This window comes from Fundulus heteroclitus, chromosome 11 (assembly GCF_011125445.2).
Source record: "Fundulus heteroclitus isolate FHET01 chromosome 11, MU-UCD_Fhet_4.1, whole genome shotgun sequence".
In the NCBI taxonomy this organism is placed as follows: Eukaryota; Metazoa; Chordata; class Actinopteri; order Cyprinodontiformes; family Fundulidae; genus Fundulus; species Fundulus heteroclitus.
The window spans coordinates 21,157,255-21,212,834 of NC_046371.1; the positions used below are offsets into that span (position 1 = coordinate 21,157,255).

Consider the following 55,580-nt stretch of genomic DNA (forward strand, 5'->3'; position numbering starts at 1 on the left):
TAGTAGAAGCGTTTTGCTGTGGGAATGATTTTCTTTAGCGGGGGCAGGGAAGCTTGTAAGAAGATGGTTCTGACAGATTATGACAGGATACGTTTAAAATAAAAAATGAAAAAATAAATACCCTGTGAAAGAATTGCCTTGGGCACAAATAAGCTCACATCACCTCTGAAAACGGTCAAAATGCTCAAAACACCAGCCAGTTTTATGAGAATCCTAACAAAGTGTCTCTACATTCCACGGCCTGGAAATTTGCTCAGGCGTGATCAGCATAAGCTGTTTTCTCACATCTAGGTGGTTGGTCTTTACAAGTCTGTCAGCGCTCTGCTCTGCCACCTGATATCACTGTTGAGCAAGTTTTTATCACTTAAAGCTTGCACCTCTCACCACCTGAGACGAGACGTGCGAAATCATCATTCACATCAGAGGTGGAGGGCTGCCGGAGCGCCGCTTTTCACGAAACAGCCGAAACCACAGCATCTTACGAGTAAGAGCATAATCAAAAGTGGTGCATTGCCTTTTGTAACAGTTTGGTCTCAGCTAGAACTAGAACATGAATATTTTTCGAAACCCATCGCACACATTTGTGGTTGTCTTCCTTTTTATTTCTTTATTTTTATTTTTTGCTTGGTCATTTGTTTTGCACATACGTTTCGTAAAAGATAGGTTCAAGGTGTTTTAGGGTTTTTGGAGCTGGTGAAAAGCTCTCAAAGAGAGCTCATATTTTGGGGGTTTTGCAAAAACTCCATGACAGCCAATAGATTAACTTTACCATAGTTGTTTGGGAGGAATGCTGGGGGGCAAAAAAAAGAATAAAATAAATAAAAGCCATTGAGTGAATTTCTGGTAAAGTACCTCATGCCCACAGTTGCATACAGTGGAGGATTTGTGATGCTGTGTGGCTGTTTCACTTCCTAAGACCCTAGTAGCTTTGTCATTGTGCTGAACATCATGAATTCTTTGTAATATCTATAACACTTCAAATGAAAAAGTGTGGCCTTTGCCATAAAACTGAAAATTGATCATTCCTTGGTCTTTCAGCAGGATAATAATTTTAAGCATATGGCCAAATAAACAGACATAGTAAACCAGCAAAATAAAGACCTAATCCCTTATAGCAGATCTGTGGGGTGAGACGAGACTTTAAGAGGAGATGCAATATCTCTGGTCAAAAGAAATGTGAGTTATGCCCCAAACTTGTGAAAAGTTATTGAAGAAAACTAAGTGGTGATATATTAGCAAGTGAGCCTGGTTCTGCTGGAGGTTTTCCTCCCTGTTAAAGGGGAGTTTTCCTCTCCACTGTCGCCTCATGCATGCTCAGTAAGAGCAAAGCCATCGACAATGGAGACGACTGTCCACTGAGGCTCAACGCTCTTTCAGGAGGAGTGAATGCTGCTTTTTGACCAATCTGTATGATTTGATTGAATTTGACTTTGTAAAGTGCCTTGAGATGACATGTGTTATGAATTGGTGCTATATAACTAAAATTGAATTGAACTGAAATGAACCGAAAGAAAAACAACAAATGGTTTTCTGAACTTTTCTGACAAATTTGAAAATTGTGACAGTGGGAAGAAAAGCTGTTTGAGGCCGCAACAGCCTGAGAGTTGGGCGGAGGTTCACCTTTCCAGCAGGACAACAATCCTATAGATAGAGCCAGAGACACAGTGGGAGAACGGCCTGGTAAATCATGGACCTGTATCCAATCAAGAATTTGCAACAAGACTTGCAAGATGCAAGACGCTTTTCATATTTTACTTCAGAAGACATTTTGGAAATGTGAATTATGCTTCACAACTATGTGCTACTTTGTCACTTAGAGTCTCGTTAAAATAAACTGCATGTCGAATTATCCCATCGGTCTGATCCATAAACCATAAAACAGAGGTTATGTTATAGCACAGAGGATAAACTGAGGGATGCATGTTTAAAATAACCTACTGGAGCCAGATGCAGATATGCGGTTGCTGTCAAACGGATACAGGGGAGCTATAAATACAGCTCCAGCTCGCTGTTACATAATTTTAAACACATAGCATTCACATCCCGTGATTTTCAGGAAGTGGGCCGGGATTAGGGACCTGGAATCCCTTGTAGGCCTACTGTACTAATACGCCCCCCTCCTTGCGTTAGGAAACAAAGCACGGTGAAATAGTTATGTTTTGGTCCGTGCCTTACACATCTAAACGTTTTAGACTTTACCGCCGGCGACAAGTCTAATGCGCCACCTGTACGAGACAGTAACGGTGACTGTAAAGCAAAAACTAATGTTCGTCGTCAGGAGGGAGCACAGCAGCGGGAGATAATCGCATCAGAAGCGAGGACTTTGCTGAAGGAGCTTAGAGAGCAGATCGGTTGTGCGTCTGGTCTCTGCCAGTGGTGGTCCCCGTTTCATCCTCTGACGCAGAATCGCGCTTCTACGTCACAGCTGTCACGATGACGCAGCGTGCCGCACACTCTCATGAAAAAAGGTGAAAGGAGAGCTCGTGCGACCACCGAGTGAGCAGAGGTTATTTTATTTATTTATTTATTTATTTGTGTGTGTTTTGATATTGTTATAAATAAATAAAAATAACAAATAGGCAATTTTTGTTACCATGACGCCCCATTTTATCAAGCCCATTTATGTTGTGTTTTTAATAGTTATTTCATTATTATCACTATAGCCATATTATTATTATTATTATTATTATTATTATTATTATTATTATTATTATTATTATTATTATTATTATTATTATTATATTTCTCATTTATTTATTTAACATTGTCATCAGTTCTATCTAAGAGGACAATGTATTCCTATATTTCCAGCGCTTTTCTGCGGCTATATCCTTTCTCACCTGTGGGCTGTGCGGGCGCACCACGGACCACCCTCTCCCGGTGGAACCGCTCGTTCTCAGTGTGCGCTCCTCTCCTCACGCAGGCCCCCTTTTTTTTCCAGTGATCTGCACGCAGCAGCAGAGCAGCAGCAGCAGCAGCAGCAACGCCGCGCCGCGGCTCCGACCAGGAAGTGAATCTGAAGAACATAAGCGAGTGTGGAGGTAGAATGACATAGAGAAGAGGGGGGGAGAGAGGTGGGAGAGAATCGCGCGGATAAAATAAAGGCGACCATAAAAACGGAGGGAGGAATCCGACCCTGTTTCTGGATCCGTTCTGGGAGCGGCGCCTATCTGGGATATAGGTCCACTGTACCGCTGATATAACATAAAAATGCTCATAAAGGAATAGTAAGTAACTGTGTGCATGGAGGAGTGTTGGCGTGCGTGTGTGTGCGTTTTTTTTCTTTCTTTTTTTGCGTGACAGAGCGCTGATGCGGTTTCGCAGAGCTGACATTGTGGCCGGCAGCCCGGGAGAGGAATTAGGAGAGCGCGTCCAGTGGGGGGGGGGGGACGTCGACATCCAGGGGACTTTGTGTCCATGGTCAGACTCCTTCCATCACACAGAGTCAGCTGACAGATAAAACAGCGGCGGCTGCAGTCGCATCAGCAGCCGGCGCTTCCCTGTGCCCTTCACATCCATCACCACGAGTTCCAGCTCCTAATTCTCTCTGCAAGTGTTGCGAAAATGACGGATGCTGGTGCCGAGGCAGAAATGGCTGGCATATATATATAAGCCGCTCCGCGCCGCGCCGTGCTCTCCCGCGCTGCGCCGTGCCCGCGCCACCGTGGCCATGTTATTGATGCGCTCTGGTGAAGGTGAAACAAGCGGCAGAGCATTCCGGCGTTAAGCTCTGGAGGAATGGAGAAGGTGTTGGATGGGCCCGGGGTGGAGAGGGATGCTTGGAGCGGAAGGTGCGGGCTGGGCAGGTGTAGAGGAGGTGGCGCAAAGGGCAAATGGCGAGGTTTGTGTCAGATGATGGGCCTAAGGGAAGGTAGGGGCATACTAATGTGTGCCTGCTGAGAGGAAGGACATTTGAATATATTGTTTTTTATTCTTTTAATCACAATGGGGGGTTTCCCCCCCACAAGGACTTTGTGTTCTTTGCGGAATGAGGCCTTTGCTCAAAATCAGAAGGGTAAGAGGGGATGCAAAGCAACAAGGGAGCATATTGGAATTGGAATACTCAGATATCAACAAAACTGAAGACATCTGAAGTATATAATTTATTGTTTTCAAGTGTAAAAGAATTATTTCGTTGACTGTAAAAAATATATATATATAATTGTTCTGATAACATTAACATACGGTGCCATATTCCAAATAACACATTTAAAACAGTATCATTTTTATCCACCACTACAACTCTGGCAAGGTCAAAGCTACTTTCTGAACACCGATCTAAAAAAATAAAATAAATCAGTTTCGGTACGCTCACAATGCCTTTGAGAGTACTAACTTTTTCACATTATGTACTTTTACAAGCACAAGCGGCAGTAGACCTACAGAAAGTAGTGCGGAACTTTGACGTGACTGAAAATATAGATGTCTAAATAATTTTACAAATGAAAAGCTGGAAAAGGTTACGTGGCTTTGTTTTCAGCTCCATATAGTCAATAGAGGGGGAAATCTTTGCCCACTCTCCTTTGAATTATAGGTCAAGGTTAGTCTGATTGGACGGAGAGTGAAGCTCAATTTTCAAGTCTTTACACACATTGTATCTAGGTTTGGACTTTGGCTCGGCTAATCTAACAGCACGAATATACTTTTCTCTGAACCACTCCATTTCACCTCTGACTGGATATTTAGGGTAATAAATCTCCACTCCAGCCTCTCACAGCTCTTCTTCTAGCTTACCTGTTTCTGCTGGGGAAAAAAAAGCTTCCCCACAACAAGAGGCTGCCACCACCACGTTTCACGCACGGTGTTTTGAATGTTGACCTGCCGGTTTGATTTGGGGATTTATCTGACCAGATTCTTCTTCTTCCAAATATTTGCTGTACTGTCCTTGAGGCGAACGGTAAACAGGAGCTTTTATGGCTTTTATGGCTTTGTCTTGCCTCTCCTCTGTCAAGGCCAGCTGTGTGTAGTTCCCTACAAATAGCTCTCCTCTTAACAGATTTTCCCACCTGAGCTGTGCATCTCTGCAGCTCCTCCAGAGTTACCATGAGCCTTTTTTTGGTGGCTTTTCTGTTTATGTAATGTTCTCAGTGCTTGGCTCATGGGTAGACGGGCAGCCATTTTTTGCCAGGCTTTCAGTGTCATACTGTTTAAACTCAACATATTGTTTTAGAACCTAAACATCCCCACAACTGCATCCCTGACCTGCTTAGTGCGCTCTCCGAGGGCTTTATAGATCAGCTGGGTTTATCATGAGACTAAATCACAAACAGGTGGACTTTATCTACCGATTTTCTGATTTCTGAACGCAAAATGCAACTGGTTGCACTGCAATTGAATGTAAATGCACGTCAAGCCGTAGACGTCGTTCTACTTTGCAGGATTTATGCGCTGCTTTTTGTTGTTCTCTCTCATAAAATCCTTGTTTAAAAAAAACAAAAAAAACAATTGGAGAGTATCTAAGGAAATGTTGCGTTGTAGTAGTCTGACCACCTACAATTATTCTGTTGATTTCCTGTCACTCCTATCCAATCAATAAATGTCTGCAAAAGCTGCAGATCAGAGTGACGGCATCGGCAAAGATCTGAAGTGATTAGGGAGAGTCGGGCTCGCTGCAGTAAGCCTAGACATTAATTTAATTGGTTACGATTAAAGGTTGAAAGCTTCTACACACTGTCAACACACTGGCAAGAGACTCGGGCACCCAAGTATGATACAAAACCATCATGGAGGCCAAGAGTCATGCCTTACAGGCGCTGTGATCTTAACACTAACCCAAATCCCCTTACGTTTCCTCATTTCACATGAGGTTTTGGTTCTCGTATGATAATAAACAATCCTCCTTGCACAGTATAAAGTAATGAAAGGGAATGACAGAGAGGCTTGAAGACGGAGGAGAATGAAAAGAGAAAGAAGCGGCCGCGACATATAAGATGAGCAATGCAGGAGGGGTGTTTGTTTCCTGAAGCCACAGAGAGACACATGATCCCTCAAGACCTTTGGACCAAGGAGACTTCCAAAGGCAAAGAGAAGAAAAAAAAATCTTCAGTTCTTGTTTTACATTATAGGATTAGATGCTTTTGTTTAAGTTTTAAAAGGAGTGCTTTAAGAAGTGCACGTTTTGAGAAAGAACAAGACATGCTACTGTATTTTGGCCTGCACAGTTGTAAGCCGCAGCAGCATATGGCCTCCAATTCAGTGTGAGTCTATGTTGGACCCAGATTACATTTAGTGGCAGGTGGGTGCGGGATTATGGGAATTTGGGCATATTTCACATGGTCACGGAACAATCGACAAAGCGGCGCCCTGGACGTGTGCGTTAAGCGGTGAAGACAGGCGTTGTGAACGTGGTGTCTGGATTTGCACTTGCGATTATACGTCCATGTTTCATTGCCATTAGATATCACCGGGCAGACTACTGTGCTAGACATTGATCCCTGACAGTGTGTCCGTTGGTGTGAGTTAAGTTTTCTTGATTTATCTGCAATTTGTCTTTATATCATAAAAAAATAAAAAAATCATCTCAGTGATTTTATTTCCTGACGCCATCACTTGCGTGTTACAGTAAAATAAAATAAAAACAATGTTATAATAAATATTCTTCATATGGGTCCATACCATTTTTTTTAGCGTCAAAACAAGAAAGTGCGCAATTTCACAAGAGCTCAGTTCAAACGATGTAAAGGTTGTCTTGTCCAGGTTGTCCGCATCTGTCTGCCCATCTCTCGTTCCATCCCACCATCACTCCTGAACAGAGGTGGAAGGAGTACCAGAATAATGTTAAAGTAAAAGTACACATACTTTGATTACATTTTACTTAAATGCAAATAAAGTTACCCGTTACAATATTGCGCAAGTAAAAATAAAAAGTACCTTGTTAAAATTTTAGTGTAAGTACAAGTCACTTAGTTACATTTGTATGAGCAGAAGAAAGTCCATCTCATGCGTTTTACAGCGTATAATATTGGGGATATTGATCTGAAACTGTTTTTAATCAAAGGGGACATTTTGTGCTTTTAATGCTTTCCTTTTCACAGTTAAATCATTCAGTTGTGGCCTAAATAAAGCGGAACTGCCATGCTTTGTTTAGCAGCTGCATAGCAAATACTGTGTAAAGTATTAGGGAACATACAAATCATACTTAATTACAATAACGTAAGTAAATGTAACTAGTTACTTTCCACCCCTGCTCCTGAACAAGACACCATGCTACTTAAAATCCTCCGCTTGAGGCACAGGGAGCAGTCCACCTTTAACCGGTCAATTATTTCTATTTTTGAAAGCATTGTTAATTTAAAGCATTTTTTCACACCTGCCTAAAACCTTTGCACAGTATATCTGCTTTCAGCTGGATTTAAAATCAGGAGAATGCGGGATGTTAAGACACACGATGGAGGTCTAAAAGTCAGCCGCGTGTTGTGAACTGGAGCGTTGACCTTTACAGATCCAGTGATCTCTACACAGCTGGAATCCCCTCAGTTGATGGTGGTGCCTTCTGCAACATTTACATATTAACCACAAGGCCTCCACAACCTAAAGCTCCCTTGTGTCATTGAAAAACAAATTACGATTACTATTACCAGATTATGATGAAGCCTCCTGCTTTGTGCCACGCAGAAAACATTTCCACCAAAATTCGCTTTTCATGCCAGAAACGAGGACTGTCCAAATAAAAATGATGGCCAGAGAAAAGTATCACTTTCTTCAAATTTTTTCACCGTCACATGTGTGGTGCTTATTTGTTAATTCGAAAGGGGTGAGTTTGTGGCTTGTAAGGAGACGTGGCCTTATTTTAAGCCTGTCGCAGTTTTGAAACACTGTGAGAGGCCTTGCGTGTGCATCTCCACAATCCTGTCACTTTGAAAGAGAGAAAAGCCCATTTCCTTTGGCGTCAGGAGTCATTACAAAGATAATACCTGACAGAAAAGGACTTGAAAGCCAGGTTTATGCACTGATTTGAACCTGTTGTGGCTAGTGGTCTCAAACGTTAGATTACCTGATGAATAGCTGGTCATATTTTTATAACATGTTGTTTTTCGAAACTGCCTTTTGCTTTTACTCTTTCGAAACGGGTACTTTTGTTTTGAAGCACAGCTTGAAATATGGTTACAATTCAGCAGTGGTATAAATGTTGTTCGTATTTGTGTGTAGCCATAAAAAGTGGGGAATTTATGTTGTACATTGTTACCCGTCTCATTGCTATCTTACTTGGCAATTACCTGTCTGGCTTTCATCTTCAACGTTCTTGGAAGATGAAGATTCAACGATCTTTACACAAATTATTAATGACCCCAAAATGTTGCAATGATTATTAACTCTTTTGTTCATAAGACAGAGCCAACTTTCCTCCCATGTCAGCCACGTCAAGGCAAGGCAAGGCAAGGCAAGGCACGTTTGTTTGTACAGTAACAAGACAATTCAAAGTGCTGTACATGAACAGAGCTTAAGAAAACAAGACATACAGAGGAAAGTAAATTGCAGTGAAATAGTAGCGGTAGGTCAAGATAAGTTGGACTACAAACTTAATCTAATTAAGTTTCAGTGAACTACAACAATTTCAATTGAAGATTCAAACTACGGCAATGACTAGCACAGGTTTCAAAGGGGTATGGACAACATAAGATGCATAGGGAACTAAAAGTAAGCAAAAATCCCTTAAAATTTGTATATTTTTACTCAATTTGAGCAGCAAAATAAGAGTATTTGCCAATGGAATGAGAATTTCTACCCCTAAAATAAGATAATTAGACATCATGCACTTGAAATAAGATGATGGAGATGAATTGTTCTTATTTAAAGTGCAAAAATCTTATTCAATTGGCAAATAGTCTGATTTACCTGCTTAAATCAATGCAAAATACACTAATTTAAAGAGGATTTTACCTACTTTTAGTTCCCTTTTTTGCAGAGTATAGACAGACAATGCTGGGATATTTTGGATTTAAAGACCTATATGCTCACACACTATTAGAATACAAGGTGAATATTCAACAGTGCTAACAAGGCAAGGCAAGTTTGTGTATATAACAGTAAAAAGATGATTCAACGTGCTGTTGTTCAGTGCTAACAGGGGTGTTAGTATTTCTCAAGGTAAAACAGGCTTGAATTATATGGCCTGCTCAAGTGGCAGCTGATGTTTTGACCAGTTCTGATTCATCAGTTTGAAAACTAACATCGGTGCAGTCCAACATCTGCAAAATAGAAAAAGTGCTTCCTGTTGTAACAGCAACAGTACCCTGTGGATTTACAGCTAAGCTCGACATTATATCGTTAAACAAATGCAAATACATCAACCTTCTTAATGAAATACTGCAGCTAACAATGTGCTGTGCTTGCTGATGTGTCCGTTCTACACACATTTCACCCTCTTGTCTTTGGTTCTGTTGCTGCTTTGTCGTTTGTGCATAAAAATAAAAAAAAATTGGATGTATTATTCTTAGCCACGGGGACACTTGCTCAATAGCCACATCATCATTTTGTTGGCGAGCTGCAGCGTTTGTGATCATTTTAGCCAGAAGCCTTCCTGTTCCTTGGTAAACAGTGGCGAACCAAAAAAAAAATGTTTTAGCCGATTCCAGGCATATCATAAAAAGCTGAAAAAGAGGGGCACATTAAATACTGTTTCATTGAGTTCTGCTCGTTGAGCTTTAAAACATAAATCATGAATTGTTTGAAAATACCAAATTAGAGATCAGATTAAAACGTACTAAAATACCTGTGTGACTCAACAATTATTCTTTCTTTGGGTGTTTATTTTTGCTTCGGCAAGGGATTTTCTCAGTGTCTCCGGCTAAGCAGAGATAAGCGCAGTTGATGCAATCAATGGATTGCTCTTATTTAATTTGGATCCATGATAGAACTGAGTTATGATAACATTTGAGGCCAATCATTGTCATAAAATATTTTGTAGAAGCCTTTACAATTTAGCTTGTTGTTTCTCATGAGGCAGAATATTTTATCCAGGCCAGACGGGTGGTTGACCTGATTGAAGCTGTTCAGTGTTTCTGTAACTTGGCTAAACTCTGTGTAGCGAACAATGACTAGCACAGCTTACTCTAGCTACATGGATCACTTTCTTTGCTCACCAGAATGTGTTTTCTGTTTAGGACAGGCAAAGTTACAGAATCCCTTTTTGAATAACTTCTTTTTTTCTTTCTTTTCTTGCAGTCGAGTGATTCTTCCCATCTCTGTGGAAGAGGTAAGCTTAGCTCAATATACTTCAGTCTGTGTGTGTGTGTGTGTGTGTGTGTGAGTCAGATGACTTCTTATCTCATCCGTCCATCCGTCCGTCCATCCGTTCCTCCACTTCCTTTTGGGTTAATATGCTATTAATAGTTAAAACAAAGTAACTACTCTGGAATTTGAGTCTTCTATAGACTGATTTATTGACATGAAAAAAATATCAACCATAAAGCTTTTTAATCAAACAGCTTATTATCATACCCTCTCTCTCTCTCTCTCTCTCTCTCTCTCTCTCTCTCTCTCTCTCTCTCTCTCTCTCTCTCTCTCTCTCTCTCTCTCTCTCTCTCTCTCCCCCTCTCTCTCTGCCCATCTGTCTGGGCCTTACTATCAGCATTTCCACTTCAGCTTGCTGTTCTATAGAGGCCTGCATCGTAGATGAGTTATCTGAAGCTACTTCCATGACATCACATGTTCACCCAACCCTGTACGCTGCTTTGAACCACACTTGGTGCAGCACTAATGAAAAAAAAAAAAAAAAAAAACGATTAATTTTGGGCAGACAAACTTTTCTATTCTAACCTGGATAACTGTGCTCAAGCACACTGCAGTCTCAGGCACAAGTGTGAAGCACCAGCAGGCGCTGCAGTGTGCCACGTCAACGTCATGTGAACTTCCGAATCTGACGCTGTCGTGTATCATATGACTGAGTTTCTTTGATTTCCCAAAATTCTTCCTGGTCATGGTGAACAGAGCAGTGCACTAGCGATAGAATAAAAGCTTCACTCATGTCAGGTTGGTCCTCAGAAGATTCCCTCTCACGGTGCGATTTTGTGTGCCACAAAGTGAGAATCAAATGTAAAACAAGTGAAAACAAGCAACCTGTATGAAAATCTCCAATACATTACACATTCAAGTCCGATAATTTTCTCATTACTGAACACAGTTATAATAAAAAAAATATTTTTTACTATATTATCAGCCATGAATCAATAAAATGTGCACACAAAAAAAAACAAATAGCCTTTAGCGATCACAAATTTAAGATTTTCTTTGCACAATTTAATCAATCAGGATTTAATAAGTGATATACCAAACATCTTTGGACTTTTAAATGTGATAATAAATTTGATAACATTCTTTCATCATCATATGACCTTGTTGCTTGGATGTGCTGAAGGTTTCAACTGCATGTTGAATGTAGGACAGCACCTGTTAGGGCTCCTCACAAATAGGACAATAAAAAAAACAACTTTTATTTAAAGGGGACATATGCTTTTCAGTTTTTCCAGTTTTCACATTTCACAGTGATAGTTTTCACATTGAAATCATTCAGTTGCGGTCTATATAAAGGGGAACTGCCAAGCTTTGGTCTGAATTCCACGTTGTTGTTGTCGTCCCACAGTCCCTCTTTAGACCCTGTTCTGAGGTTCCTCTGAGAGCAACTCGTTTTGGTGCTGTCGCTTTAAATGCAATGGAAGAAATTCACACCCCACACCCCTCCAGGTGGCTGTTTTGGCCATTTTTATAGTATGCTGGGGGATGATGCAATGACTTGTGTCAACATTCCAGCATTCTCACTTATCCACTTGTTGCTTCGGCATCCTTTAGCTTGGACTACTACATAGCTCTGAGCAATAAAAATGGTGGATTCATGAGACTGGTAAGATGGAAGCCTGTGACCTTGTTTAGCAGTTCTGCTATAATAAAAAATAAAAAATGTAATAGAGAATAACTATGCAGCACCTGGACAGACAAAATTCCAGGTTTCTGCACTCCCATAGAGTTCAAGTACACACAAAATGTCTTTAATGACTAATAAAGTGGATTTTGCACAATATGTCCCCTTTAAAATTAATTGTCTGATTATTATTTTGGTCTTTTAGAAACCAGTGATAGATTGTTAATATTTGAAAAATTACAGAAGTCTCTGAAGTCTGAGGCATTTTAGAAAACAAGCGCAACCCAGTTTTCATTGCCGTTTTATGAGGCTCTTCTATTACCACCAATCTGCTGCCACTATTGGTTGAGCAGCTCCTTGTTACAGCTCCTCCTTGGAGGACCATGCTCTCTGTGAGCTGGCCTCTGAGACTCAGACAGAACCAGAGAACCCATCAAGAAGCCAGGTCTAATTGGATCAGTGAGAACTGATCAACCTTTCAGATTTGGTTTTTATTTGTTTATTGTAGGAATTATACTTTATGTTACACAATGCTACACCACCCACATGCTTTGTTTGTGTTAAGTTGTCCATGATTACATTTTTTTTTTTTTTTTGTTAAAACACCTTAGATGTCTCCTCAGCGTCACTTAGTACATCATTTCTCTTTGTCAGGAATCCAAAGATTGCATTAACCGTGCCGTGGCTGTGCCAGAACAGCTTTCTGGTCTATAATTTCTGGCCCATGAACGGCCGTTTGAGCTGAGATTTCCCAAACTGCCAAGTTGAGAGACAGGGGACCAAACACCTGCGATAAAAGTCCAAGTTTCAGCCCAAACAATATGCCTTTTCCTCTGTTCTGTTGGGTTGGTTCTGGTGCTAAAAGCTGATGGATGAAAGGCTTGTTCAGAATGATTGTTTCAAATCCCATTTTACCATATATTTGTATATTTACATAGGTTTCACAATTTAGAATTAAGCTTAATCACTTCTTTATTTAGACTTCTGAGAGACCGATAAACTTTATCAAGTTTTGGTAACAATTTTAAAACTTTCCCCTTTACCTGTAGCTGCAGAAATACTGTTCACCTGATTTTTTAAGGTGTACATTTCATTGTTTGTAAATTTCTCCATTTAATCATTTGTAAGTAGTTTAATTAATAACAAATATAATTATTGATAACATTCATTACTAGCTCTTGTCTAGTCTTCTTATAATCTTTTGTCGAAGTGTTACTTATTATGTAGATCCTAAATAATGTCAAATCTTAAAAATTATTCTAAAAAATCTTACATTATCATGTTATGTGTGAAAAGATTTATTAATGGAAGGGGAACAAATTCAGTGACAGATTTGGATAGATAACAATACTGATTTATGAACGTTCGTATAGTTTATTGTTGCTTAATGTTGCTATGAAGTTAAATGAACAAACATCTGTATTTAACAGATACAAGTATTATTCTCCTATGCCATATTGTGACTATATACCCGTACTTCAGGATCCTTTTCCCTCTGTGTTGTCAAAGCGGTGTTGTTTCATTTGAAGTGTTTTTAAGGTCTGTTATATTTTGTTAAATCCTATTGTTTCTCCTATGATCTGTAGAATAGTGTTGTTAATTAGTGATCACCACATCCTCAGGGAAGTTCAGTAACATACTTTACCTCTGTACTTGCGTCACATGGGTCTAAAAGGTCTTTGCTTTTCTTCTGCTTCTCGGTGACTCTGGGAATCAGCTGTCTCCTGGTATTTGCCACAACGTAAAAGCGATGAATGTTGGCGACTATCCAACCTATTATTCGTCATGTCATCAGTTCAATCTTTCAGCTTTTGTCCAAGAAGCGGTGTGATGTAGTTTGACATTTAAGTCCTAATTGTCAGTGAGGCTGCTTTGCTTGTTAAAGGTAAAACCTCTTGAAAAATATGGCAAAAAAAAGGAGTTTGTGTGATGAGGTGTTTATTTGTGTGAGAATTAAACATTCTGGCATGGCTGAGCACATACTGACCCCACACAGAAATGATAAATTACATCTGTCCGGGCTTGTATAAATAAGGTGCTGCTGTTTGTGCAGGTCATTAATTTAGAAATTCAGAAATCATATTTATTAATGCAGCCTTGACCATCTGCTGTGGCGGCATTATAGTTGTAGGTATGTTTCTGGGCTAATAAAACCGTTTTAAATATTACATTTACCAGTAGCAAAATGGAAAAAAAAAGAATACATGAAATGTTTCAAAAAATAAAATCGGCAAAAAAAAAAACACTTAACTATATTAATAATAATTATAACCAACTAACTTCATTGTGTATGTACATTGTGTTGGCAGGCACATAGCTAAGAAGACAAGAAAATATTTGTAAAAATAAAAAATAATCAAAGAAAAGCTCTGCATTAACATTCGCAACATTTGGGGGTATTCAAAAACATAAACGGCTTGAAATAGGATTAGGGCTGCAAAATATTAGTAAAAGTTGTGATAATAATGTTGCGATAAAATCATAGCTTGCGATAAATACAGAAAACAATGCCGGGTCAGCACATGCAGTCATATTGAGTAAATTAGAATATTTTTGGAAAGTTAAATGATCTCTGTAACTTCGTTCACTTAGTCAAGCAACATTATATAGATTACACACTAATTGTTTTAAAGCCTTTATGTCAGATGTGAGGATTTTCTGCTTGTATGTATGTATAAATGTATATTTTTGGATTTTGTGGGATATACCATCACAGTAGAGTATCCCATCCTATTTTCAAAAAAAACACCTAAACTGCTCAATGAAAAAAAAAAAAAACAGAAAGGTATATCCTTTAAAATCTTTGCCTATAAATTAAGGCACGTGTAAAATGTATTGCAACACCTTAAACAATGGAGGTTCTAAGTAGAAAATCTTTCACCATTTCCATTTTTGTTTTCCAGAATCCAATCAATTGCTTACAGAATCTGAACAACACAGCGTTTTGCGTTGCCAGAGCATTAAATACAAAGAATAGCTGTAACCTGTGGCTGGTGGAAACAATGGAGTAATTCAGCCTTTACTGAGTCATTCCATACTTGCTGTGTTGTAAGTACGCTCTGGCTCAGATTTGTAGAGGTTATATGATGGATTAGAGCTGATTAGAAAACGAAGGAAACCATTGTTTTCTGTTTTGAAATCACTTGTACACAAACCCCGGAGATGGAGAATGAGGTGAAGTGTGGAGAAAGAAGTTTGTGAGATCTTAATACAGTTATTTGCAAGAGAATATGAGATGATTAAGAGGTGTAGTTAATGATCAGTCCACTACATAAGGTTTAAATGCAGGAATGAAAAAAAATAAGAGAGAAATATTGTATTTATCTTAAGTTTGTGTTCAGATAGGTTAACTAATCATGCTTGTGGCAATAGTCTTTGCTTTTTGACTCATTTTCAGTAACAGCCCAATCCATTGTTCTGTGTTTCTCAGTACCAGGTCGGCCAGCTGTACTCTGTGGCCGAAGCCAGCAAGAATGAGACGGGCGGAGGCGAAGGGGTGGAGGTGCTAAAAAATGAACCCTATGAGAAGGATGGAGAGAAGGGCCAGTACACACACAAAATCTACCATTTGCAGAGGTAAGCACTCCTGCAGGAGCTATGCCAGAAAACCTGCAGGAGGCGAGTAGAGAGCCCACATAGGAGGAATGTCACATTTTTCTTTCTTGAAAGCTCTCTCAATTTCCACCTTTTTCACTGTTTACATTTATTGTTTAATTCAAGACTCAATCATGGTTCTAAGGACAACCTAGTATACCCGTTTGGTCTTTATTTGGCTCTACTGAAAAGTGTTTAACTGTACAGTGGTTAGTTTTATTATCACTGCTGTCCAGATTACCTGCAGAAATAAGAAAAACAACATGCACTGCACAACTGTGTATGAGTGTGTGAATTGCTGGAACTATTTAGAGTGGTACAAAGCCAAAGCATGTTAGTGTTAACGAAACATAGATCCATACCTGAGCCAATCAGAACTGCAGGGCACTTCAGAAACGTCGGCTGCTTTCTGCAGCTTGTGTCTATGCCTTACTTAAGTAATCATGCCCCCATAATGTTTCCATATGTTGTCACATTAGAAGCACAAACTTCAATACACTTTATTTTGAGATTTGAAATTATAGACCAAAACAAAGTTGTGCATTTTTAAAAGTACAAAAAAATGTTTTATTTCATTCAGAAATGACCTGAATATTGTTTTTGCAAGGCACTGTTATCTAATGCGATTGCATTCATAAAGTCAGTTTAGAGACTCTTAAATCACTGTTTTTTCCACCTAAACTCATTCAGTTTGTTCTCTGGTGCCTCCGTTGTCCTGTAGTAAAGTGCCGTCGTTCGTCAGAATGCTGGCCCCATCTTCAGCTCTGAACATCCATGAGAAAGCCTGGAACGCATACCCTTACTGTCGTACAGGTACGTATGCAAATCCCCGCTGTGGACCAGTACGCACGACTATATACTCACTGAGATATATTGGAGCTGCAAATCCTGACTGTGTTTTTTTTTTTTTTTCTCCTATCAAGTACATTAACTACGTCTAGACTTAATCGGACATTTGAGCCTAAATTTTTAATTATGATCCACTTTTGGATGAGACCTTGGACGTTCCAAATCCCTTCTGGGAGGGAGCCGTGAACAGGTTCCCGAAACGAAGATAGCCTCCTTGCTAAAGTGCCCCTGCTAATGGTTTCGTTTTATACGACACGTGAAAACACACAAGGACTTGATGTCTTTGTCAGCTAAAGAAAACAGCGTTTGTCTCTTTTTTGATGTAATCTTGAAAAAGCAGAATTGTGAACGCCTTAAATTATTTCCAGGTGAAATGTTGCTTCCCTGCTCCGGATTCCTCTCTCCCTCTCTTCGTTCCTTGTGGCTCTGTCGCTTTCAAGGAGCAGTTGAATAATTTACTACGGGCCCGGTGAGAAGAGCCCAGCAATCACTTGAGCCGCTCAGGCAAAGATCCCGCCACCCGTACACGCGGCCAGCTGCTAGACCGCCATCTGTCACGAACACATCCAAAGGCACAAACTGACTCTGCATACCCAACAACTGTCCCCTTATCATTTTTGAGACGGCCAAATCCTGCAAATGCAAATAGCTTTCTCAGATGTCCTTCGCTGTCATTAACCGTGTGTGTGTGTGTGTGTGTCTCTGTGTTTGTTGGGGCCCTCGCTTTTCTTCACCCGGCTCTGCAGTCATCACTGTGAGTATTTTCTCAGTTTGGGTTTTGCCTTAGAGAGTTCAGAAATCAAACACAAAAGACGCAGCAAACATTGGCGCACGAGGAGAAGGCGCTTAACCTGAAAGCTGAGAAAGAAATGCGATCTCTTTAGTGACACCGCTGCAGGGATAGCAATGCATCGTGACCGTGTGTGTAGCTGAATGAGACAAGATACTGAACCATGTCAGCTGAACCGTTTATAGAATTTATATATTTTTTTGTACATGTGATTCTTTCAAAGTGCTCTACTCCCCTCACTCAGGGTTGTCTCTTGTTTTCCCTGCAGAATGAGTATATGAAAGATAACTTCCTGATCAAGATCGAGACATGGCACAAACCTGACATGGGACACCAGGAAAATGTTTGTGAATAAGATCATAAGTTGTGGGAGTGTATCCGTGTTATTCTGAACACTAGCATGAATTTTAGGTGTGAAAGAGGACAATTTTAAAAGGCGGCTTTGTAAACATCAGCAACAGCCCTGGAATGCTTTCATGTTTTATCACGTTACAGCCATTAAAGGTCCATGTTTTTTTTTTTTTTTGAAAAGGAGGTTTTTGCGAAAGAGCAACACAGTGTGCATAAAGTGCGAAGTGAAAGGAAACGATTGTGTTGTCTTCAAAATGAAATAAAATGAACGAAACAAAATAGGAAACAAAAATCTGCATCTGTTTTCAGCCCCCATCAGTTGGTACTGAGTAAAAACAATTTTCAGTGCAAATAAGAGCAGCAAATGTTTTAGGGTATGTCTATGAAAATGATTTTTTCCCCCAGTTCTTTGTAAGGTAGCTGATGTTCAGTCAGATTTGGAGGAGAGCGTCTATTAACATCAACTATCAAATCACACTACTCACTTCTAAATTTTAGACCATTCCCAGACCGTTCTAACACATAAATATGCTTTGAGCTCAAGTGGTATGTTTTGGCTCATCACCCTGCGGCAACCAAAGCCTCCAACTCAAGTCTTTTGAAGCCTCTAAAGCCAAGTTCATCCTGTGCAATTATTAGCCATCTTCATTATGGAACCAGGGGATAATCAGCTGGAATGAGTACAGGCTGTGGTTAATGAATGTACAGTAACAGACGCACCAACCACTGATGCCATGTTCCCCTGACCAGAGACGACCCATTAAAAGATATGTAGCGTTGTTATGATTTAAAAAGAGTCAAATTAAATCCAGCCGTGTGGCTGCTGTTGCCACTGATGTTTAATTCATGGCCTCTTATTTGCTCATTCATAACTGCTTTCCTCCTTTCCCTCTGTTCATCATCCCACCCTAGTAAAAAGCCCATTAACAGCGATTACTCGCTGTCGGTTCATTGATGGACAGAAATGTTGGTCGTCTCTGTCTGAAGGGATTTTGCTGCAGCGAGGCTCTTGCAGTCTGTCCTGAACAGTTACTAAAATATATTTTAGACTTCTCCAGGACTTTCTCCCTGGGCAGTCTAAAAAAAAAAAAAAAAAACGACAGTGCGAAGGCCTTCCCAGAACTTCATTTACTTATTGGGTGACTGCAGAAAGCAAACTGCTGCACTGGATAGATATCTCAGTAAAGGGGGCCGAATACAAATGCATGCCACAATTTTCAGAATTGTATATAAAAAAAAAAATTAAAAAAAACAGGGAAAGTAATTTATCCTTTTTCCTTCCACATTACATCTATGCACCACTTTGTGACTGTGTGTCTATCACTTAATATCTCCTATTAAAATACATTTAACATTTTTATTTCAACGTCATAATAAAAAAACATGCTTTTATGTCAAAGCTTGCATTTAAGTCTCATTTTACATAACAAACCCTCATTTTATTGTTAAACATTTGTTATGGAAAAAGTATTGGATCTCAAGGGTTATGTAACCACTGCAATAAAAGCATATTAAACAAAAATGTGAATGGGTAGATCCTAAAAGAGAGGATTTTCTAACTTTGCTCTGTGGTTGTGTTTTAGGTTCACGGTTTGGATGCAGAAACCTGGAAAAAGGTGGATGTGGTCTACATTGATATTGCAGACAGAAGCCAGGTGGAGCCAAAGGTGAATCAGTCAGCCTACCTTCACTACTGGGATGACGAACCCAGTCATAAGCCCGCTTTTACACCTTGTTTGCTTTGGTTTCTCACATCAGGACTACAAGCCAGAGGAGGATCCTTGCAAGTTCAAGTCAACGAAGACAGCACGAGGACCTCTAGGACCAGACTGGAAGGTAAATCACACCCTAATGAAAGCCCACTGCTTACATCAACGTTTTCATTTCAACGTTAAATGCTACATTTCCTTTTACTTAGGTGTTTTTTTATGTAATTATTTTGGTTGTCACAAAATAGATTTATAGAGGTTATATTTTAGGAGGTGTAAATGTTTTTGGCTTTCGGTGAAATGGTTAATCCTTCAAAGAATCCTAAACGTTCAAGTAATCAGAACGCGTCCCCGTTTTTCTGCACTCCACGATCTAAAAGTCATTACTAGCTTTACAGAGAGGGATACATTTTGTCATCCATTTCTCCCTCTCTGTTAGTGTCCATCAGTGATCCTTGATGCTTAGACTGTGTCGCATTTGAAGCTTGTGTAAAACACACACACACGCCATCTTCTCTGTTAATTTGCCAAATGAGAAAAAAAAACCTCCCTCCCACTGACAAGTGTTGCCCAGCACCAATGATTGATTGTCTAGTGAATGTTCCCTGTGTTAACATTTTGTCCTGATGTTGTCAAGTCAGCAGCCGTGTCTGAAGACACAAATTCTCCAACAGTTTCCACCTGCAAATTTTACTACGTTTAAATCCTTCACCCCCGTATTACATTCTGAGCATGGAGCAGCTTTGAAAAGACGAATTATTCCGAGACAAAATTGCTTGGAACTTTTGACTTTACGTATGTAAAGTAGGGGTGGGCGATATGAAGAAAATCTAATATCACGATATCTTTGGTCTATATCGCGATACACGATATATATTACGATAAATACAAATAACCTTGAATAACAGATGTTTTTAGCCAAATAGTGCCTAAAGTTGCATTGGCATATCTCATATTAATGTGTCAAATTTTTTTGTTTGAAACATTTTTTGCAAAGTAAAAATTAATTCAAAATGTTACATTTTAGGCATTTTTTAACCACAGCTGCACATAGAAGCTTTTCACAAATTACAATATTGTCACATTAGAGCTCTTTCGTGCTCAACACTGGACCTTAAAAACAGAACATCCCAGTGGCCAAAAGGAAAAAAATGTGACACAAAATAAACCTGAATTAAAGGTGCTCTTTTGTGCTTAAGACGTATAAATCTGTATAATAAAAATGTGACAATCCCAAAAAAAAAAGCTTGTACTGTAGCATGTGACTATAAAATCAACTGACCAGTCACAGCTACATATTCAGACCATCTCAAAAATATTTCTATTGCTCTTTAGGTGCTGGGAAATTTTAAACAAACGTTTTTTTCTGTCATATGGGATTTAGCAAAAGAAGACGCCATGTTTTGCAAATAACCGCATTTTGTTCAACCTCCTTCTTGTGAAATCCAAACCACGGCCTGAAACGCCCGCTGTGGCCATAGTCCGCTGTCTCGTCAACGTAAGTAATCGCACGGGTACGTTGTTGTGTGTGCATGTTTGCGCCAGAGCGCTCTCTGGCTTGGAGGCGGAACCAATGATGCGTTCACAGAATGTGGGAGAAACTAAACTCACAGTGAATTAAATACAACGGCTCAATCTTGCCGTGAATATTTGCTCGCGATGGTCACGATAAAAGCATTTTCAATATCGCGCCGAGGAAAATTCGAGATACATCGAGAATATTCGATATATCGCCCACCCCTAATGTAAAGCACCCCAAAGGCCCCCTAGAGTTGAAGAACCCGCCAATCACTGGGACTCTTTCTCTTTAAAACAACTTTAAACGACAGGAATGGTATGATGGATTTTATTTTGTGCTTTTGGTGCCAATAAACAGTCCATGTCTAATAGCTGAAATGACGGAGGTCCTCATCGTAGGCCTTATTTCTTTTTGCTACATATCTATGCGCAGTGGTTTAAAATCCATAAATGTTATGTTCTTTGTTGCCTTTGAAAACATGAAGGTGTGTGTTTGTGTCTACATGCAGAAGGAGCTGCCCAACAAGAAAGACTGCCCACACATGTGTGCCTACAAACTGGTCACCGTCAAATTCAAGTGGTGGGGTCTGCAGAATAAAGTGGAGAACTTTATCCAGAAGGTTCGTAGACTGTTGGATTGATTTTACTGTCATTGTTATTGTCTTCAGCTTTTGTATAGTATTTGGTTTTCTGAACTTTTTAGATCATTATTATTTTGTTTTGGTTTATTTAATGTGTTGAGCATAGCTGTACATGTCGGCATTACAGCCGGAGAGCTTGAGGTTGTCAATAAGGCCTTAAAGGCATACTATGCAACATTTTTCAGTTAATTAATGTGTTCCATACCGTTTTGGATGATTAAATGAGTCATTTCAGGTCGAACAAAGGTTTTCTCGGCCGCCCTGGTGGTCTGTGGGGGAAATACCGTACTTGCAATTGCAGGAGCCTTCGGCCCGCACTCACAGGCTCAGAAGTCTCATGCAAGACCGCGAGAGTCGGTCTTGCTTTACGGCGAGAACTCCATGTGTTTTTGCCCTGCCATTCACTATATGCACGCGCGAAAGCAACAACAAAGAGCCGCGTGTTAACGTGAAATAAACATGCAAGCATATCGAGTTTTTTATTATTATTATTTTTATTTTTTTTAATGTTGGCGAGGCGGCCTCACCTGGCTTGACGGAGAAACCAAAACAGCTGAGCATTTTTATGACAGTGCACTTTTACTTTCGCCCTCTGGGGGGAGCCTCGCTGGAAAATCAACCCCGGTTGCATAGTATACCTTTAATAGTCTCAGGAAAATAAATGTGAGTTATCCAGCTGGATATTTAATTTTGTCTTTGTTTGTCTGACAGCAAGAGAAGCGCTTGTTCACAAATTTCCACCGCCAGCTGTTCTGCTGGATTGACAAGTGGATTGAACTGAACATGGACGACATTCGTCGCATGGAGGAGGAGACTCGTAGGGAGCTAGATGAAGTAAGTCAAAAGAAAAGGTACACACAGCCCGAATCTTTTCTTGGTACAGCCTCTTCTGTGATACTCATGATAACCCACAGTCTAAACCCAAAGAAAAGCATTGAGCGATCTACAGATAGAAGTCAATGGACCAACATTAGAGATGCAGAATATTCTGAGAACTTGTGGCCAATCACTGATAACCGGTTATGAACGATTTTATCTTCCAATGCAACATTTTGAGAATTCCCATTTCTGCTCACCAACTATAAATTAGAGTATTTAAATTATTCTCTGTACTGTGTGCACCGTTATCACAAGGACATGTTAATAGGATTTATTTAAACTGCCTGAGGTTTCAGAGCTATCGTTCTCTACATTTCTGACAATCTACAAATCCAACAAAATCCTCCAAGTTAAAGGACATTCTATAGCGATGGAGCCAAACTATAGATAATTACAGAATATTTCCTTCACTCTTTTCCAAGGCAGATGGCCGCCTACTAACCTTTCTTTACACACATCAAAATGTAGAAGGGCACCATATCGCAAGCTGTTGTGCTGTTTATTGATTTTCTACAACACCTTTTCAAAAACCACAGCTTTGTCTAACTTAACAACTTAGAGGTAACAGCCCTGATTTATTATTATAAGACTGTCAACATTTCCAGATTCAGGATGTTCAGACGGTGATAGGAAGCTCAATGGAACAGAGGACAGGTTCTCTGCTGTGAATGAAAAATACACGAGAAGTCCAGAATTTAAGAATCTTAATGTTCAGACCTACACAGACTTTTTCTCATTGCCTTTTCATATTTAGAATGTCCAGTAATTTGCTGGTTCCTCCGTTTACCTTTTCTTATTTTTTTTTTTATTTTTTTTTTGAAGAAATGCATTAATCCGTAATCATTTGTCCTGTGATATCAAGTTATGGCTCCGTAACTCACTTATATTTATACTGTGACAAAACCATAATGACGAGCCCCATGATGCAGGGAAGCAAACATTGTTGTGTGAAAATAAATATCCAGGCGTTCAGTCTTCCCTGCAAAAGAGTTTTGCTCCATATACAGACTTTTTGTAAGTTTAGACCATTAAAACATTCCTTACCGACTCCTCCATCATGGTAAAATACATGTTAGTTACATACTTACTGTATACTATGGGAGGGTGATTAATTTATTTTATGACTCTAAGTTTAGAAAGTTAACTTTTGTAGGTTAAAAATAAGTTAGGTAACTTGTTTTGTTTTTTTACAGACTTCTCGTAGGTCTTACATTTTAATCACAATATTCTTTAAAAAGGTTTTAAAAATGAGCATAGAATCATTCACAGATAAGAAAAAGAAGATCTGATCTTTGAAATGTCGAAAACAGATCAGGGTCAGTCAAGCATAAAATTGTCCAATTCCCTTCATTCAGTGATTTCTCGGTGAATCTCTAACGCATGTGCCTGTCGCTGTGTATCCTTCTCAGATGAGAGTGAAGGATCCCGTGAAAGGAATGGTGGCCCTAGAGGACTGAGACGGTGCTGGACGTAAATGCTGCCGCTCATCAGGTAAACAGAGCTGCAGTGGAAACAGACGCGTCCCCCAGCCTGTTTAATGCACGGCTGCTTTCAGCTTTACTTTACGTTTTAGGGCTTTGCTTCGGGTCGTTCTCTCACCAGTCTTCTCCCTCACCCTCCAGAATCGACCTGAAACCAGCGGGTTCCCTCCTCCTTTTGTCTCAACCGATACGACGTCTGACTGGATGGTCCGAATCTTACTCCCCCCCCTCGCAGTACATTTTGGTCTTCAGGGACCTGGAACCAGTACACTCCCAGTTTTCAGCCGATCTCCTCCACATCATCTGTCCTTCCTTGAGTCCCACTGGTCTTGTTTCTTTGTGTTGTCATTTATCTGCCGCACCCATCTAGTTAAGCATCTTAACGCCTCCTGTAGCGCCGTTACTGATATTGTCAATTGCGTCTCTTTTTCTCTCAGATTTGTTCTAAACTACAGAGAATAGTCAGAACTCTCGTCCATCTCTGTAATTTAGGACATATTCTACTGTTCTGCAGTACACTCTATACCCCAGAGTGTACGGCGGTCTGCTGTGTACCTCTAACCAGCCAGAAAGGGGTTTTCCCCCCCTGCTGTACCTGCCTTTTTACATCAAGGCATTTGTTCGTTTTTCTGCTGCTTTGTGAGTTTGTGTGTGTGTGTGTACACGCTTCTGTTGTGTGCCGGTGTGCGTTTCTACAAAGCATTGGTAGGTCATTCAAAGGTTTTTTTCTTCCAACAGAGCATTTCTAGCTCTGGATGAACGTGCAGTAATTTGAAGATTAAGTGTGAATATTTAGGTAGACATAGTCTAAAAAGATGCACGTAAAATGATAACCGCAGTGCAACTGATTGATTCCAGTAAATCAAAACAGCCATATATGAGTTGAGGAGTGTCTTTTTTTTTATCTCCTTATTTCTGACAGTAACTTTTACTTCTTGCAGTGTCATTTCCAGTGGATAAATGGTCTTATCCAGCAGAAGCAATAACTATCATGACACGTTGGTCTCCCTTTTTTCGTTGTCACAGATCTGTTTAGGTCCTTAATTTGTTTCTGCTGTGAGGTCAGGTTTAGTAAAGCAGGAGCTCATTGTCTCCTGAATGTCAGGAGGGAGACAGAAATAAGCTAAATGCTGGTTTTAATGTCCCACTCCTTCAATAGTGTTTTCTTCTTGTTGGTCCTTTCAACGCTCTTACTTTTTTTTTCTTATTTAAGTATGGTTAGGAGGGAATGATCGATGATTAGTGGTGTGACAGTTTATGTGAAGCAGTGAGGAACGGCTCGCTCGACAGCATCGTTCTCCCTGTTTTTATCGTCTCCTTTGTGGCCGTTGTCTTAATCCACAGGTTTTTTTTTATTTCAATTTTTATTTCATATTTTTTTTTCCTTTTTATTCCATGTATTTTAACAGGAGAACATGCAAGAGATGATATAGTGGAGCCAATAGATTATACTGGTCCTTAGATTGATTGTATTTTGATGGCTACAAAGAACTGCCACAAGACAGGGGTTGTTACAGTAGGTTTTGTATCTAATTATATTAAATAGCGCTACAGAACAATTTTAATCTCTTTTCAACTGAGTGGCATACAAAATTCTATTTATTTTTGGAACTTTAGGTCCAATGATTTCAAAAGCTTAATTCTGGACATTCATGCTGAGTCTATAAAAATATTTATTTGCAAAAATAAAAGAAAAAAAAGTTCAGTTGAAGGGCTTCTTGTTGGCATTTGTTTGATGCAAACCACATAAAGTATTTTAATTTGACATTTTACAAGGTTTTACTGATCTCTCTGTTGCAGAAATTGTTTTTTTTTTTTGAATGACTCATCATGACTTCCTCTTTGACTTAATTTTGTCCTAAAATGGAAATGTTTTCAGCAAGATTCCAATCTTGCAACAATATACATCCTAGGTCAGTTTATTCAGACCAGACACATACAGCCTTTTAATTTTATCTTGTCTCACAGAAAGCCCTGAAACTGAAATAATAATTTGGACAGTTAAATTAATAATATTATATTAAATCAACAAGTAGAACAATTATTATTATTATCTAGACTGTATTGAATCCTATTTTTCATTGTTAGAAGTCTTCTTTTCTCACAGCGCTGTATGATGTTTAAATCATTAAGCCTACTGTCAGGGGCCGAAAGCGCCAGAATCCAATAAGCAAATAATTTAAAGAATAAATATCTAAATCTCTGAGATTTTAAATAAAAGGTTGATAAATACATTAAGATAAAAAAATATATAAATTAATTCATCGTTCATTTGTAAATGAATTTAGTGAACACATTTATTCAATAACTAAATGGTAAAAATCGGTAGTTAAAAGGGAAATTCATTATGTAGTCACTAGCCCCACCACTAAAGCACAAACCTCGTCCACGGCCGTGTTAGCCCCGCCCACTTGCTTTGATGGGTCAGGCCGGGAAAAATAAACTAAATTCATCATGACCTGCAACACAGGATTGAAATACCGAAGCATCCTTTTAAAGTAACGGATGCACATGTTAACTAATTGTTTTCACATTCATTATATATGAAATTATTCTTTATAATGTTTATTTATAGATACACTTATATTGGTGTTTAATGAAAGGATTTTATTTACACAAAATCCCATGTACACAATGTTTGATTTACCCCCTTTCTTTATGCATTGAATCGTGGCTCTTTTGGTGCTCGTTAGCCCCCAACTGCATCCCAATGTCTTTTACCTCCCCTTCGAAGTGACCATGGATGTCCGGCCCCCTCCACGTCTGTGTCCACCAATTATCCCGCTCTGTCTGGGTCTGTCAACCCAATCATGGAGATTTGTGGATGTACTGTGTGTACTGACTTTGTAAATAGTAAATAAATTAATGTAGATGAACACACATATATATAGATGAGACTGTCCTGCCAAGTGTGCAGCGCGCCCCTTTGAGCCCTTCTGATCCGTCACTGAATGTCCTCGCAGACTCCCGACAGAAATATTCGAGCAAGAAAGTGTAGAGTTGTAGTAGCTGAAATGTAGTGCGGGTAAGAAATTGTGAAGAACAATGTAAAAAGTATTTATGTAAAAAAAAAACACATAATTTTTAAAACGTAGGAACGTCTAGGAGCTGAGCTTTGCTGTTTGTATCCAGACGAGTACGCTTGAAGTGAAAAAAAAAAAAAAAAGCACCTCATTCACTGGCACATGTGCTCATATTGATCCCTCAGAGGGGGACGCCTCACTGGCAGGACAGTGTATAAATATATATTTTTGTTCTGAATGTTGTAGTACCTCTGTTGTCAGTCTCTGGATTACACTCTCTTCTCTCACCGAAAAGGTAAACGTAGCAGTAGCTTGGGCCGGTGCGTTAATCCACATCGTCACCCGACGGCGTCAAAGTGGACCCTCGGGGCATGCCGGATTGTTACGCTCCGGCTGTTAGTCGCGATTGGGGGAATTTCTATACATGCTCTTCGATGGGAGCGCGGAAGTGGCCTAACAGGGAATGTGTTTTGTGAACAGATGCTGAGAGAAGAGTGATTTTGAGAGCTTGAAGACACAAAAGTTATGAGAGACCATATTTTAACAGAGACAATCTAATATATCTGCTTTTTCGATTTCTTGATTTATAATTGGAGTATGAAGAAAACCAAATGATTCCATAATCCCAAATGTTTTTAAATCTCTGTCTCTTTTTTTTCCTCTCACTCCTGTTAACTTGTCTCCTATATTTTTTTTCTTTTATTGTGAATTTGTGCCTTTTTCGTCATCTTGATCTCTAATAACACTACTGTACATCAGAGACATAAAGAAATGAATAAAGAATCAAAACAACTATACAAATTGAAGGCGTAATGTGGGTCATTTTGTGCTTCATCGTCCTGAAGTGTTGCCGAAGTTGCAGTTTTACACAATGCACTGCAACAAGTGTTGTGTCACTGGTCCAAATCACTGAATGCAGGTGTTCAAATTACTTCCATGGGCATTAAATCCAGCCTTGAGATGAGTTTAGAAATTTTGCACAGAGAGCTTCGTGCAATGGGTTTCCACTGCCAAGCGCCGCTACATCACAAAGTGCGATGCTAAGCAACGGATGCAGTGCTGTAAAGCCTGCCGTCAATGGACTCTAGAGAGGTGGAGTCTTGCCCTCTGGAGTGATGAATCATGCCTGTCTTTCTGGCAGTCCATCGGACAAGTCTGGGTTTGGCCGTTTTCAGGAGAACACTACCCGCCTGACTATTTTCAAGAATTTCATAGTTTTTGGATGAGCCTTTTCTGCTCCAACGTGACTCTGCACTGGTGCTCAAAACAAGGACCTTAGAGATATTGATGATTGAGGTTTTTTTTGTGGAAGGACTTGGACGACCAGCTTAGAGTACAACAAAGCCAGACCTTCCTGTCCAACGTTAGTTTCTGAACACACGATTGTGCTTCTTGAAGAATGGTAAAAACTAAATTAGATAAAACATTGTAGAAGGCTTTACTAGAGGAGCAAAACACTATCATAGCTGCAAAGATTAGGCTGACAGTATAATAAACCACATTTGTTGGTTTATTTATGATTTATAAATGGGAGGTCACAAAAGGTCATATGTGTGTTAAGGCAGTGTAATTAGATATTTTTGAAATTTAACCTTTTTAACCATTAAAAGGTTTATCACGTAGAAGTTTGAATAGCTTTTCAATATTCATAGTGTCAAATGTTCTGTGGAAATACCTAAAAATCTCTGATAATTATTCAATAACGTAATTGGAAACAAGAAAGATCAAAACTAGAGTAGGAACGCATACATTTCACACATAATACGTTATTTTATCTTAATCCATTTATCCATATATTAACTGTACTAAAGAAAGGCGTCCCCAAAGCACAATGCTGCCACCACAGAGTTTCACAGAGATGGTGGTGCGGAGAGTTTTCTGCAACACAGTGTTTTGTGTTAAGGCCGGAAAATTACACTTTGGATTCACCTGACCAGAACAATTATGCACTGCTGGTTTCATCTCAAACAAAATTAAAATAAATGCATCGAGGTTTGAGGCTCTAAAATGACAAAATATGAAAATGTTCAGGGGAGATGAATAATTTTGCTAGTCAGTAATATCATCTTTATTGTCATTGAAACATACATTACAATGAAATTTGTTCTCTGCTTTTAACCCATCACCCTTGGGGAGCAGTGGGCTGCCATGTGCGCCGCCTGGGAAGCGTTCTGGGGTTAAGGGTCTTGCTCAGGGACCCATGGTGCAGGCGCTGGGGATCGAACCGGGTGCTCTAACCACTAGGACAACACTCCCCATACACCGAGACGCACCTCAGTAGGCAATTTGGGGTTATGTGCCCAGGGGCACATCAACATGTGCCCAGGGGCACATCAACATGTGGCAAAGGGAAGCTGGAATCGAACCCACACTCGAACCACTTATGATTGCCAGACGACTACTCAACCCATCAAGCCAAAGTCGCCCCAGACAAAAGATTCCTCACATCAAATAAGTCAGCCATTAAATGCCATTGATCAATCCTGGTGGTAAACTTGATAAGAGCCTGAGAGAGAGCTGCTGAATATTTTTATGGAATTTGGATGATAATTTATATTTCTAGTAGCTTGAGAAGGAAAAAATTCACAATTAGATCTTTTTTAAATATCAATGTTAGCTTGTTGTTGTAATTGTACAAAATCAGTTACTTAATCTTGTCTTGCTGTTCTTAAGGGGGAGGTTTTAGCCTACTTTCCCTAATAACCTTTCCAAATGATTTTGTATTGAAGCTAACATGCAAATATTTCTTAATTAATCCTATTCATGATGTGTCTTAATCACTTATAAAATGGAGTTTGTACTTTAAAAATACCATTTGAAACATTATGGACAACAAACTATAGACTTATTCTACTGTTAATAGCTTTCCTGTTTTTTGGTACTACAAAAGAAATCTTTAATTAAAAAAAAAACATATGACAACCATGCAGTAAAAATGCCAGTACTTTATACATGGATATGTGTATTATTTTTTTAACGTTCAATAGATACTTAACCACACAGAGCACCTTACACACTTCATACTGTTAAAACATCTAAGGATTATTTCTAAACATACAATTAGGCTTTCATAGCAACATGCGTCATGGTGACTCCACATAAACACAAATGTCCATTCATGAAACTTTCTCACTGGGTTCTTAACCAACCTGGGATATTAGTTTAATCCGGTGTTACGCTGTTAGTCTGCTGGGGTTTGGGGCGTGGGGAAACTTGCACCCAGCAGCTGAAATCCAGCGTACAGCACAAGAAGGATAACCAAAAAACAAAACACAAAAAAACTTTCAAATAACCTCACAACTATTCAGAGAAGAAGCAAATTAATTTCTTGTCACATCTTTGGGGATCTTTGTTACCGTTGCAAACAGTTTTCTCTGGACAACATAAGACAAAAAGGTAGAGTTTCAAGTTTTTTTTCTTCTTCACTTTCAAGTCGTTTTGTTTATTGCAAAGTACTTCATAAACATCAAAAAGTAATATATATGTATTAGAAATTGCACTAGAATGTGGGCTTGCAGGCTTAAATGTCAGAACCCACAATATTTTTTTCTTATTCCTTTCGTAAAAAATGTTTCAGGAATGTTGTAAGTGGGTAAAGTACGTCTTGGCTGTGAAGGTTAGCATGCTAAGAGAATCCCTTAGCTGGGGCTACGCTAATAACCACTTGAAATATATTTTCACTATAGAGATTTCCCATGGGAAGCTATTTATGTATTTAAATCTGTATCCATTTTATCTTCTTTATAATCACTTTTAATTTGTTATGTTAACTGTTGTCATACCCTGTGGTCCATTCTGGAGACAATTTGTGGTTTCTCTGTGTGTGTGTGTGTTCCTGTTTAGTCATCAAAGTGAGAACCATTTTTCCAATCTCGCCATCACAGTGAGGACCATTTGTACCAGAGTGAGGACATTTAGCTGGTCTTCACTTTGAATTTTGCCAACGGTATGGTAACGGTTCAGGACTAAAGTGAGAATTGAGTTTAGGTTAGGGGTTAGGGTTGGGTATGCAATGGTATCATTAGCGTCATTGTCAGGATTTGGACATAGAGAGAGTTGAAACTGACTGAAAATCAAAGAAAGTCAATTGAAGTCAGCACATGGTTCTCACTACATATAGCAATAGGAGAATGTGTGTGTGTGTGTGTGTGTGTGTGTGTGTGTGTGTGTGTGTGTGTGTGTGTGTTGTCCTTTTAGTGACATTTAAAAGGTAAAGCACAGTCATGACACTGTGTGGTTCCCTGGGGTTGGTGCTTGATCTGTAATCCATTTATGTTGCAGTTTTAGTGCAAATTTCACTTCCAAAGCTGAGTGAAAAAAAGATATCCACATAGGAATATATCTCACCGTGTTTAGAAGCACTACACATGTCTGAATGCCACCCTGATGTCATCATCAGCATTATTTGACATGTTAATTAGCTTTACAATCATACTATTACAATTTTTTCACAGTACAAGAGTTTATGAAGTAGGCAGAGTCATATTCAATGAATTAGCATTTTATCAAAATGTCAGTTTGTTTCAGTGAATCAATTAACTAAGGTAACCACATTATATAGATTAATTACTCAGACTGATGTTTTAAAGCCCTAATTGCTGTTGATAATTTGTGGTTCCACAAAGAAAACAACCTTTATAATTATACAACATCAAACCCATAAAAAAAATGTATTTAATACAGAAATGTGGGCTTAACGAAAAGTATGTTTAAAAGTTATTTTCAAAAGGCACTCTTAGTCTGACAAATTAGCCTTGTTGGAACATAGATGGATAGAGAATGCGTCAAAGGCATGATTCAAGATTTATTTATTTTTGGAGTGAGGTTTATTGTAAAAACATATTCATTTGCAGGGTAAATTACTCCTGGCATCTTAATTTAGTAGAAATCAACGTTTTGATCCTGGAAGCTAATGGCAAAAAAAAAAAAAAAAAAAATCCAACAGGACCAAAGACCAAAATTAATTTCTATTTTCTGAAAACATCTCTAGTCTCAGAACATTATGCAGTTTTTATGAAAGTTCTTTTATGAACCTTTAAACCACCCTCATGTTTACATTAGGTGATATTTCACATAGACGTAAATACATGTGAAATAGAGGTAAGAGACTCTGAGCACCACGACGATCTTCCTTATACATGTACTGAAATAATATATTGACTGCCTGTAACGCTTCAAGGAAACCTCCCTGCAAAATTCTTGAACTATTCCTGGGATGATATTCACCCATAAATTTTAGGCTGACATCCAACAGAGCTAAATGGACATGTGTATGACTTGGGAGTAGTAAATTGACTAAATCAGGATACAAAATAAAAACATTAAAAAAAAAGTCTAGCATTACTCAAGCTTCTATTGAAGTGAAAAAAGCTGAACAGCTCGCAGGATGTCATTTGAAGAGCTTTATTTTACAAGTTACAGTGCTGCTCTCATGTGGCCAAACAGAATCATTTCAGGCAAGATATGAAAAGAATAGAAGTAGGAAATTATGACAGTGAAAACATGAATTAGGTCTTACTTTTATTCGAAAGAAAAACAGTATTCGTGTCTCTAGGTTTGAACACTTGCTTCACACAAACAAACACATGTCAGGCTTTAAGTCACATGTTGAAGATAAGAGCGATTTATGAAATAATAAGTGCAAGGCTTACAGGCAATGAAGAACAACAGGAACCAGGACCATGACACGGCAGAGACCAGAACCGGGGTAACATAGCAGAGGACCTGACAATGAGTGTGGCTAAACTGACTGACTAAATAGAGATGAAAAAAGAAAAGGAAAGAACAACAGGTGGACCAATTAGCACAGCTGAGAAGAATTAAGGTAATTAGACTGAGGGAGAGAGAGGGGAAAGATTAGATAGAAACAGGAGGAAAGAAGAATCTAAGGTGTTAGGAGTCTAAAAGGAGATGATATGAAAGAATAAACCCCTTAACTAACCTGAGGACAGGTAGGCAGGAAACACGAATACACTACCAGCATAATACTGAATCTACACATGTTTAAAAAAAAAGTGCAAACCTAAACAGAAGAGCATGATCCTGAGAATTTATTTACACATACAGCAGGAAAAACATTTAGGACTAAAGCAAGTTTTTCCTGCCGTCCTCCCAAGAACTCAAGGTGATCGGTTCCAGTTGCTGCCACGAAAGAAAACATTACTTATCATCACTATTCTGAGATCATCATCAGATGTTAAAGTTACATCTAAGGACCCTTCCAGAGGATTTTAGAGCCGACTTGAAAGGGGTCACTGGTAATCGAGTGGTGGCGGTGGTAAGCAGGAAATAGTGTTTAATTAGGCTATTCTTCGATATATTGCGTATGGACATGGCAGGGAGTTAGAAAAAACATTTAAAGGTGGTGTGCTACAACATTACTGACATTTGATGATAAAACTATGGTTTTTGGTCTTTTATTTAATTACTGGAAAATTTTCAATGACAAGCTTTCCAACCGATCACTGAACTGACTGCTGGCGTTTCGTGATGATTCACGTGTGTGATCCCAGTCGTTAATGACCGCCTCCAACATGTTGCGCGGGTACTGCAGGAGAATGTAATCACCAAAATGTCCATCAGCTCGCTCTGATTACGCAATCCTCGGCCCAATGGCGTTTCAATGTGACCAAAGCTCATCAAGATCAAATATGATTACAAAGCCATTTCAGAAATGTGCTGTCAGGCATCACTCTCTACGCTGGCTTTATCTCCGTTTGAAAGCATTTCTATTTCACTACGCCTCATGTAAATCGGATGAAAAAAAAAGGGTGAGCCTCTGTATTGTGAACTTTTTTTTTCCTGTTTGTACAACTGTGTCCATTTGCACCTGCAGGATAGAAAATGAGCACTGGGAGAGTTACAAGTGGTCGGACAGACAAGTACAGGTAAGCAAAGCAGTGCACAATTTAACCTTTGATTTCCTGGTCCCACTGACAGTGATTTTAAGGAAGTGAGAGTGATTGGGAGTGGAAGAATGGGTAACTGAGTAAAAATGAGAAAATAAAATCACCTGATATGGATGAAGCTTGTGTTTGTTGGGTGTTAGTCTTTTTATGGCTCTGTCCAGAGTTTCTAAGCAGCGGGCAACTTGGATATCCTCTTAACTCTTCTAATTTTCAAAATAGAAAAAATTATTTTCTTATTATAAAAGCTTTATCTTCATCTTCAAATTAGCCACCATAATCATTGAAATCGGATGAAATTACTGACCAGATTTTAGAGTTTTTTAGAGATTTTATTATTGTTAGTCATTTATTAAAATATGTATTTTGCATTTTGTTAAAATTTAAAATTTGTTTTAAACATTTTATCTACTAGTTTTAGAAAGTTTAACAATACATTTTATTCATTTATTATTATTCTGTCTAGGTTGTTGGGTTATTTTGAAACCATTTTTGCTCTGTGTTCCTCTGTAAATAATATCGATAACGATGTCAGTCTTACAATTGACACATTCAATAGTTTACTGATACATGGTCAATTATTTAATGCTTTTTTAATATATCTGTTTTTTATTTTTGTTTTATTTTGGGTTTTTTAATGGGAATGTCTGTTTTTTAATCCATGAAGTCTTTTATTGTTGCCCAATGTTGTAAGAAAGGTGCTTCCTTGAAGTTTGCCTGATTGAAGCAAAGCTGTAAATATGTTCAATCTTAAGTAGGCAAATGTCTGTACTTTTAGATTTGGTTAGTTAATTATTGAGCTGGATTTTGGATTTATGGACTGTGGGGAATATTATCTCATCCTTTGTGTGGTTTTGAAATCTTTAAACCAGTAAATCTTTGGTTTGCTCTCCATCATAACATATGTCATTACGTAGCCCCTGTTAATTATGCTGAAACATTGCTAAATGGAAGAATTTCAGATTTTATTTTAAGAACTGAATGCTGCATAAATGTGTGTAAGGCCATATTTTTAAAACTGCTTGTGATCCGCCCCTTTCTCTGGGTTTACGGAGATAACCTTTCCCCTACATGAGAACAATCTCGACTGAGACAAAACGAGGCTAATTCGCTGTTGCCCCGGTTACTAACGCACGGGTCTAATTGTGGGGTTTTAGACATTGTTCTGTGTACTCAGCTGATGCGGCGGGCGCTACCAGTAAACCTCTTAGGGATCTGAAGGTTAACCTAAGTCCTGCAACAATACTCTCAGTTATGGAGGATCAGTCCCTGGTCCTCCTCCTCCAGCCTCTGTGTCTGCACGCACTCGCGGGAACAAATCTTTGCACATTCACATGGCTGCCTCCTGCCAGCGATTACACACCAAATCTGAGGTTTAGTTGCCAACATTCCTCAGTCGACCCCACTGCTCCGTCAAACGGTGCGGCGTCCCTGCTTCGACCACACGGGACACGGCCAGAGGAGGGACATCGCCAACAACAGAGACAGCTCATTCTGGTCCTCTTTGAGGATTTTCAACAGAAACTGACTAAAGAGCAAATGAGGAGATTTGACTAACAGCAAATAGTTTACATTACTTCCAGCTGCCTGAGCAGAGAGGAGGCCTCTCGCATCAAACGGTTGCAGCCGGCTCAACCGAAGGAGTTTGAGGAAAACCAGAGCTGAAGAACTTTCCTCTTCCTGGACTCTTCCTGTGTGCAGCACTTCATTTGTTTTATTTTTTGGCTTGAATATCTTCCCAAAATATCCTCATAAAAAACGGATTCTTTCAGCCACCTGGAAGTCTTTTTTTTTTTTTTATGCTTCAAAGATGGACCTTTTACCGGACAGTTCCCGTTTGCGCTCAGACAGCACAAGCAGCTCTGCGTCCCAGAGCTCCAGGTCCAAGACGGTCCTCCGCCAGCGCCTGTCCCAGCTGATGACCTGCGTAGAGGACATGAGTTCTGACGACGAAGCCGGCGAGGAGGTGTCCCGCACGCTGGACGAAGCCTTTCAGCTTTGTGGACGATTGCTACCCACAGATGCCTTCAGGTTAACTTAATGCACATGTTCACGGGTTTCTGCAGACACCAGAAAGAAAAGAGTATTATATCGGGCTTTATAGCACTGATTCTTTTGTTGACAGCAAAAAAAAAATAACATTTAGTGATGTTCAGAAAAGCCATCAGCTGTAGATGTCAGAAACCTTGAGTAAGTGTTGTCTTAGTCATATTTATTTATTGCACATACGTATTAGACAGACAGACAGAATAACACTAACATCCACATAGGGGAATATGTTTTAAATTAAACAGGAACAACCTGTAAAGTAATGCTGAAATTGTCATCTTTATTGTCATTGCAACATACATTTCAATGAACTTTGTGTTTTTTAAAAATCAAGGTGGTGTAATTTCCATAGAAAGAAATAACTACAATAACTGCATGAGCTTTTTTTTCATCCTATAGATTTGAAAAACTGTCCCTGAGCTCATCTGCTTAGCTGTGTTTCTGCCATGGATGAAGCCACTAAAAGAGTTGGTTCTGCTGTTAGGGTCTTTTACATTTTTCTCCCATAGACAGTACTCCAGCATCAGTGCTTCTGTAATGTTTCTGTATGCTCTGTCTTCTCAATCCCCCCTGGTCGGCGGTGCCGTTCACACTGACCCTGGTTCTGCCGGAGGTTTCTACCTGTTAAAGGGGAGTTTTCCTCTTCACTGTCGCTACATAAATGCTCGCTATGAGGGATTGCTGCAAGGTCAGCGACACAATGCAAGGCGCCTGACATGCTCATCCAGGAGGAGTGAATCTGCTGGGTATCCTTAGACAGAAAATTTTTTAACCAATCTGTGTGCGTGGTTGATTGAACTGACTTTGTGAAGTGTCTTGAGATGGAATTGGCCCTATATAAAGAAACTGAACTGAACTATAACCGCGCTGCTTACAGGCTGCACATGGTCACCTGGAATGTGGCTACAGCAGAACCTTCAGAGGATGTCGCCTCATTGCTGCAGCTAAACGATCAACCGCCCATAGACCTCTACGTGATCGGGTACGAGATACAGCGACAGACAGACAGTCCGTGATAGGCAGCAGGATCAATCGGTCTCATTTGTTTGCTTTCTATTTTTACCGCTGGGACTTAGCCTGCAGGAAGTTATCGCCACGCCTGTGAGATTCATCTCAGACCTGATGGCAGAAGATTCCTGGAGCCATCTTTTCATGGACACACTGGGACCCGAAGGCTTTGTGAAGGTAGGAAAAGAGGAACTAGCAGGGCTGAGCTGTAGCAGTAGATGTCTGCAAATGTATATTTTTCTTTAGAGATTTCATGTCTCTTTTCCCCCTGTGTCTTTAAGGTCAAGTACGGGTGTTTTCAGTCACAGTTTATATTGTCCTTTTGTGTTTTATCTAGGGTTATCTGTAGGGTTAGGCCTTTTTGTTTCCAGTTTTTCATCCTCCTCTTCACTCAGAGCTAGTCCTAGATTTTTATTTCCCTTTTCCCTGTTCACATATGATGATTTATCATCCTCTGTCCTGTTTGTTTCTTCTATTGTTAGAAATTAATTGCTTTCCTTCACTTACCTGCCTCTAAAGTGTTCAATATTGTCATGTAATGTATTACTGCTTGTTTTGGTCTTTCTGGATCTGTAATTTGTTTATATCCCAATGTTATTTTGAGAAAATTGTAACAATGCTGTCTTTCAAATGTATTGATAGTGACTGAACACATTTTTGTCACATCACAACCACCCGCATGTAGGAATGTTATTAGGATGTAGGTTATTAGGCAGACCAAAGCCATAGCGCGTCATTTTGTGGACGAAAAATATAGTACATGGTTTACAAAATTATATTTACTCTGATATACCTGAATAAAATCCTTTGCAACCAACTGCCTTCAGAAGTCACCAGAGCACTAAAGTGAAGAACAGAGAAGAATTTGGTCAAGTTGGACCTGGAGGATGTGGAGAGTTTGACGGCTCAGGTTGGAACGTCTGGCAACTATTTAATGTTCCAAAAACCCAACCTTTATGAGAGAAAGGCCAGAAGTCCTGGAAAGTTTAAAGAAGTCCAGCATCAAGACATAGTGGATACGCCAAGCACAATGTGTCAAAACAGTCTAAAACTGAACATCCCTCTAAACACACAATAACTATCACACTGGTGAAACATGGTATTGGCAGCATCATGCTTTGGGGATGTTTTTCTTCAGCTGATCCACGGATGCTGGTTAGAGATGATGGAAAGATGTATGGCGCTACAGGACATCTGCAAATAATTTGCTTTTGAGGTGGATTGTGAATTAAATAAAGACCATTGATCCTTTTTCCTTTCCCCCAAAATGTGTTACGTTGATCTATCATACAAAGCCCCATGAGAATCCATGGACGTTTGAGGTTGCAACCGAACAAAACCAGGAAAGAACAAGACAATGAATCCTTCAAACATACAGAAGATGCAAACAGAAAGGAAATTATCAATCACAGGAATACACAAAACACTGAACGACTGAAACAATTCTGTGTTTCCATCTGCATCCAGGTCACTTCAGTGAGGATGCAGGGTTTGCTGCTGCTGGTTTTTGCCAAAATGATGCATCTCCCATTCATCAGAAACATCCAGACCACCTACACTCGCACCGGCATCTTTGGCTACTGGGTAGGAAATTTGTCAGAGGCCCTGGTCTAACCCTAAACATTGTAGAGATCAACTTTAATAGGCATCGGCGTTCCAACAACGTCAGAGAGGCTGTCGATTTTGAATAAAAGGTCTTTTGTGTTTGTGAGCTGGAAAGTGCAACAGCTTGGGGAACATGAGAAAACACATTTAACAAATAGTTGCATATGTTCCAATTTGCAATTAAGGTTAAATAACAGATTATGTCATCTCATGTAGTGGGTTTTGAAAATAATCGGATTCTTCATCCTCCTCTTTGTTTTCATCTCAGGGTAATAAAGGTGCCGTATCTGTACGGTTTTCCTTCTATGGCCACATGGTGTGCTTCGTGAACTGCCACCTTGCAGCTCACATGCACAACGCCCTGCAGCGCGTTGATGAGTTTGAGTACATCCTGGAAACACAAGACTTTGACATCTTTGACACCCCCCGGGTCCTGGACCACAAGTCAGTGTGCCTCCACATAATCCTACCGTCATCCAACGCCAGGGCCTAACTCGGTTTATGCGCAGACTGTAAAATGTGGTGCTTCTTCCCAGGGTGGTGTTCTGGTTTGGTGATCTGAACTTCCGTATCGAAGACCACGGATTGCATTTTGTCCGCTCATCCATCAATGGTGGGCGCCTCAATCTGCTGTGGAGCAAGGACCAGGTATGGACTTTACAGTACGGTCAGCTATTCGGCTGCGCAGATATTCTGATCCACATTGTCTTGTTGCAGCTCCTCATGATGAAGAAAAAGGAGCCCTTCCTGCAGGAGTTTGAGGAAGGGCCGCTGAATTTTAAACCCACCTACAAGTTTGACCGTAAAGCTGAAACCTACGACACCAGGTACCACGCGTCGTCTCTGCCGACGCACATCGTCACGCAGATTAAAACGACATGTTCAACAGCATCCTGCTTGTGTTTTGGTTGAGCGCAGCTCTGCAAAGACGTGGTTGGGTTTTAAGTAAGGAACTCTTCGTTTCTGTGTTGCACGCACCGCGTTCTTGGCCACTCCACCTTTTAGTCGAGGCGGACGTCACAGCAGCTTCAACTGTGCACGGCATTTAGGACGTTAGAGGCAGTTCTTTTCCTTTCCTTGAGTGTTTTACTGACACCGCCATCATGTGTCTGTCTTAGAACGAGCATTGTGGCACTGCCCCTAACCATGTACAGACCCAGGCCCCTGCAGCGCTGCAGTACCACCCTCCTCTTCCTCCTCACCTCCCTCTTCTGGGGAGGGGTCTGTTTCTGGTTGGGGGCTTGGTATAGAGAATTAAACCCACCAAGGTGGGTGTCTCCCTAGATTTGCACTCTAAAAATAGAAGGAACCCTTGAATTATAGTAGTAAATAAAATGTTTGACGCTTATTTAGAGTCCTGTTGAAACTACCGAATGTACAGTGCTTTTCAAAAGTATCCATACCCGTTGCTACTTTACAATCACAAACTTCAATGTGTTTTATTGGGATTTTATGTGATGGAGCAGAGGTGCCCAGCTCCATTCCTTGAGAGCTACTTTCCTGCCTCTTTTAAATGCATCCCTTCTCCAAAACACCTAAATTGCCTCATCGGCATCTCATTCAGCACTGTGGAGGCCTGGTAACGAGCCTTTCGTTCAATTTGGGTCTGTCAGAGAAGGTTTTCTCTTAGGTTCTCATGTTTATGCACTAGTTTTCTCAAACAAACCTCTGAGACCTTCACAGAACAACTGGATTTCTACTGAGATTAAATTACCCTGAATAATGCATGCTTTGCTTTCTCCACAGAGGGAATGTAGACCTCTAGTCAACTCCAATGTTTGATCATATTATCAGCCACAAACTAGAATATAGTCACCTTTGCACTGTGTGGTTGTGTTTTTTTTTCTTCATCTCTTATTTCCAGTGTTATTTATACATGTTTACGTGAATTTGCATATTTTTAACTCATTGATGATGTAAGTAATTTTAAAAAAATTATTTGGTTTTATTTAGAGAACTCAGAATCAAGGATTACTTAAAAAAAATGCATGCCACACTTGTTACATTGTAAAGGTAAAGTTTGTGATTGTAAAATGGCAAAATATAAAACACATCCAGGAGTAAACACTATAGTAAAGTGAACACAGAACTTAAATAGAGCTTCCATGGCGTAAAATTAAAATGTAAACTTGCTTGCAACCAACAATAAAGTTTTTATAACTAGTAATAAAAAAACTTGCTAAATTCTACTAACATCTGACTTTTGAATGTGATGGAAAAGTGTTAAATCAGTTCCCACAACAGCACTTCTGCAGGCCCTTGCTCTTGCTGGCTTCAACAAACAAAACAATTGGGCCCATTTGCCTGTTTTCAGTAGAGTACTTTGAGCAGCACAAGTGTACACAGCTTCCTTTTTTTATATATAACTGTAGCTGTGATTTTTTATTTATTTATTTTTTTGAACAGACAACCTTCAGGGTATGGAGATATACTTTGCCAGAACCCATAGTTGTCCAAATAATTCACGTATATTGTAGCCGAGCTGAGAGCACTTGCACAATGTTTTGGCATAGAAATAATGCCACGTTTGGCATGTATTTCTAACTCTCTACAGTGCCATGTTGCTTTAAGGCATAAAACAATTTTGGCTTGATGCTACATCGCATCCCTGTAAATGGATGCTATACCATAAAAGGAGTCATACGACTTTCAGTTTCCAAATTCAGACCCTTTTTTGGCGTACTTCTTCAAGCTTAAAACTGTTTATTTCTGTATTCTTGATGCGTGGAAGCTTTATTAGATGTTATCCTAAAAATTAATTCATTGTCCAAAACAAAACATATGGAGACACCAGCTTAAAGGACAAATCTCAGATGGGTTTGGCTAACACAATATTGTGGATGAATTTCAGATGCAATCTGCAAATTCATTAGAGCTGAGCTCCTGCCTGCACCCCCCACTGTGTGCCCTGAATAATGCATGCTTTGCTTTCTACACAGAAGGAATGTAGACCTCTAGTCAACACTTATGTTAGATCACATTATCAGCAACCAGCTAAAATATAGTCACCTTTGCACTGTGTGGTTGTGTCTTTTAACAGCCCTTGTTTCTAGTGTTATTTGTGCATGTTCACATTAATTTGCATAAATGAAAATGTGGCCTTAGAAAAAAATTGGCATTAGTAAAAAAAAAAAAAAGGGGAGATTTTACCTCAAACTCACAATTTGTTGTTCACTCTTGTTTTGACTTTGCGTAGCGGCAAGAAGAGGAAGCCAGCCTGGACGGATCGGATCCTCTGGCGGATCAAACCTAAAACCCTCCCGTCAGACGAGGATGATGAGGACGACGAGAAGGCTTCCACTTCCACAGACAATGGGCAGGATGAGTATCCAATCATGGTCACCCAGAACACATACACCAGCGTCATGAGCTACGGCGTGAGCGACCACAAGCCGGTCATCGGAAATTTCACTCTGGAGGTAAGAACCAGAAGCGACCCTCGTCACCGGAACTTACGTGTTTACAGCACCACATCTTTCCATTCTCATCCCGGCAGCTGAGGAAATACTTCGACACACAGCTGGTACACGTGGCGCCTGTGGGCGAATGGAGCGCAGACCAAAATGCTCTTCTGACTTACACCGTCCAAGAGGACTTTATGTCGTCCACGTGGGACTGGATCGGCCTCTACAAGGTACCCCGATGCATACAAAGGAGGAAAAGGTCAATCAGTGCACGAAAAGACAAACCCAGATAGATTTTTAATCAATTGGCTTGTTGACCCGCAGATCGGATTCAAGAATGCGTCTGACTATGAGACCTTCGTCTGGGTCAGAGAGAATGAGCTGCCAGAGGTTAATGAAGTCATAGAGGTAAAGTGGAAGTGAGGTCTGTTCTGTCAATGTGTGAATACCGTCTCCCTGAGCATGCGCTCCTGTTTTGGCTGCAGAAACCTGTGGATAAAGATGAGATCCCTCTGCTAAGCGGAGAATATGTGCTGGGCTACTACAGCACCAACCTGAACAGCATCGTTGGCCTCAGTGACACCTTTCAGGTGAGCGTACCATCATAGGCAGATAACGTGAGGGTGACGGGGTCTGCAAACCTCCAATCTGTAAAATAAGGAAGATGGAATAGTATGAAAACAAAAATGCAAAAAAAGCAAAAAAAGAAATCCACCATTCAGCTACAAACAGATTGAGCAGCGCTATCTGAGAAGCAGAGGAGTTGAGTCGATAAAACACAAATCACTGACCTCCGGTAAGTAACTACTTAAAACAAAAGGCACATCACACATTGTATTTACTTCGACTTCGCAACAGATGGAAACACATTAACATTTGGAATCAGACCACATTTGGTTCACCTCATTACCTCAGTTATATGTGCCTTGTGACGCAGGAGGGAGGGGCCAGGCATTGTGAGTGGATGAGTGAGAGAGTTGAGACAGAAAGGAGAGAAAGGAGAGAGCAGAACCAGGGACAGCTCAAAGAAAGAGAGCAAAAAACAGCAAAAGCACACTAAATCTCAAACCTGTTCAATTGCTTCCTTAGATATTTGCCAATTGTGATTGACGTGGTAATAAGTCCCCAGTGGTAACATGAGGTTTTTCAAGTGGAAAAATATTTGTCCTCTTTCCTATTTCTGCTGTTTTTGCTTTTTTTGTCACACTTAAATGTTTCAGCAAATGTTAATGTCATACAAAGATAACCTGAAAAAATACAAAATGCTGTTTTTCAAATGATGGTTTTCTTTAAAGGGCCAAAGACTATAAAACACCAACCTGGCTTTATTTGAGAAAAGTATTTCCCCCATAAACCGTTCTGCAACCCTTGGTAACAACAATTGCCATCGAGCGTTTGTGACAACTGGTGTTAAATCTTTCACTACTGGGGAGAAATGTTTGACCCTCACTTACTTTGCAGAATTGTGTCAATTCAGCCTTACTGAATGGTTCTCCAGCATGAGCATTCTACTTGAGGTCATACCACAGCATCTTAATTGGGTTCAAAGTCCATACTTTGATTAGGCCACTCTCATAATGTTATTTATTTATTTATTGATTGAGCCATTCAGAGCTGGACTTTTTTATCTTGCTGTGGATCAATGTCCTACTGGATAAGCTGAGTGTACTTGAGCTTAAGGTCAGGAAGTGATGGATGGACATTCTCCTCCAAGATTTTACAGTAGAGAGCAGAATTCATGGTCCTACAAATTGCAACAAATACTCCAGAAACAGAAGAAGCAAAGCAACCCAGGCCAGTCAAATGTGTGACTGACACATTTGACTGGCTTGATGTTCCTTTTGTGAAGGTTTTGCTTTTGTAAACATTGGTTTTGACCTTGGAACTCAAACACAAAACTGTATTTTGTATTTTCTCAGGTTATGTTTGTTTGAAACGTTTAAGTGTGACAAAAGAACCAGAAAAAAATCTGAGGGTGTATATTTGAAATATATGTTTAAATAAAACTTCTGATATTACTATGTACTATGTTAGAATTCCAATGTGCAACATTAGTTTATGCTTTCAATTTAAAACTTCCAGAGTAAAATCAATCAAACTTACACATTTACAACGTTGTCATAAAAATAAGAATTTTAAGAATAGCACATCATCATCGTCCACATTAAACAGCTTCTACATGGTTTTACCTATTTAAACCTGTGCACATATTTATACTTAAGGATTTATTAATTGAATATTTGAATTGGATGAAAATATTATCATCAGCAGTTTTATTCTAAATATATGAATTTATTTGCAGATCCTGGAGTCAAAGCGTGCTGCCATGGAAGGTCTTGTACCAAAAGACGTCAATGGGATCAACTGAGAAAGAAATGTCCCCAATTTATACTTCTGTGCTATGATTGTGATTCAGACTTTAAATTGCCCAGTTACCTGATGAGATGGTTACTGTTTTCTTTAAGATTCATTCCTCTAAAACTGGATTTTTGGTTGAGAATAAATACATAATAAAAAAAATTATCAAATGAACTCACTTTAGTTATTGACCTGATCTGATGATATGTCTGTCTTTTTAAGGTTTTAGGACAAATATGACTAAACATAAGAATAAACTTGCCGAGCTCAAAGGGTCCATTTAGATCATCATCTGTGATTGTTTTCTGATCAGTGGACATGTTCTGACTCAATTTAATCATTGATTTCTTTTAGTACTCAGCACATATGCAGTGTCTGACTCACACTGTTACTATTTTATGAGATGTGCATAGTTGATTAAGAAAAATCCATTTGAAATTTGACTTTCCAGAAAAGTTCCTGGGGATTATCAGCACTAACACAACTTGAGAGAAGAGATTCAAATGCATACCTCCTCATCAAAGACAAAATGACAAATGTGTCTAATGTCTGTGAAAACACGTGTCCTAAATCTGTCATGACAGCGAACGGCAACAAGATTAAAGTACCTTTTATACGTGAATGTGCATCAGAAGATATTAACCATTTATTTTTGTCTAAATTTATTGTCCCTCAGTGGTGTGGTACAAGTTTCTGTTGTTGCACAAGGGATCCTTTTAATGTGAAAACATGTTAGAACTTTGTAATTATCCACGATATATTGTAACATATATCACAAAATATATGTTCTTGATCACTTTTGTATCGTAAAAATAATTTTATTTTATTGCATTTTATCTTATGTCAAATGAGAATATGTTTTTCATGATAAAAATAAGATAAATATCTAAAAGATGTCTGAAAGCTGCTGAAGAATTGTTAAAATACTTTTACTTGTGTTTCAATCAAAAGGTAATGGGATATTAGTTGCTGCATATTTGGTGATTAAACAAATACAGTGATGAGAAAAAAATTATATTTAATATTCATTTCAGCCCAAAATTTCAAGTAATGTAACAAATAATTAAATTACAGAAAAGACCTTTGAAAGCATTTCATACAATGTGATAAAAAAAATGTGTTGATATATCTATATATATATATATATATATATATATATATATATATATTTATATCATTACTTAAAATGGCCAAAAGTACATACAGGCACGTCAGTTTACAGCACTGTTCCTCAGCCTTTGAAGGAGGTTTGTCCTGTTTGAAGGGAGAGTGAATCCCATGGTAAGAGCCAAAGAGTTGTCTGGGACCATCAGTTTACAGATTTTATATAAGAGGTCTGACAAGAAACTGAAATGAGCAACTCTACTATAAGGGGGAAAAAAGTGTATAATAGGAGTAAATTCAAAACAACTGCCAACCTGCCCATGTCTGGCCAATCAGACAAGTTTATCCCTGAAAGCACTTTGCAAGATGCTAGAAAGAAGTCTGTAAATACTGTAAAATGCCAACACCAAATCTACAGTAGGCTGTTGCTACTGTTGATGTCAAAGTGCATGCCTGTGCAATCAAAAAGAGGCTGCACAAGTTTAAGTTCCACATCAACATAAAAAAACCATCACAACTACAATTCACACAGATATCTGGTCTTGTGTCATTATTGTATCATTGCTAGAGTAAACTTGAAACTGCTTACGCTGTTTATTGCTAACGAGGAAGCCTACATATTTAAGTCATATGTACAGTTATACAGTAGTGATTGCTATAAATAAAAAGAAAACATCTGTTAATTCTCAGGTTTTTACAAGTAAATGATCATTTAATCATCTGATTCTGTAGTAAACCCCAAGTGTATGAGCTCACAGATTTCTCCATGACATTATTTATCTAAAATAGCAAGAAATTGTAACAAAAAACTAACAAAAATTATAGATATGTATAAACTATACAACACCCTGTGATATTTGAGGGATGTTTCCCCCACTGGTATTGAAACAATAAAATGTTCATTTTGACTCAAAGTATTTCTACACGAAGCAATCAAATATTGCATTTATTTATTGGTTGATTTATGTGTTTATTTATTTAATAAGGAGGAAATCAACAACGTTAAGATATATGATTGTAATTGTTTATTTTGAAATATATTTTTCGGTAACAGTACACCTCAGAAATGGTATAAAGATAACGCTCAGCGAAGTTGAGGGTATGAGTAGCTACTCTCCCATAATGCATTGCGTCCCCGTTACGTCCTTTGACGTTGTGTTTCCTAGCGCATCTTTTCATTGGAAGACTCTTTGGCAGAAAACACGTGTGGACCATATCCAGGGCTAAGCTAAAAGGTAAGGAGCTCGGTTTGTTTATAAGGCCGCCAGTTGTTACAGAAAACCAACGACAGTGTTTGGATTAACTGTAGATTTTCTCCTGTTCAGTGACTCGTGCAAAAAAAAGGCTTGAAGATGCTAAAAGTGTAGGCTAACGAGTGCTAGCTGAGCTAGCTCAGTAGCTAAAACTAAAACCGGCAGCCTCTAACTTTGTTTATTTGTTACATTTATCCTCAGTTTGAATTGTTGAATTATAACTAAACGATGTTTTCAAAATAAGCAGAATGTAAATTAAGGTAAAGGTGATGTGCTACTGGTTAGCTTATCTCTATTGTAAGTTAGCACTTTGCTGAAATATTGCACTGCCTGGAGGAAAATAACCCTAATATTTATTTGGACACCAGATATTCTTCACTATGACATGTGTTTGATGTGTCAATACCCGTGTATCATGTCTCAACCACTATCATGAGATATCGTGTCTAAGATCAGGTGTTTACTTGGAGAATTGGACAGTAACATCGTGTACAGAAGAGCTCAGAGAATCTCACTCTGACAAATCAATGTGCGTTTGTAACCAGCAATACCTTGTTTTAAGCTGATCCCTCGGCAACAACTACTTTTGAAGATTCTTAATACATGTTTTTTTTTTTACAGGTAGTGCTTCACTCTTTTTATTCCACAAGAGTTTAAATATAGAAATGAGATCACATTGAGCTCCTTTGCAGATACCATTCACAGATCTCGGAAGCGTAAACTGCTGCTGTTCAGAATTCCTACATTATTTATAAACACTGTGACTTATCCCCTGTGCAGGTCCTTAAATCATCGTGGTGGTTCTGGAACCAAACTGAACGCAAGATGACGAGCGAGGATGTGGAGCGGCTGCTGATCCAGTTTCAGGACGAGGAAGGGGAGGTTCTGGGTTCACCTTTTGATGTGCCTCTCGACATCACCCCCGACAAACTGCAGCTCGTCTGCAATGCCTTGCTGCAAAAGGTGACTTTGTCTAACTTCATGTAAATATGCGTTACGAAGTTGAGGAAGTGACACAATTCTATGCATACCAACATTTACTGGATTTCGTTCAACTACAGGTTTTTGAATGATATATGGATAATATGAATGCAATTCATATTATATAAGTTTTATATTGGAAAAACATCCGAGGGCTGTGTTCCAGGCTTTAGCACAGTACTCATCAAATTATTTTACATTTATCAAAGAAAATATTAAATGAAATATGTTGGATTTATAAAGACTGAATGTACTTGGGATCACTTCTGTGTCCATTTGTGGAGCAACTTCTCACAAGGCCATTTACATGTATAATCATAGCAATGTTTGTCATGTTTCACATGGGCGATATGGCTTAAAAATAAAATCTCCAATTTTATTATACCACATCCGATCAATCAGTTTTTTCGTCCTTGTTTTTATTTCACAAAAAGACATTAAAGAAATGATTTAAAAACTTGCTTGGCATTTGGTCGGGGAGTTGACCTGAATTCAAAGTGCAACCCATACAAGATGTGAAAAATGCTTGTAGGACAAGATGGCAGCCCTTGTCATTTAATAATTATTTTTTTATAAATATAACAAAATGTTTGCTGCTAGTGGTTTTACACAGTGAGACAAGAACAGGCTTGACTTTGACGTTTAGGGAAAACTTTAAAGATTTTCCAATAAATATCTGAAAAGTGTCTGTCCACAGATTTAGGTCTGAACGATGACTGGGCCAGTCCAGCATAAGAATCCGCCTTGATCTAAACCAGTGAGGTCTGGCTGTATGTTTAGGGTTGTTGTCCAGCTGGAAGATGAACGTCCAGCCGGTCTCAAGTCTTTTGCCGCAGCTTTTCAGCGACAGTTTACCGCCCCACATGGCATTTTGTTTGTAGGCGAAAAGAAGTTCATTTTGGCCTCATCATGGCTTGTGGGGAACACCTAACATGACTTCTTATTGGTTATTTTTGAAAATGTCTTTCTTTTGGACGATCGTTCGTAAAGTTTAGATTTATGGAGTGCACAACAAATGGTTGTCCTGCCAACTATTTTTGCCACCTGAGCTATGGGTCAATGCAGCTCTTCCAGAGTTAACAAGGGCTGGACGATATAGGAAAAAAAGTGTATCGATAAAATAGAAATCAGATTGATCATTATCGATAAATATTTGAAAAAAAAATTAAAAAGTATATTTCAAGTGCTGCCCTGTTTATTTTATGCTGTTGCTTAATGACCTATTTTTTTAAAAAAAACACTGTATTTAAACACAACCTGTATTCAACCAAAGTTTTACGTAAACTGTAAGTCTTAAAAGAAGAAAAGAAAAAAAAACAGGTGTCCTCTATATTCTTCGAAGGGGGCGGAGCTTGGTGAAGATGCTTACCTGGGTCTGCGTTTGTGATTGGTCGGGAGGATGTAGTGACTGTAATATTAATCTACATGACAAGTTAGAATGCAAAAGGAAAGAAAATTATTGAACATTTTATTTACCCTATTTTTTTCTATTGAACCACACGTCTATCGATCGATATATACTGTTAGTGAATTATCGTCCAGCCCTTATCTCGGCCCCTTATCTGATTAATCTTCTCCCTTCATTTTCCTGCATGTTTAGGTGGAGGATTATTTGGTATGTTTGCAGTCGTTCGGTACTCTTAGCCGTCTGTGAGATGTTTTAAAGCATCATCAATGGACAATGTTTTAGAACCTAACCTGGCTTTAAAGTTCCTAACCTGTCTGCTGTGCTCCCTGGTCTTCATGATGCTGTTTTAATCTCGAATATTCTCCAACAGCCATCTGTGCCCTGGAAGAGCTGGATTTATCCTGAGATTAAATTACACCTAAGTGAATTCAGTTGACTGTTCAAGTGACTTCTGACAGCAGCTCTTTGCATTGGGTTTAATTTTAAAGTATCAGAGTAAAGGGGGATGGATACAAATTCAAAGCAAACCATTCTGGGTTTGTAAAAAAAAAAAAAAAAAAAAAAAAACACGTTTGAACACCATGCGTCTTTTTCAGGGGAATGCATACCTTTGCAAAGCGCTGTGTATAAAACCGAATATTAAAATGTGTCATATGACATGTTATGACCCGTTCCCTGCTGCAGGACGAGCCCGTGCCTATGGCGTTCTTTGTGCGTGGCGAGGCCGAGGTGGTGTCCAGTCTGGGAATCTGCATCAAGGCTCTCGGAGTGGAGACGGAGCAGGTTCTGCCGGTGGTGTACCAGCCTCAGGCCGTGTTCAGGGTTCGGGCCGTGAGCCGCTGCACCAGCACGCTGCAGGGACACACGGAGGCGGTCATCTCCACTGCGTTCAGTCCTACGGGCAAGTGAGTTGCTCTCAGACACAGCATGTATGCCGCCTGCCCTTTTGAAGACTATATGTCCAATAGGGCTGGGTATCATCTAGGATGAGCCGATTCGATACAATTCTCGATACAAAGCTCACGATACAATCCTATTCTCGATATTGCTCAATTTGATTTAATTTGACGATATTGATATTTATTACTTCCTAATTAATGCTCAAGGTCTTCCAATCAACAAAACCAGCCAAATATATTTATGTTCAATTTATTGAACACTGACATATTAATAGGAAAATAAAGTGCATTTGGTTCAATGCATTTCACGTATCACAAAAAACAAAAATGTGCCCAAACATCTGATTTTAGGGACGAATGTACTTCTAAAATATTGTCCGCCATTCCAGCAATTCCAGCATCTCACTTGCTCTTCCTCGCTGTTAACAGCAATGGCGCACTTTAATAACGCCCCCTAGGGGTTGGGAGGTATATTGACATTGAAAGCCAGAATATTGTATATTAAATCGTTTCCAAAAACATTGATATTAATCTTTGTATCGACTTTTATGCACAGCCCTAATGTCCAACATATAAGAATAGTACAGAAACACACTGAGAGGCTGATTACAAACTACTGTCTTGATTAACGTGTTCACACGTTTTTTTTATTTGAGATATCTGGCCAGTGGATCAGGAGACACCACAGTCCGCTTTTGGGACCTGACGACTGAGACGCCCCATCACACTGCCAGAGGTATGAGGTCTCATCTATAAGGAGGCGTCGGTTCCGCCTCCTGAAAATCCAAAACGATCGCTTGACGTATAGACGCCTCTGAGTCGCGCTCTGCTTCTGTTGAAGGACACGCTCACTGGGTTCTGAGCATCGCCTGGTCACCTGATGGAAAGAAGCTGGCTTCAGGGTGCAAGAACAGTCAGGTTCGTTTCACATAAACACATTTTTTTTTTTCCTAGAGGTGAAATCTAGAAAGTTATTTTATTTCTATTAACTCTGCTGCGTCTATAGATCTGTCTTTGGGATCCGGTGACAGGAACACAGATAGGGAAGACTTTGACGGGACACACCAAGTGGATCACTTGGCTCTGCTGGGAACCTCTCCATCTGTAAGCGTTCACTTTATTGGTGACTTCAGGGATGTTTGCTGTCTCAGTTTATTCATAGATTCTGAGGCTGTAGACGCTGAAACATTCTCCTCTGTTCTAGTAACCCAGAGTGCAGGTACTTGGCCAGCAGCTCTAAGGATGGCTCCGTGCGTATCTGGGACACCGTTTTGGGACGCTACGATAAGATCTTGACAGGACACACTCAGTCAGTCACCTGTGTGAAATGGGGAGGAGATGGACTTCTCTACACTTCCTCCCAGGACCGCACTGTCAAAGTGTGGAGGCCAAAAGATGTAAGGCCGGTTTCATCTTTAGTGCAAACGGCACCGAGGGACCAGCTGTGTTCATGTTTCGTTTGTTGATTTCAGGGCGTCCTGTGCAGGACTCTGCAGGGTCACGCCCACTGGGTGAACACCCTGGCGCTCAGCACGGATTACGTCCTGCGCACCGGCGCGTTCGAACCTGCGACCGCCACCATCAACCCCCAGGATCTCACTGGATCTTGTAAGGCCTGGTGTTCCTTATTGACATGCCGGTTTGTATGTTTATGAAAGACGCCTTTTTATCTAATTAGTGCCATCTCCCCCTAGTGGACGAGATAAAGGAGCAAGCTTTGCAGAGATACAACAAAGTTAGGGTGAGTACCTGTCATTGATGCGAGAGGAGAGCTTCTCTAACGTGTCCTCGTTTCTGCCGCTTCATCGTCTCGTCTTTACGTTGCAGGGGTCCGCTCCAGAGCGGCTGGTGTCCGGCTCTGATGATTTCACCTTATTCCTGTGGAATCCTGCCGAAGACAAAAAGCCTTTAGCCAGGATGACCGGCCACAGCGCTCTGGTCAACGAAGTGCTCTTCTCCCCCGACACCAGGCTCCTCGCTTCTGCTTCATTTGATAAGTCCATTAAAATCTGGGACGGACGGACTGGAAAGTAAGAAAAGCTACTGAGCAACAGGAAAAAACAATTCTTAGTTTTACTGTATTATCTGATAAAACATTTATTAAGTCTACAAATGCAACTAAATAAATTAGGATATCATTGGAGATAAAAAAGTGAAACGGCCATATTATAATAGGAATTAATTACACACGGAGTTCCTTAACATCCTCTAAAGGCTGTTATTACTAATGTTGCTTGTGAAAAGTTTTTATTCCCTCTGAATTTTTACTTTGATATGCTTGAAGGTTTCTCTTAGTAAAGTCTTCAATTATATTCTAATTTAATGAGACATGTTTGTGCAGTACCAAAGAGACCCATAAGATGGTGCTATTGTGTTCAATTCTTCCTTATAACAACTTGTGCAAGACTTGCATACTACGTTCTAGCATAGTCACCTTGTGTACATATACACAGACGTGTTTATGTCTGTGTATATATTTATGTTTGCATGTGTCTGCTTGTACATATAAATCTGCTTTTGTTTGATCTTATCTATATATCTCTGCTTCTTTCTTAATTTTGTTCTATATTTTTTAACTATTTTTACTAGAGCTGATGTAACGGATGAATTTCTCCTTTGTGAGATCAGTAAAGTCCTATCTGATTTTATCTGATCTTATTAAGCTGACAATTTGCCATCCCTGCCTCTTGGTCCTCAGGTACCTGATGTCTCTGCGTGGTCATGTGGGATCTGTGTATCAGGTGGCGTGGTCGGCAGACAGCCGGCTGCTGGTCAGCGGCAGCAGTGACAGCACACTCAAAGTGTGGGATGTGAAGACTGGCAAGCTTAATATGGACCTTCCTGGTCACGCTGATGAGGCAAGGCAGAGGATATAATCAGATTATTAGTGAACGTATGCATCTTACTGATGTTTTTTTTTTTTTTACATTTAGGTTTATGCTGTTGACTGGAGTCCTGACGGACAGAGAGTGGCAAGCGGCGGGAAAGACAAATGTCTTCGAATGTGAGTAACCATATTCCTGCGGAGATTTTGGAGTTTGCGGATCTATCAAATGCTAAGTTGTTTTTTTTTGTTTTTGTTTTTCAGATGGAGAAGATAGCCACATATGTGCCCTCTCTACTAGCTAGCTTTGTGTAAAGCTTCAGACTGCTGGAGCAGAGGCTGGCCAGAGTGGATCTAGTCCTCCGTCTCCACAGCGTCTGTCTCAGATGGCATTGTGTCGTGGAACGCCAGTCTTGCCACAATACAGATGTTTTGTCCTGGTTTCATGTCCAAGTGTAAACTATTTACAGTGCAGGGGTGTAAAAAAAAAAAAAAAAGCTCACCCAAAGGGATGAGATTACTTCACATAAGAAAAAAACATATTTGAAAAAAGATATCTAATTGAAGGAACTATACTAACCCTGATCTGTATTAATCAGGCACCAGTTTGCAGATTATTTAAAAGTTGTAAACCATCGCTGTTGTGATGTACTCTAAAAGATTTGCAGAGAATTTTCATAAATCATCAAAAAAAAAAAAAATACACAGCTCCTTTTTCCTTGTTCTCGGTTCTTGCGATGCTCTGGAGATCTTCTTTAGGAGAACAGGTGGTGCTAAGATGTAACATGTGTGAGTGTTAATGCCTCCCTCTGTGATGTTAGGACCACTGTTGCTAGTCCAACTCCTTCAGCCACTAATCTCTGCCATCAGCATGACCTTCTACACATTTCTAATCATCCAGAGAAGTTGCAGTGTCAGGGAACCCCTGATCTCCTCCTCATCCCACATTGGGAAACCTCTTAGTGTCCTTAACATGAAATTTAGGTAATGGTTCTTCTTGTGTTCCAACTTGAGGTTTCCCAAACAGCCTGTCGAGTTAACAGCAAAGTGGCAAGGGGGGAAAAAAAATTCCCCTCTGAGCTTCTTAAAGATTGAATGGTTGACAGATGTTGATGGAAACCAGGTTGTATACATTCATTGTCCAATCTCAGTGTACTGTCATGCATTATGATGACAATAAAGGCATATCTGTCTAATGATTTTCTATTGCCTGTTTTCTACACAGCCATTTGTGAACCAATAAAGCCAAAAAAGGGTTCAATGGCACAAATATATTGTTACCAAGACGATAAGTAAAAGGAAGAGTTTGTATGCTGAGAGTAGTCTTTATACAGATTCAGGGGTGTAGGGACTTTTTCTTCGTACATCAGAGGAAGTTTTAGGTGCATTCTGTTTTTAAACTTCATTGCTGAACCCAAATTTAATGTGGCATGTATCTTTTAAAGAGGTCTAGTCGTGTACTAGGATCTTACAAACTTATACAACAGTAACTCACTCTGGTTGCATACAAATGTTCCAATGAAATGGCCATGCCATGAAGCTTGTACTTTATTTCTGTGTTTTAAGCTTAGTCTTTGCTCTTATTTGTTATTACACAAAGCGCTTTTTTGTATATTTATCAGGAGAAGACCACGCAACCCGAAATTGGATATTGCACATGTGTGCAATGAGTAAACAAGGAGAGGCAATGCACCCCAGAGACATATATACAATGTTAAAATTACACTCATGAGTAAATACAATCATAAGTATATTCTCATTCTTACCTGTGAAAGGTAAGGCCAATAGATCTGGTTTTTACAGTGAATCGGTTGGTACAATTCCCCGCAGCACTTGCATGAGGCATCTCCGAATCGCTCCAACATGCCACTTCCAATATGGCGGCGATGTTGACGTGAAATTCACCACTCGATGAGGCATCCACGTATATGTCAGTGATGGAGCCGAGCGAGTCAGCAATCCCCAGTGGAGGAGTGAAAAGAAAGAGGTTAAGTAACCATTTGCAGTCAATTTACTGCAACGGTCTGCTGGCTCTTACAGTTAGGGTCCCAACGTCACATTTTGCCGGAGACAACGCGATAACCAGAAAAGGGCATTCTGTTGGAAAAAAGGAAAGCCCAAAAAAGCTTTATGGTCACGATCACCATATGGCTAGTCACCCCAGTAGATACCAACGCAGCGGTGTTTTGTTATTGCCACATTATTGTCTGTTGAGGCGATATTCAGGACAGATCTGTTCAGTATTTAACTCATACAAATAAACTATTCAAGCGTTACCGCTCTGCTTGTATGACCACAAGATGGCCGCGATGCATGCGTCTAAATTTAGTAATATGACGTCATTTGAGGAAAGCCCTGTTACCATTTTGCTTTCTGATAGTATCAGGGTACTGCCGACAGAGGGCACGATAAAGTTTAGGTTTATGTCTGCTGATCGTGCCTGGTGCAAAGTTCTTTCAGGCTCAAAAGGGACTAAGCAAACACAATCAGGATGAATGCTTGGCATATATTATTTTTTGTTTTTTGAAGATGAATATATGGGTTTTTGTGGTGAAAATACATGACTAGGCCCATTTAAGACTTTTTAGAACCACGTTTCACTGTCTGTTGGTGCTTTGCACAATCAGACAAATTCGTAATTAAATAGCCCAAACTCAGTCAGATTGGGTGGGGACGTCTCTTAATCACAGCTGGATTTAAGTCTGGACTTTTAGGCCATTTCAACGCATGGATAGGCGTTGATCTAAAACCTCTGCTGCAGCTCTGTCTGGACGTTTAGTGCTGCTGCCCACCTGGAAAATGAGTTAGTTTTCTGCTGCATGCACTCTTTTCATTCATGCACTAGTTTGTTTTGGTCTATCGCATACAGTAAATCCCAACAAAGTACATCGATGTTTGGTGTTAAGTGACAAACGGCTCAATGGTACGTCTGATGGACTTCGTTCAGTTTGCACAGTAAAATCTACATCTTAAATTATTAGTCTGATTTCTTAACACAGGCACAAGGATCTGGTCTACACAAGTTTATTGTCATCATCAAACTTGGAACATTGACGTTTTCCAACAGTGTGTGTCGTATTGGGTTTTGGT

At 39.5% G+C, this 55,580-nt stretch overlaps 3 protein-coding genes across 7 annotated transcripts; all 3 read left to right on the forward strand.

Annotated features, from left to right (window-relative positions):
- The first annotated feature begins 2,899 nt into the window (after positions 1 to 2,899).
- Positions 2,900 to 27,493, forward strand: pitpnab (phosphatidylinositol transfer protein, alpha b). Of its 2 annotated transcripts, none has more exons than XM_036143093.1 (12): positions 2,900 to 3,041; positions 10,165 to 10,195; positions 15,288 to 15,433; positions 16,173 to 16,264; positions 17,047 to 17,054; positions 17,359 to 17,433; positions 19,025 to 19,108; positions 19,200 to 19,277; positions 21,178 to 21,288; positions 22,021 to 22,143; positions 23,598 to 23,679; positions 23,811 to 27,493. In XM_036143093.1, the coding sequence occupies exons 4-11, from the start codon at positions 16,195 to 16,197 to the stop codon at positions 23,643 to 23,645; spliced, it is 597 nt and encodes a 198-aa protein (XP_035998986.1). In that variant the 5' UTR covers positions 2,900 to 3,041; positions 10,165 to 10,195; positions 15,288 to 15,433; positions 16,173 to 16,194; the 3' UTR covers positions 23,646 to 23,679; positions 23,811 to 27,493. The 2 variants fall into 2 exon arrangements, with proteins under 2 accessions (XP_035998986.1, XP_012710666.1); XM_012855212.3 differs by lacking the exon at positions 2,900 to 3,041 and adding an exon at positions 3,048 to 3,227.
- A 2,368-nt stretch (positions 27,494 to 29,861) lies between these two features.
- inpp5kb (inositol polyphosphate-5-phosphatase Kb) lies at positions 29,862 to 44,915 on the forward strand. 4 transcript variants are annotated; one of them, XM_021312105.2, is made up of 14 exons: positions 29,862 to 30,088; positions 33,528 to 33,579; positions 36,524 to 36,628; positions 36,723 to 36,831; positions 38,122 to 38,238; positions 38,528 to 38,703; positions 38,796 to 38,907; positions 38,977 to 39,086; positions 39,378 to 39,527; positions 41,456 to 41,678; positions 41,756 to 41,893; positions 41,988 to 42,071; positions 42,149 to 42,253; positions 43,966 to 44,915. In XM_021312105.2, the coding sequence occupies exons 2-14, from the start codon at positions 33,536 to 33,538 to the stop codon at positions 44,029 to 44,031; spliced, it is 1,539 nt and encodes a 512-aa protein (XP_021167780.2). In that variant the 5' UTR covers positions 29,862 to 30,088; positions 33,528 to 33,535; the 3' UTR covers positions 44,032 to 44,915. The 4 variants fall into 4 exon arrangements, with proteins under 4 accessions (XP_021167780.2, XP_021167779.2, XP_012710659.2 ...); XM_021312104.2 differs by lacking the exons at positions 29,862 to 30,088; positions 33,528 to 33,579 and adding an exon at positions 34,903 to 35,628; XM_012855205.3 differs by lacking the exons at positions 29,862 to 30,088; positions 33,528 to 33,579; positions 39,378 to 39,527 and adding exons at positions 34,906 to 35,628; positions 39,178 to 39,204.
- A 1,334-nt stretch (positions 44,916 to 46,249) lies between these two features.
- Positions 46,250 to 53,689, forward strand: nle1 (notchless homolog 1 (Drosophila)). The gene is made up of 13 exons (XM_012855211.3): positions 46,250 to 46,360; positions 47,159 to 47,341; positions 49,452 to 49,672; positions 50,323 to 50,402; positions 50,508 to 50,584; positions 50,673 to 50,770; positions 50,871 to 51,063; positions 51,139 to 51,274; positions 51,361 to 51,407; positions 51,494 to 51,696; positions 52,365 to 52,524; positions 52,600 to 52,670; positions 52,755 to 53,689. The coding sequence occupies exons 2-13, from the start codon at positions 47,204 to 47,206 to the stop codon at positions 52,765 to 52,767; spliced, it is 1,437 nt and encodes a 478-aa protein (XP_012710665.1). The 5' UTR covers positions 46,250 to 46,360; positions 47,159 to 47,203; the 3' UTR covers positions 52,768 to 53,689.
- Positions 53,690 to 55,580: the final 1,891 nt, after the last annotated feature.

Excerpts from the sequence above, each read along its gene's own strand:
- pitpnab (XM_012855212.3), top strand. Across the intron at positions 17,434-19,024 it reads ACATGGGACACCAGGAAAAT|GTTCACGGTTTGGATGCAGA; the intron begins GTTTGTGAATAA and ends GTTGTGTTTTAG. Across the intron at positions 19,278-21,177 it reads CTCTAGGACCAGACTGGAAG|AAGGAGCTGCCCAACAAGAA; the intron begins GTAAATCACACC and ends GTCTACATGCAG.
- inpp5kb (XM_021312104.2), top strand. The coding sequence starts at position 35,408 with ATGGACCTTTTACCGGACAGTTCCCGTTTGCGCTCAGACAGCACAAGC. Across the intron at positions 38,704-38,795 it reads CCCCGGGTCCTGGACCACAA|GGTGGTGTTCTGGTTTGGTG; the intron begins GTCAGTGTGCCT and ends GCTTCTTCCCAG. Across the intron at positions 42,254-43,965 it reads GCCTCAGTGACACCTTTCAG|ATCCTGGAGTCAAAGCGTGC; the intron begins GTGAGCGTACCA and ends ATTTATTTGCAG.
- nle1 (XM_012855211.3), top strand. The coding sequence starts at position 47,204 with ATGACGAGCGAGGATGTGGAGCGGCTGCTGATCCAGTTTCAGGACGAG. Across the intron at positions 51,275-51,360 it reads CCAGGATCTCACTGGATCTT|TGGACGAGATAAAGGAGCAA; the intron begins GTAAGGCCTGGT and ends ATCTCCCCCTAG. Across the intron at positions 52,525-52,599 it reads TTCCTGGTCACGCTGATGAG|GTTTATGCTGTTGACTGGAG; the intron begins GCAAGGCAGAGG and ends TTTTACATTTAG.